Source organism: Tinamus guttatus, unplaced genomic scaffold (genome assembly GCF_059628265.1).
Source record: "Tinamus guttatus ecotype Peru unplaced genomic scaffold, ASM5962826v1 Tinamus_guttatus_pri_ptg000213l, whole genome shotgun sequence".
NCBI classification, from domain to species: Eukaryota; Metazoa; Chordata; class Aves; order Tinamiformes; family Tinamidae; genus Tinamus; species Tinamus guttatus.
The window spans coordinates 8,743,250-8,796,695 of record NW_028288747.1 but is presented as its reverse complement, the minus strand read 5'-3'; the positions used below and the strand labels follow the sequence as shown (position 1 = coordinate 8,796,695).

At 43.9% G+C, this 53,446-nt stretch overlaps 1 protein-coding gene across 2 annotated transcripts; it reads left to right on the top strand.

The window, feature by feature from the left end:
* The first annotated feature begins 21,194 nt into the window (after positions 1 to 21,194).
* Positions 21,195 to 53,067, top strand: PDGFRA (platelet derived growth factor receptor alpha). 2 transcript variants are annotated; one of them, XM_088524702.1, is made up of 23 exons: positions 21,195 to 21,454; positions 28,010 to 28,070; positions 29,509 to 29,823; positions 32,060 to 32,323; positions 32,832 to 32,962; positions 34,340 to 34,511; positions 34,617 to 34,806; positions 35,289 to 35,404; positions 35,873 to 35,999; positions 36,836 to 37,029; positions 37,451 to 37,545; positions 37,660 to 37,792; positions 42,007 to 42,111; positions 43,457 to 43,567; positions 43,821 to 43,974; positions 45,067 to 45,233; positions 46,401 to 46,516; positions 47,074 to 47,196; positions 47,799 to 47,910; positions 50,114 to 50,213; positions 50,335 to 50,440; positions 51,214 to 51,449; positions 52,299 to 53,067. In XM_088524702.1, exons 2-23 carry the CDS (start codon positions 28,022 to 28,024, stop codon positions 52,444 to 52,446), a joined length of 3,264 nt encoding a protein of 1,087 aa, XP_088380828.1. In that variant the 5' UTR covers positions 21,195 to 21,454; positions 28,010 to 28,021; the 3' UTR covers positions 52,447 to 53,067. The 2 variants fall into 2 exon arrangements, with proteins under 2 accessions (XP_088380828.1, XP_088380829.1); XM_088524703.1 differs by having other exon boundaries at positions 21,195 to 21,461.
* Positions 53,068 to 53,446: the final 379 nt, after the last annotated feature.

The window sequence follows — 53,446 nt, the reverse complement described above, 5'->3', positions numbered from 1 at the left end:
GTGGAAGAGAAGTGGGTGGCATTTTCTGCTAGCCAGAGTGCTGGCTGCCCACCCTGGGGAGCATCTTGCCTACATGAACGTGGAGGCTGCTGCCATGAACAAGTAGCATGCAGAGAGGCAAAGACTGGGCCCAAACCAAAGAAGGTTAATTTGTATCTTCTACATTATCTTGGCAGCTTTATAAGCAAAAAGGAGGAGGTAATGCTGGAATAATGTAGTATTTATAGACACACATCTGTTTTTGCAAGGTTTTATCTAGGGTAACCTTCTTGCATGATATGGAGCAGTTCTAGATGGAACAGAATATACAGTATAAAATGCTAAGTTCACTTTTATTAATGACATTACTTATTTATGTTAAAGTTGACCTCAGCGTTGGGTCACTTTTATAAGACTCCGAGTTTCTGTGCCTCAGAAGTCCTCAGGGGCCTCAGAGTTTAATCTACTGGTAGGCTTTCCAGACTGGGAGATTCCTTGGCATTCTTTGTTTCCTCTTCCTAAACACTGCTAATTCCTGTAGTGCTTCTGCAGCATCACAAAGCTGGGAAACCCATATCGTATGTCAGAGATGAGGGCTGGGATGGTGACAGAACCTTTTTCTTGATGAGTAAGCAAGACTAGCAAGACTTTTTTCAATGAAAATTAAGCTATATTTTTAAGTGTCAAACACATGTAAATGTGTGTGTTTATGTGTGTATACATATTCAACTATATATAATATAGTTGAGTAAAATTAATGTGAATGGATGTTTAGTTTGAGAAATATCTCAAGTAATAGAAATCTGGCATTGTTTGTAAGGAATATCAGGTAACATCCACCTGCTGCTTTTCTTACCTGAACTTCTTTTCAGCCACCAAGTTTGCAGCAATGCTGTGCTGCTAGTGCAATGGCCTTCCTCTCCATTTGGGCCTCTCTAGATTGACATTAGTTTTACATCTAGCAGATGAACATTTGATTACACTGATCAAAAAATTGTTCTGACTGAACAGAGAAAATGCCTGTAATCCAATAATCAATATGCTCAGTTGGAGGTGCTGTCATTTAAAACAACGTGGTGAACTTCAACAAGTAAATTCATTAGGCATTTTCCCAGGAACGTAAAGATTTTTCTCGCTTCCAGAGGTGCAGAATCTGGCCTATCAAGAAAATAATATGGTTCCCAGAGGGCTTAGCCCATTTGCAGATTTATGGGGTTAGGTCTCTTGCAGTTTGATTTAAAACATTGTTATAATGGGGTCTGTGAATGTTTCAGGTGATTCATTATGAGAGTAATACTGCTTTTTGCGGGGAAATGACCAACTGTTATTTCCATTCCTCCAGAGCTTTTAAGAGCTATAGGCCCTTTCTGGCATAATTTAGAAAACACTGTTGATTCGCTCCACTTTAAAAGCAGCTTTAATACATGACAGGAAAATGTTACATACCAAGTATCCTTTCAGCACAACTGCCACTACTTGTTTCTCATGCTTAGAATGAGGAATACTTCTCTGCAATCATGGACTTTTTTTTATTATTTTTTGCTTAGAAATGTGATTAACTGTCTTAAGAGGAAATAGGATGAAAATAGGATGAAAAAAGTCTGGGAAGCCTGCTGAGCTGCAGTTCTGCTAAAGAGAAAAACTGTTGTGTCTGTGTCTGAGAAACTTTAGGTTACATAGTGGCTAGAGTAAGGGACCGAAGACTTGGCCCAGTATTTTTAAGAGGCGTAGACTATTTTTAAGAGGCAAAGACATTTTTGGGCAATAGGGTGAACCGCTCGTGGCAAACTCTTCGAGGTAAACACTCAGGTGGCAGCTGGGTAGCCTTAAGAGGTACTGGCCCATATGTGTGTCCTCTAACCGGCACAAAAACTGGTGGAGCTGCCAAGTGCGTGCAAGGAGTAGAGCTGATGAGAAGCTGGGACTGAGCAGAGCTCACCAATTTCCCTTTCTAGAAGGAACAGTGTGTCCATCCACGAGCTTCCCTGAGCCAGTGCTAAACACAGCAGTGTATCTGCACGTGGTACAGGGGGCCGAGACGCCAGGTTAGCTCCACAAGGCAGGCTGCGGTGGTGGAGCAAACTGTGTCCCTCGGCAGGTCTTGCCATGAGCAGAGCGAGAACGTGCAGTCAGCGGTGCCTCTGGGATCTCTGTAACGTGGCCCATTGCAGCGTGGGGATGTCTACTTTGTGTTTTCCTTGGACCACTCATGCTCAAACTTTTCAAAAAAGCTAAAAAAAAAGCCTTAGATTTGACAAGATGCACTGAAGTCCTAGATGAAATTATTAACCCATCTAGTCTGTTCTTCCATATATCTCAGGATATTAAAATTTCACCAATTTATTTTCTGCAACATGGAACTCATCCAAAGTCTACTGCAGCTTTGGAATTTTTCCAGCAAATTCAATGGATTCTGACTCAGGCTTTGAATCAAGCCTTTACCTTATACATTTTTGGTTATTGAAAGGAGCCTAATCCCCTCTTGCCTCCAGGCATACTGATACGGAGACCTTGCCTTCCATTGGTTAATGCTGGAATTTGTCACTCCAGATGAAGCATGCAACATAAATCAATGTAGCCAGCTAGTGTCTTTTTCTAATGGATTTTTGGGGTATGTTAGTGTATCCATGTGGCACAGACTCAGGACAGAGATGACAGAAATTATCTCTAAAACTCACACAGCTGTGAGCATGGAAACAGAAGTATCATCCTTTGGCTTCAAAACTACCCCCTGGGTCACAGGCTGTCTGCCCAGAGGTGGAGGGTGACTCTTGCACCCACAGACGAGACCCAGTATCCCTGGTTCTGTACATGTTCCTCCTGAACCCGGTTCAGGTACATGCTCCAAAACTTCGTGAAAAAAGTGTCTGACTGACTGCAAGAGTAAAGAAAATCAGGCATTTGACTTGCAGTGTCCACAAAAATAACAGTGGAAAGAAGAAACCTTGGGCAAAGGCTAAATGTTTTTATTTCTGGAAGCAGCAGAGAAAAAGGAAATACAGGGAGATGACAAGGTGAACTTGCAAAGCAAGGGTGACATTTGCCCTGTGAGCCTGAGTAAACAGAGGGAAATATTTCCCCATACCTTGGGGAAATCTCAGTTCTGTGTCTCTCAGCAACCAAGAAGCAACAAGTTATACCCCAGTGAGAGGAGACTGGCACAGTACCAGCCCCTGCACACAGTTGCAATTACTTTTGCGATGCTTTGGGAACTTAGACATGAGTGCTGAAGATGGAGAAACCCCCAAGAGCAAGCAATGATGGCAGCTACATACAGAATTACTTAAGAAATACCCACAAATTTCCTTTACTGTATCATTTCAGAAGGAAGACAGAAGTGAGGTGTTGAAAGAAGAGTGCAAGGGTTAATCATTTTACAGATATAAATAACATGAGGTCCAGATCACTCTGGAAATACAGCTTCCAGCTATGCCTGACTTAATATCTTTAGTCCTGGTAGTGTAATAAGATAATTCAGCCCATCACCAAGGTATTTGGCAATACACTGTTATTCACAGACAGCTTCCAAAGGGTTGTACAGTGAGAAGGGGGAATTCTTGAAGTGATATAGTGCACAACGCTGCCCAGAAGAGCTTCGGAAGAGCTGCTTCCAAAGAGGAGTGCCAGCTCCCAGGGAAGTCAGCAGGTTGCAGGCTTGGGTCCTATCCTGCTTTTTTTTTTTTTTTTTTTTTTTTTGGTCTTCTCCTCCAGCATTTCAGTTCAATACTCATGCGAAACTGTAGCTGCATGTTGCAGGGAAAGGTAATCTTTCTGATGACCTGAGCAGTAAACTAGAAAATCCCGAGCGAACACTTGAGTCTCTAACAAACCATTGAATAAACTGTGAGTGCAGTTAATGTTTCTTTGTATTGGGGCCTTTAAATATCCCAATAAAGAGATTTATTTCTCTTGCCTGTGGAATTTCATAATTCAGCATGAATTCTTAACATGCACCAGTCTCTTCCTGTTCTATATATTTAAATATCCAAGTTCCATATTGTAGAAAATTAGACTGCTGTTACTGGTGCCATCAAGGGAAGAACTTGTGTTCTGTTGTAATCTATGTGTAATCTATGTATCTATGTGTAATATTGAAGGTTGCTGGTGAGGGACATGCCTGTTCTCTACCACAGGAGCTCTTGGCTCACGGTTTGGTTCATAAAGCTAACTCGAAGATGCAGGCACCCAGTTGCCTCTGTTGTCACCTCCGTGTGACAAAATAAATGATCTTTAGTATTAAATGGAGTTTGGTCCTCTAAAACAAGAGTTGTGAGAGATCTCTCATCCCTCAGGTTAAACTTCCTTGGGTCTGTTCCCACCACTCTCAGACCATTGCAGGACTCCTAGTTACTAAGTGACTTGTTCACCTTTTTTTTTTTTCTGCCCTGGAAACCATTGAATTAGCAGCCTAATATCTACTTATTTGCTCTTATGTTATTCATCAATATATGTTAACCCATTCATTTTTGTACTCTTATTGCACTTTTTCATAATTAAGTTGGTACAACATTTATACAACATGTATACAATGTTTATGTATCTTCAGTTTTCAATTTGCCAGACTGTCATAACCAAAGCCTTTAGGTGTCCTCTTACCTATTCAGTTTCCAGGGAGCTTCTCTGATACCTCAGTTTTGTCTTTTCTGGATATGCATGGCTGCATTGTACATAGCATTGCCGCCAAGATTTTTTCCCGTGCCTTGTAAAATGACACTTACTCTTCCATTTCTCTGCTATAAATATCAACCGTTTCATGTACTATCATCCATTTGCTCTTTCTTCCTGGTCATAACAATTTTATTTTATGATTCTCTTTATTGGCATCTCCAAAATCTGACTTCCCCATTTTGAATTTGTCTGAGACTCTCTCGGACCTTGCTGGGGGCAGAAGATGGTCAGTGGTACCAATATCTTCTGAGCATCTGCTACTGCTACGTTCCAAGGAATTCCTTTATGCTGATTGTGAAAGGGCTAGAAATTTGTGTGGGTTCAGTATTCAGATGGACAATTCCATGGACAAAAATCTATTGAGACCTAATAAGTACAACAAAGCTACCTCTTGTCTCAGGCAGCCTCCAAGGTGTGAATTGTCTTAGTATAGGTTGATGCTCTAGAAAATTATGATTATATGCTTGCCTCTGCTTATATGCCATCCCCCACTGACCATAATCAGGACAAGATGGACCTGTGGTCTGACTCAGTACTGACTCAGTACAGTGTGTCTATGCTTATCTTGGCCAAAAGTCCCACATTTGCATTCTCTCACTTGTTTTTTTAATTTTCGAGAAGCATTTAGCCAAAATTTCTCATTGCAAAATCTGACGTGCCTATCTGGAACATTCCCAGATGCTGAACACAGCATTGCCATGTACTCTGAGCACCTCAGCTCCTCATGGTTTGGAGACGGTCACTCCTTGAGAGCTCCTTGTCCTAACTGATGGGAGGCAAAGCAGCTCCGTGTCCGGGTGAATTTCCTAGTTCTGAGCTCTGTGGATTTTCCTGGAGACCAAGGGCAAGTTCTGGGGTGCCAGGATCAAGGGTCAGCACAGAGCCACTGCTTGGTCTGTCATATACATTTGTACATAGACACTTGCATGGGCTTTCTGTATGAATGTATATATGTGTGGGTATGTGTGTGTACAAAGCATTCATCACAGCAGAGTTCTGCTCTTGACTGGCACTTACCCAATAAAAAATAAATGACAAAATATTAACAACAAATAAGCAATTGTTAGAAACAAACAAAAAGCCCTGAAGTGAAGGAAAAATGTGGAGAAATAAAGAAAGTTACAGGGAAAATTGTATTTTTACATAGAAAAGCACAATAATAATTTACATCTGCAGGCAGCTTACTCATACAGTTCTCTGTGTTGTTTCATTTTTCCATTCGCTTATCCCAGACAGTTGATCAAGCCACTTTTGACATTTCCTGGATTAGTTGGAGGAGGAAATAATGGATTACGATAATCTTTGTCTAGAAGGGGTGTCTTGTAAAGTTATCTGCATTGCTCCAGTAACACTGCAATGCCCCTCAGCTCTGAAGAAAAAGATGATGCAAAAGCTTGAAAGCCAGTGGAGGAGTCCTGCACAGCACTGGTAGTTTACAAGAATCTGTCAAGTCATGTTAATACCTTAGCATTCCTGAAATCAAAGTTTAAAGTGACATTGCCAACTTAAAATTATACTTGTGCCTGCAAAATATGTACTTATCACAGTGGAAAGTAATATATAATGCACTAAACAAACTTGGCATATTTTTTTCTCTCCTATGAGGGAGCTATTTACTTTCTTCCTCTTACTAAAACAGAAAAGTTGAAGATTAGGAGGAAAAAAAGCTAGCAAAAACAAATAATGTGACAAAATATTTTAAAGGGATTTAAGAAGAATACTAGAGCTAGTGTTTCAAAACTGTGCTATCAGGACTTGAATTTTTTGAAGTTTTTCTCCATTAGGAATCATGACAATCTGATAGTGACTGAAGTTAGCAACAAAGCAAATTTAATACCATGATACAGCTCTTTGATCTAGAGCATTGTACCCTTTAGAAAAATGAATGGCCTTTGAACCTCAAAATCCTTTCAGTATGAGTATAGAAAACGAAAAAAACTTCTCCGAAATACTGTTTTCTTTTCAAAGCAGTTGTCAAATCAAGTTAAAAATCAGCCTAAATAGCTTGTGTAGTCACATGCTCTTGTCACAAGTTGTTGTGACATGCACATTATCTGCTTTAATGAAAATAAATGCATCTCATTTTCTTCAGGCAGTCAGTATACCTCATACAGCTCAGTATTCTTATCATATCATGGTTTTTTTTTCAAATTCTCTTGCCTTTTGATGTGTTTTAGGAGTAAGATGCATTTTAAGATTACAAATCCACATTCAGCCACTGGCTGCACATGGAGGTCTAACCAAATGATGCCGGTGTCAGTGGGGGAGAAGGCGTTTGCATTTCTTCCATCCCGTCTCTGCGTTTTGCCACTCTCTATTCTCAAAATAGGCTAATGAAATCTTCAAACCATTCATTGACCAAACCTGACCAGAGCACGTCACAGTGACCGTCTCTATGCCCTAGCCTGAAACAGTGTCAAGCATCTGTCTTGCCTGTGCCATCAGGCAGGGCACAGGCTCGAGCACTCACCCTCCGGAGAGGCGGAGGAGCCCGTGTCCCGTTAAATAGTAGCATGGTTTTGTATAAAACAAGAAAGGCAGAGGAAGGCTCTCCGGATACCGCTGTCTGATGCAGCAGCTTAAAAACAAGCCAGCACGACTGTATCCTTGCATGAAGCAGTCAACAAGCACAACTGCAATGTAGACACTGGCATTCAATGTCTGCTTTCTGCGTGGGGAGAGTCATCACTCACAGGAGATTTTGTCCTTGTTTTCTCCCTCATTCTTCCTTTTATTATATATGCATATTCTGAGAAAAAAAAAAGCAAATGGATAAAAAAAAAAGTTGAGAATAAAACTAAACTCTTGTTTTATTTTTATTTTATAGTATGGGCCTTTGTAATTTTGTAAAAAAGAAGAGGTTTCTTGGAGAAAAATAAAAAAAAAGAGAAAAACACAAGGACTTTTCAGAGTTTTTCCACAAAAAGCAGCGAGCTGTTTTGGTTATTTGGAGTCCTTACATTTATTTTAGGAGCTGTCAGGAACCTATTTTGACCTGTGATTTTGCACTGTTATCCACAGTGGGATTTTGGATGGAAGCAGCCCTCCTAACCTTACTTCATTTTATTGAGTCCTTGCGACTCTTCCACAGAGATGTAGAAGGAGGACCTCTCACATAAGGTTATATGTATATATAAATAACACGCTGAAGCTTTCTTATAATTTTATAGTATTTTGGGGAATGCAGCTCTTTACCTAGACTGCAGGTGGTAGAGGTATGAAGAAAGTCTTTTCTGTGCCATATAGAAGTGTTTTGTGTTTTTGTTTTTGTTTTTACCAAATGCTCTGGAGTCCCTAGTTAATTCTTATGTAGTTACCATCATGGTAATATTTTATTAAGTCTGGGAAAAAAGAGTGCTTGTCAAAAAAGAAAATGTTTATGTCTGATTGGTGGTTTTTCAAGTTGAAAACCTGCTACACTGGCTCTGAATAATATCATAATTTTCTCACCACTTAAATCCCTCAACAACTTTACCAACTATTTAGTAGGTCCAACTTTCTTGTGAGCCATTTTTTTTTTTATCTTCCACTAGCGTAAACCAGGAGAAACCTACACAGAGCTGGATGTCTGACTGTGCAAGCAGAATTGCTCTGGTTTTTGTGTTCTTCCACACCAGTTCTGTGCTCTTCCTTTGCATGAGCACAGTGAAGCCAGTGTCTTCACCAGATGCTGTGTATAACTTTTTTTTTTGTAAGATTGGTTTTTGAAGAGCTTCAGATGTTGCTATTGTGATGTATTCCACATTCATAGCATATTAGCACAGTTACCAAGAGCTGTGGATGGGTTAGACAGCGACTCAGAGGGCAGTGCTGAGGGCTGGCAGGAGGAAATCTCACGTCAAGCCCTCATGCTGAAGGACCCGATCTGCTGGCCAGGTCACGGAGTGGGTGAGCTCAGTACCACCGCCTAAGGACAGGGCTAACCCCCACACCTGGGCCTTCTCTGTGGATCATGGGGCTGTTGAGCCATGCACCTCTTCAAATTACTTCTCTACCTTACTCCTAAGTCTAATTAAGTATATTAGGATGATGTGCTGGGAGACTGCCCTGCCTGTTGTTCTCTCAGGGTCTTGAGGAAGAGAGAAGCCTCCAAGGAAGCTCATGCTAATGTTGCCTGCTTAGTGTGTGTAAAAGAATAGAAACAATTTGTTGTTGTTGTTGTTTTGGTCTTCTGCCAAGTTTCTTATTTTGATCCATCCAGCATCTGTTCTCATTCCTTTAGGTTCCTTGGACCAAGAGGAGTCCATAGTAAGGTTTAAATGCAAGGCATCCACAGCTTATGGAGGTGGCCAAGCATTTGGATTTGCACATGCCAAAGCCAACCTCAGACAGAGAACATCTGCTCATTGTTGTATAGATATTTATGTATATATACATATATATACATACATATGTGCTAGATGGGTAGGGTACCCATGATCTGTGCATAGAAGACCGCATAATGGGAGGCGCTATGAAAGAAGCAGTAACTGAAAGCAGCCTCACAAGGCTATGGAGGGATTTCATGAAGCTCTGAATCTACTTTATGAAACCTACTTCCCTGCAGGGCTGCAAGCTGGCATGTTAGCAGGGATTCAAATAGCAGAGGAACTCCTGGCCCCATCACTCTTGGCATTGCCATGGAGGGGGCCTTGCAGAGCCTCTGTGTCCTACCAGCTCTGCACGCTGGAATCCCATTGTTTTGCTTCCAGAGGCGCCTCCAAATCCCGAGGGGCAGGAGCTGATTTTGGACGGTATGCAAGAGTGTTTGAAATGCCTGTTTGGAGCATGCTGCTCTGCTGTGAGAGGTTGAGGAATCTAAGCGAACGGTCAGCTTTGTGAGATTTAGGAAACAGTCTGGTATTTAGGCTAGAGTAAAACCAAATGTTCCCCGGAATGGCAGATGAAGATGGTGTGTTTCACTTCCTGGAATTTAGGGCTGGCAAAGAAGTAATCATTTTAATTCATATCATATCAAAATCTTCTGCACATTTCTTTTGAATGGGAGATGATGGAAGTGGAAAATTGGCTCTGTGTTTTTGTGTATTTCCAAAACAAAGTCTTTCAGTGGTATTCTTAACATAGCTTGAATGACTGAGACAAAAACATCAGAAACTTTCCTTAGAACATCACCTTTTGGATACAGCAACATCTAACCAGTCTGTGTAGATCCAGCTTGCTGTACATAATGTTGACCTTATGGATATTCTGCTTTACCATTTCAGTTCTCCAAATGTGAATAAAACAACATGGCTGATCACTGTAACCTGAAAAGCAATAGCCTCATTTTCTTCATCTGCTTCTTTTCTCACTAACACAGGGGGGTAACTTTGCTGATTTCAACTGCATTGTTCCTCATTGACGCTATTGCACTTGTAAAGTCACCCATAATTTTTCCTAAGCAATTAGTAATAAATGCTAGCTGCTCCATCTCATCTAGTCGGTCAGATCCAATCTTCTGGACTCTCAGACTGCTATATCCCATGTGCTATACACAGAACTAAAGATTTCCATCTTAACGTGAACAGAAATGGTCTAAACTTGCAACTCTGTGGATGTGCAATTTCTTTAGTGAATTGCTAAACACACAATCAGCTTAAATCCAAGCAAGAGAACACAGGCTTCTATCTATTCTCTCTCTACAGGCTTAGCTGTTTATTCTACCCTGAATTTTCTCTGCAGCAGAAGACTCATGCTCCTAATGTGGAGCTAATTGCTACATCATCAAATTGTCAGCAAAATATCCCCTGTCTGTTTGAAAGATTTAAGAGCTGACATCAGTGTATTTCAATAGATATCTGTTAAAGTGCAGCCCTGAGACCTGTCACCACTTTTAGGACTAGTAGGATGCAAGCTCTTCTTGCATTCATGGGATGCAATATTTCTTACATCATATTCATATTCAGAATCCAGGGTCTCTGCTTAATCTGTGGATTCCTGAAACCACAGACTATGGTTTCAGGAATTAGCCTGAATTAGCCTCTGGAAATACCCGTCAGGCCACAGGGCACCTCTGGTGCATAACCTGCCAGGTGCTGGGCGTGGGCCAAGTGTTGGATAGCAATGACCTCTGTAATGAGGAGGTGGATTTTTGGCATTTCATCACCAGTGCACCCATATCCCTTCAGACTGTAGAGGCTATTTGGTCCTTTTCCCAGCAAAAGAGGTAAAACAGTGATATTGCAGATTGCTGTGGAGAGTTTATCAACATACATTTGCAGCACAGCCCTCACTTGCTTCTGCCTCACCTCCGTCTCCACTCTTAACTCCACTCTTAGGGAAAAAAAAAACAAAGCAAAAATGTCAAATTTCTTTTTGACTGTTTTAGAGTTTCTGTAAAATCCCTCTTTGCTTCTCCCTGCAGTCTCCAGAGTGACACCTGACCCGTACTAAAGATCCCAATCCAGAAGAGCCCCAAGGATGCCCCTTTACAGGCTCCTAGGCTACATACATTCACCAAGGTATGAGAGGCTCTGAGAGAAGCCCATGCACTGTGTGCTTGAGGTCTTCACAGCCCCATCTAAGTTTGGCTTCTAGAAGAGCCAGGGAACAGCCAAAATATGCTGGCAAGTGTGTCATTGACTGTATTGCTGTACTCTGCCTGTGGTCACTTCTTCAGACTCACTGCGTGCCAGATCTGGGGCCTCCTCGGCAGATGATAGAGGCTCCTGCTCCATCCAGTTAAGTTATTTATTACCATATCCACGTACCAAACTGAAGCTCTGACATCAGGGTGATGTCCTGTCTCAGTGCTGATTCATTGAGAAAGCTAAAAAAAAAAAAAAAGCCATAGTGATGGAGTATTTTTGTATTTGCCAGCTGTTCTTAGAATCAAACCAGAGTCAAAGCAGTTGCTCTCACTAGGCTTTAACTTCTGTAGAGATCTGAAAGCTTTTCTCCCCTGGGGATGCCTCTCCACGGTGTACCTTGGATTTGACCGTTCTGATATCTTCTTTCTGCTGCTATTCTTGGAGCTACCTCAGAAGTCCTAGAGCAGGCAAAGTCAAGCGCTACTGGCCCTATGGAGCCGGCCGAGGGGCCCCATGGTGTCTGTGCTCACAGCCTCTACTCATTTTATTTTTGCTTCTGGGTGGGAATCCAGCAGTTGGTTTTAATCCCAATTTAGAATGCGTCTTTCTCAGAGTCTGGCTCTCTGCTCATGCAACACTGCGATGCTGAGATATTCTGGGCACTTTTACTAACCATTGCAGATATGCATACTTGGAGACTGGAGTCAGGGTGTTTTTCCATGCAGGGCCACATATGTGAGTGATTCCAGCCGGGAAACCCACTCTCTCTGGTGGTCTGATGAAGCCCAAGTTTATTGACCTTCATAAAACCATGCCACCCAGTGCAGTGTAGCCCGCTCCATGCTACACACATCTGACTTCTCGCTAGTCACGCCAGTGCCCTGGGACGTTACTCTTGCTTCCTCCTCATTTTGGCCAGGCAGGACAGTTTAGCAACAGGAATGGCACATAAGGAGAAAAGGGGCAAAGAGGCTTCCCTTTACTCAGGCTCCAGGGGACTCTGAAGGATCCAATATGTTTGTTGAATGAGAATCCATTACATTTTTAATTCCAGTAATCTCTGCTGCTGGACTGGGACACAAACATCCTCTGCTGTAATTCTGCTTCTCTTCTACTCTTCTAAGTAACAAGTGATATTTATAAAAGGTAACTGCTTCTCCTAGTTTCCCTTTTAACTTTTATCTCTATTCAGATGCTAATGACAGTTTAAGCCAATGTTTGTGATTCAAGAGCCTAAAGCAAAGCTAGGCAGAAGGTCTGTTAGACCATAAAGGAGTTTGCTATTTTTAACTCTCCTTCTTTCCTAAGTCAATATTGGGATAGGCAGCAATGAAAAAAAACCAACATACGGAAAAGGAATCTGAAGGAGGGAGAGCTTTAGAAGCAGGCAAAACAAGCAGGCCCACGGGGCAAAGGGCAGCAGAGGGGCACGGGCAGGTGCTAAGTGGGCTTGCGACCATTTGTCTCCCAGAAAAAAAGGCACTCGACTCTTCAGATATTTACTGGCTTCTGCCTACTCAAACTGTCTGTCTACCTATATATTTTAATCTCCTGCAGGCAGAACTTCTTGCTTCTCACATCCCTGTTAATGACAGAGCCTACAGTTCTTCTGGGAACTGTTTCAATCAGCTCCCAGTTGTACAGCTGCTGGTGTTTCTGGAGGAAAGCATTTCCTCAAACCCTTCATCTTGTCAAGTTGACTAAATCCTACTATGTTTTGGAAAAGGAAAATCATAACAGTCATCATACATTCATTCGGATTACCACAGTCTCTGCCTACAGTTTTCTTAACGAGAAGTCCCCAGCGAAGTTTCACAGAGGTAAGGATTTATACAACTTCTTTTTGTTGTAGTAGGGTAAGACACACTGGGAGAAAAATAAATAACCAAGATGAGAAAATAGGTTCTTTGATAGATGGGCATTACAGGAATTTATTTGGATTTACTTTGGCTCTACAAATGTTTTCTCCCCTTGCAAAGGAAAAAAAAAAAAAAAAAAAAAAAGGAGAGAGAGAGTAAATTCTGAATTACCAAGGCAATGAGAAGAGCATAATTCTATTTCCTTTGACTATGAAGATAGAAAATAGGGATGAGGGATGGTGTTCACTCCATGTCTCCTATATTCCTTCTTTACGTTATCCTCCACTTGTGGACAGAGAAAGATAGAGAAAGGTGCTTACTACTACTCACCCTGTCAGCGCTGCAGAGGAGGCAAAGTGTCGATGTGGTTAGGAGCCAGAAAGGTGAGCTGCTAGCCTGCTATTTCAAACCTAAAAAGGCTAATATTGGAATGAGCCCTATTTTCCAGGTTCTTGGAGGAAAGGTCCATTTAGAGGAACACTCTGGGCTTTCTTGTCTCTGCCTATTTCCAAGGCACCCATGCAGGACAAGGCAATGATGCTAGATAAGCTCATTGCACCACAATAATATATACACTCTTTGGTGCACACCGCCTTCATTTTTTTCTGATTGTGACTTGTCAACCTAAGGAGGAAGCATGAACCATCACTTTTGTGACTGTGCTTTAAATCTGCAACCTGCATTTCTTTTATCGCAGTTCTTGACAGTGAGCTTTGTGGTAGGCAGTGGGCTTTTGCTATCAAGAAATACAAACTTTATGAATCCACAACAACTGGTACTGCTGTATCAGTGCAATGGCTACAATTGTGCAAAGACACGAAGAAGCAAATTGGCTCAGGAAGCTCTTCATTACTTTTTTTATCATGTCCTGAAGTTCAACAAGCAGTTTCAAAGACTGCTTAGTGAGAGTCAGTTATTTTTGTTCATTGCTTCAGTGGGGACTTCTCCAGCCAAAACAGGGTTGAGAAGACTGAGTATTCTTGTACCTCTGAAGTAACAAGCAGGATTTAATTCCTCCTACTCCTTCCTAATCTCACTTAGAAAGAGCAAAACACATTTTCAAGTCCAAGTAAAGTACCACAAGGCAGGTACAGCTGAATCTTATTTTTCCCTTCTTTTACTACACACCCTTAAGAAAGATCTGATCAATCTGTGGTGAAAATCTGGGACTATTAAAGAGAATGACAAATCTTTTTGTGATTTCCTTGGGCCTGAATGCCAGACCTGGAGAAACTGCCATCCACATGAGGGCAAGCACCAGGGCCTTCTCTCCAATTGCAATCAAATTATGATGAAATAGTTTCTCTTACAGATATAGGTGATGTTGGCCCAAGTAACTATTAAACAATGTCTTGCCATCTGATGCATGGGAGCTAAAAAAAGGTCAGTAGTGTGTGGGTCTTCAGTTTTTCTGCATTCCTTTAGAGATTCCATGCAGAAGTTTGCTTCCCAGAGATACTAAACAATTATCTGGGGAAAATCACTCCTTCCTAATGTGTAGAGCTTGCCAGCCAGACAACAAACAAAGCCCTTGCCATGAAAAAAAATCACTGTGGACAAGAAAAGTATAAGCTCAGATTCATTGCAATGCCTCTGTGCTTTGGCCAGCATAGTGAGATGCAAGACCTCACCAGCAGGAGCAAGTTTGCTGCTGCTAAAAACTAGGATTATGTCATTTTAGTGAAGGAGTTTTATTTTTCTTGACAATTTGGACAATCTCCTGAAAAGAGAGGTGTTTATGTAAATACCATCTACACCATACACCCTTGGTTATCAAGGGTTAACTTGGTTAGTAGAAACAAAGTGAAAGTTTTAAAATACTGCTGCCACGGAGAACAAATGCCTTCAAAGTGCCTATAGCATATGTTATTTAAAAGAGCCCTGAAACAATGTTCTGGTTTGAATTATTTTTCTTCACAGTACTTCCCTTGCCTTATTGCCAAAGAAAAGACTTCCAGAGCCAATTTTTAATCTTAATTATTTCAAATTGAATCTGGAATATTTCCCTTGAAGTTAGAGTTACACCAGATTTGCACAATGAAGAATCTGGCCCTTCTTCCACACTTTTGCTAAAGATAATTTGAGGTTAAAGAGAGGGGTATGTGACTGACACAGCCAGCAGCCAAGGGCCAGCAGATCAAAACCTACCTAGATGTTCTTCCATCCCCTGTCTGAGTCTACTAAATCTTTCCTCTTTGAGCTAAGCCCACAGCTGTAGCTTCACACCCATGGCCATAGAGAACTGTGCTGTGCCCACATTTTGCCTCCCGTTTCACTTTTCCATTTCTATAACTGCAACTACCTCACTCAACTGAAGGGCAAATAGCTGAATTCTCTAAAGAACTGTAAACAAGGAAAGGACAAATAAGCATATAACTGAAGTAGAAAGAATTTCCTATTGAATTTGATGGAGTACAGATTAAAAACTGATGACCTTAGACAAAAGGTAATGCCCTGTTGGTCTCAGAGGTCCCTTTTATAGAAGTGGTAGGAAAGAGAGGAATTATTTCCCTTCACTTTTCAGTGTGTCAGACCTGCCTATCTCCTGACTGAAGGTGAGAGCTATAGTCACTGGTACCTCTCAGCATGACCCTGAATGCAGCATGTGCCTGCCTGATTTCTTCCATCACAGATCAGAATGACTTGAACAACCTTGGGCATGTGTTTGAGTGCAGGAAACGCACAGCTCAGCACCAAGAAAGACAACGTGCTTCACCCTCCTGCCCACCCAGCTCGGCACAACCTTGATGGGGCATGGTGGAACAACTGCAGTAATTTCCAGGTGTGGAGCCTTCTCCTCACTGTGCCAAGCAGGATGCTCATTTTCGCAACTCCTAGCAGTGGGGTTGGGCCAGGCTGTTTTGGGAAAATATTGGATGAAAGTTGCAGCCTCCACCATCTCCACAGAAACCCTGTTAGGGATCACAGCGGGTCTGTGGGGTCCCTGGCTCCCTTGGCAGAGGGTGCCCATCTCGATGAGTTTAGAGTGTTCCCGTAAATATGGAGGAGCAGGGTGGAACCACACCAGATGTACTAAGAGACGAGGAAGTTATGAAGAGAGAACAAGGACATCCGTTGTATTAGAAGATGAGGAACTGAAAGACTGTGTGAACAACGTGTGGTATTTGGCAATCAAGGACAATGCGATTAGCTAGTCATTTTATTGCTGCTGACTGCTGCAAGCTCTGTCGCCCAATCAGCTAAAGGCAAGATGCTTCTGTACTATTATAAATAACACATGCTCACGGCTAATAAAGTAGTAAGTGTTTGAACCCCAGACGGACTTTTGTCATTTGTCCGTCACAGCAATGACAAAACCCCAATTCTGCAGACTCTTAGGAGGTGTTGATGGCGTTCTATGATTCCTTCTTCATCTTCAGGATGGCTGACACCCATGTTCAGCATCTCTCCAGCCCACGGAGTGGAATATTTTGTTTTTCTAGTTAGTTTGGAGTGTACAACATCCGGGCAGAGAGGAAGACATTTGAAGAGCTGATTGCAGTTCAGAAACCTTGGACACAGCTCCAGTCATTGCACAGTGCATTGTCCCAAGAGAATATATTGGTAATCCCAAGGCACCAAAAGAAAACCTTGAGAAGAAGTAGAAAAATGGTATCCCATGTGTGGCGCATGGACAGTTCAGGACAGCCGGTGCTCACGTGTGCTGGCTCACTCCTGAGCACAGCCTTGGCCATGCCCAGCGGACCTGGGCTCCTCTGTCCCCATGGGAGGGCCACATGCTGGGCATAGCCAGCACCGGGGTTGACAGTGGAGCAGGCAGAGGCTGCCTCTGCCCATGTCACGACGGGTGACACTGGCTGCTGCACGGACGGTGGCCCCTGCACCAAACAGCTCCACGCTGCCTGCGTGGTCTCAGGTCCAAGTTTCCGGGCAAGGCAGCCCGAGGGGGGAAGGTAGAGCTGAGAGTTGCGCAGACCCTGAGCCAAAGCCCGGCCCCGGCTCGCTGCTCCCGCGGCCTCCGCTGCCCTCTAGTGTCCCGAGCTGTCCCGGGCCCCGGCGGCGACGAAAGTCCTTGTCCTCGGGGCCAGCTTGTCCTTGCCCCCTGGGCCGGGTTAGGGCACGGGTGAGGGCTGCTGCTGGTCCAGAGCAGCCTGTTCATTCTGTCCCGGTCAGGAAAGATAATGATAAAAACAATAAAATAATAATAATAATAAAAAAACAGAACGAGAAAGGCAGGCGGGAGCAGAGAGCAAACAGCGGCTGCCTGCTTGGAGTGAGGATTCTGTGGCTGTTTTGGCATCTTGCAATGTCAAGAGCCAAAGGCAGCAACGGAAGCTGAAACAGTGACCGCCTTAGCAGGAAGAAAAAAAAAAAGGGAAAAAAAAAAAAAAACCACGGCGGGCGCAAGGACCTACCTTAAACAAATGAAAATAAAGGGGGGGGGGGAGCGAGGACCGTCCGCTAATTTCTTTTGTCTGGTTCCCTGCTCTGCCGGCAACCCGGGATCCCCGCTACTCAGAGCCCTGTTGCGGTGCAGGGAGCGAGCGGAGCTGGGGCCGTGCAAAGGAGCGAGACCAGCCCGGGGACAGCGGGCCCGCAGGGGGCCCGGCCGGCCCTGCATCCACCCCCCGCCACCAGACGTGTGCGCAGATTTATAGTGACAAGCGAGGAGCGGCCGCGCCGCTCTCCCCCTCTCTGGGGGTTTGCTGGGTTTCTGCTCCAGATGGGAGGCGCGTGAACAAGCCGGGGCTGCTGCCGGGGGTCTGTGCTGGGCTCGGGAGGAGGGAAGAGGCCCGCGGGTATCGGCGAACCCAGTGCGCCCGGCGGCCCCTCGCTCTGCGCGGGGTGTGAGGTCTGCAGCACGAAGCCTCCCCGCGAACGGAGAAAACGCTACTGACCTTCTTTCCCCTCTCTTTCTTTTGCACATTAAATAAAGTAAAAAGGGTGAGCAGCCTGTGGATGTCCCATGCAAACGCAGCCTAGCCAGTATAAAGCTGCTCCCTGTATCCACATGGGAAACCCAGCGTTTTGTAGGTCCATGTTAGCACCTGGAGCTTGGAGAGACCGGGCTAGACGAATGGAGCGGGCCTCGAGAAGGGCCGTGGCCCGGCCCGGTGCAAGTCGGGCAGCCCGGGCTGCCGCGGCGGTTCGGACCAGCTCAGCCCGTGCCGTGCATCAAAGGGAGCGCTGCAAACACTTCCCCGGGGGACCGGTAATGAAAACCAGAGCTCCCTTCGCACCAGCACAAAGGCTCCGTCCCCTCGACAGCGCTTTTGCGCGAGGCCTGACCCGGGGCTCCCCTTCACCCGCCTCGCTGCGCTGCGGCACCTGCAGAAGGAGGTGGCCGCTCCAGTGGCCTCTTTGGAGTCCAAATTAAGCACCCATTAGGCAGCATAATAGCCCGAGGTTCAACTCAGCTCATCCTTGCGAGAGAGCTGCAGGAAAGGGCTGCAATTTGCTGCGCGCAGCAAACTGGGGCTCCTCCCGAGGTGCTGAGCGAGGCCTCTCGCGGCCCCTCCGGATCTTGCAGAAAGGGGAAAACGCCACTTTCCCGGTGACGCCGGGGGCCGGAGCTGCCCCTCCAGACCCATCCCGGGGGCGCGCTGGGAGCGGCTCCAGACGAGCAGCCTCCATCTGCTGCCACATACACACACGCTCACGGGATGCCTTGTGCTCCAGCCCCCTATGGAGGGGAGGGTGGGGGGAAAAGGATGGGAGGAGAGAGGCTCGGGGACAGCAATGGTGAAAATCCCTCCACCCCCTGCCTGTCCTTTCAGTAACCTCAAGCCCTCCGTGCCTCCCTGGATGGGACCCCTCCTGAGCCACCCGGGGCGGGGGGAGCCAGCTCCGAAGGGTTTATTTTCCACATAACCCCCCTGCTCGCGACCGATCCATAGGCACCGCGGGGTGAGCGGCCCAGCTGCTCTCCGGCTGCGGCCGCCCTCGCCTCGCCGGCTGCCCCGCGCCCGTCGCCGCCGCCTCGGGGCTGCCCGAGGCCCGCGGGCGAGGCCTCCTGGACTCCCGGAGGTCCTCAGGTCCCTCTCGCTGCTCGCCAGCCCCGGGGAGAGCCCTGGCCCCCACCTAGTCCAGGGCACAGAGGCTCGCCGGGCCGCCCCCCTCGCCCTGCGGCTTGTGGGGTCTCCTCGCGCTCGTCCCTCCTGGGAGTGGAGGGATTTGGGGAAGGGCACCCCCTGGGCGGGTTTGTCAGCGCTGCCCCGGAGCGATGGCCGGGGGTCGGCTGCGCCGTCTGCCCCATTCCCAGCCCCGCAGCCGGGCCTGCCCCGCAGGCGCCTTTGCCAGTCCCGAATTTGTGATTTTTTTTACTCGGTCTTTTGAGATACCACATGGAAGCCGTTAACGAAGGCTCGATAATGATCATGACAAAGGCATTATTCAAATGAGGCAGGTAATTACAACCAGAAGGCGCCTTCTCCTCTTCCTTTCCCTCCTTTCTTTTTGCAAGAGCAACTCTTCCATTACAGGACCCTGTCGGTGCTTCGCTAAGAACCACCTTCAGCGCCTTGCCCATTAAACCAGATACATTTATGCCGATAAATCACGCCCAAAACGAAACACGGTCGCGCAGCATCTCCTCGGAGCTCACCGGGAGCTCTTGCAACCGATCCGAACTTCAAGTCTTCGTGGCGCTTAAACGTGCGCAGACCCAGCGCTTTGGTCAAATGAACGTTAGGATTTTTCTCCTCCAGCCCCCGCTCATTACGGGGGTGGAGGTTGCTGTGCCTGCTCGCACCCCAAGGTAGATGATCCCAAGGTGCAGATGCATTTTTCCTCGCTTTTTGTTCGCTTGGAGCTGTTGTTTATTCACAAGCACGCCGGTATCCTGTTAGCATTCCGAACAAGGGGCTGCTCACAGGGCTGACTCCGATGATTTCCTGGAGGAACATGTGGAAGCAATAGCGGGGTTGTGCACTCGCCCAGGCTGAGGATGCACTGGTGGCGAACGCGCCATAGGCGAGGAGCACCACTGGGGACCCTGCAAACCTGGCCAGAGGGGCCTCAGCTTGAACACGTTATTTTGTTTTTGCCCCCCACGGGAGGTGGTTCTCGTTTCTGCCCCCAGACCCTTCAGGGGATCTGCACGTAATTCTCCCTCTGTTAGGAAAGAGAAAAACCACTGGATCCTGTTGCTTGACTTCGAGAGCAAACTTTTTGTTTTGTGCAATACTAAACAGGAGGGAGGAGGAAAACAAAACAAAACAAAGAAAAAAAAAAAGCAACAAAAATAAGAAGGCGTCCGCGGGAGAGGGGGCAGAGGCGAGCCTGGGGAAGCGGGGCCGGGGGGAGCAGGGGCGCAGCGGCGGCGGCGGCTCCGTTCCTGGGGTTGCACTGCCCCCTCGCCTGCGGCCGCTGAATCGCCCGCCGCTTTTCGGCCACGGACTCGCCAGAAAAAAATAAATAAATAAAAAGGCGAGCGCGGCTCCCTGCGAACTCCCACGGCCACCTCTTATCGCCGGCAAATAGCTAAAGGCAGCAAAGAGAAGATACGCGGGATCAAAAGCTCCCTGCGTCGCGTATCCCAACAGGAGCGGCTCGGACGTGCGTAGCCCGCGCCTCCGCGGGCATCTCCAGCCCACGGGAGCCCGCCGGCCTCGGGTGTTACTGGGTTTTGCTGGCCCTGAGCAAACCAAAGGAAACGAGGAGTAGAAGAGCTCCGCCGACGCCGTCGGAGCAGCAGCGTTTGGTGGGGCTGGCTCCGTGTGCGGGTTACCTTTCGTTGTGTCTCTCATTCATAAATGTCAGGGCTTCGTCTTTGCCCCGCTCCCAGTGCCTCTGCTTCTGGCGGGCCCCCAGCCGTCCATCCCGCTCTCTCTACCAAGCCCCAGCTCCGCGGTGTGCAAAGGACACGAGGAAGCCGCGAATTCGTTTCGAGATCAAACTCCCCATCCAGAAACCCAACCGCGGACACCGACCCCGGCGAGCCTCCTTCCAAGAGGGTCGGAAGAGGAAGCCTCATTCATGAAACAGGGAGCACTCTGAGTTTTCAACGAAACTTTTTTTTCTCTTTCTCTTTCTCTTTTTTTTTTTTCCCCTGCAGTGCAAAACTCCCCGATTCCCCCTTTCCTCCCCCTCGGCCCTGCCATATGGCCAACCTCCCCCCTCCTCGGCAAGGCTGGTGAAATCTGGAGGCTGCCACTGGCCCCCCTGCCTGCGTAAGAGCCCGTCGCGGGCCCGCCCGCCGCCGCCGCGGGGCCGCGCCGCTCTTATTCTGAAGGGGCCGGAGGGGGCTTCATTTCCTGACAGCTATTTACTTAAAGCAAATGATTAGTTTTGGAAGGATGGACTATAACATTGAATCAATTACGGGACGCGGTTTGTGAGCCCGTTACAGTCGGAGTTGGAGGCAGGGCGAGCGGGAGGCAGTGAGCGCGGTGGAGCAGGGCAAGTCACAAAAGACGTGGACATATTTTGGATACTTTACAATTTGCAGGGCTGGAGACGTGGATTACAAAGGAGAAGGTAGGAGGTAAGGGAGAATTTCTCACCTTTTTCTCTCTTTTTTTTTTCTTTTTTTTTTTGTTTTTGTTTTGCTCGTTTGTTTGATTGATTGCTTTTTATAACTCGTTTTTCTCTCTCACCCTACCCCCTCACCGTGTTTACCGCGCTTTCTTAATGCTCTGCCCGCGGAGCCCCGCGGCGGGCGCCTTCCCGCGGGGCGCGGGGCGATGCGCGGGCTGCGCTAATGACAAACATATTGGGGCGGCAGGGCCTGGAGCGCCCCGACGGACGGCGCGGGGGGACCGGCCCCGGCGGGGGTGACCCGAAGGGTCCCGACCAGCCGCCCCGCTCTTCCTGCAGCCTCTCTAACCCCACCGCTGCCCTGACTTCCTTCACCCCCGCTGCTCCCCGCTCCCTTCCCCCTCCCTTTGTTTTTTATCACCTTCCCCGCTTCGGAGACCTCTTCCCCACCTAAATCACCGCGACCGGGCAGTGCAAAGAGCCCGGAACCCCGGGGAGGGGGTGCACGGATGCCCCCCACCAGGCGAGCGCGTCTCCATCCCGGCGCGCCCCGTCCTTTCTTTGAACGTCTCGGCGGAAAGGAAGATGCTGAATTCAGGCAGCCCGACTGGTACCTGGAGACTTTCCAGCTTGCGGCCCCGCTGGCGACGGGAAGGCAGCCGGCTCCTCCGCACCGGACTGCGGAGCCCCCCGCCCCGCAGCCCGCGGGCGGGCAGCGTCTTCGCGGCCACCGTCTGGATTTTGTCAAGCGCGGCGGTTCCAAACGCGCCAGCCTCTGCCAGGCTGGAGTCCCCTGGAAAGCCCTGGGAGTAAGTAGGAAATGGATTTTTGGATCTCCGCGGCATTGCTCAACATTTTTGGATGGAGATTCAGCAGCTCAGGAGCCGTTCCAGAGAACAGGACTTGGACAGATTTTTTTTTTCTTTTTCCTCTGGAGCGAGCAGCAACAGATTTCGGGAGGCAGCGGCAGCCCCGAGTCCCTGCAGGCGGCCCTTGGGCTTTGCCCCCAGCCCGGCGGAACCCGGTCGCCCCCAGCCCCGGGCTCGCTCCCCGTGCCCCTCCACGGTCTCTCGGAGCGTCCCTTGCAAAACCCGCCCACCGCCACGGACCCGCATGGCCCGGGCCGGGTCGGCCCGGGTGGACACGTCGGCGGATCTGCGACCGCCTCGTTCTCCCTTGGCCCCGCTGTTCCGAGCCCCGGTACCGCCGGGCCCTGGCGGTTCCTGCTGCGGGGGGCTCCGTGCCTCTCGCATCAGAGCGGGCTGGGAAGCGGGGTCCGGAGCTCACGTCCAGCCCGAGCGCCACCGGGTTTCCGCGGGTCCGGGCGCGGGGGGAGCGCCTTTGCTTTCGCCCTCTCCCACTCCCCGACCCCTTTTCTTTTTCCTTGGCTAGGTCGCGTAAGAATAAGAAAAAAAAAATGCGTCTTGGCAAACATTCTCCTATTGTTTCCTAGACGAGCAGGGCCGGGAGCTGCCACCTCCGCCAGGTTTTGCTTCGGAGGGTGCTCATGTCACCCCAGCCCCAAACTGAACGGGGCACCTCCTGAACCCCCGGCATCCCCACCGGGCTCTCAGCTTCGTGCGTCGCCTCCGTGTCCCTTGACGGGGCAGGAGACGGGATCTGGTAAAGCGAGGAGAGGAGCATCAAAGGTTGCTCTGTGAGCGGCTGGCTGGCGCAGAATGTGATTTGGGGCGATCTGGCTTTTAATTACGCGTCTAGAAGTGAGAGAGGAAGGTCTCCCAGCAAGGGACTTCGCTTTTGGCTTCTAGGTAACAATGAGCGTTTTTACAGAGGCCCTCTGCTGAACAGTGGTTTCAGTCAACCTTCGTCTCGGGGCTTGAAAAAGAGTTTAAAGGAAAATGAGATTGCACCGATGAAAGGGCAGGGATTAGGAGTGTGCTCTCCCAGCTCTCAGGCGGTACCCTTGCTTAAAATGGGACTTGTGTCATGGTGCTTCTCTGTGGGCATTGAGAGGCTGAAGGTGGGACATACCTCAGCAATGGGTGCCAGGACCATCTGGCCACCTTCCTTCTATTTGCTGCCTGATATATGGAAGTTCATTCAGAGTAATATATACATATTGCATTTCGCGAAAGCAGGAAGTAATAAATATTTGAATCAAATACCTTTCCACAGTGCAACAATATCAAGCTAGGATTTGAGTGTCATTTATATAAGGGAAAAAAAAAAGACTTGCATACCACAGACCTTGTTGGTTATTTCCAACCATATTACTTGGTCTCAAATAGAATGTGAAATGACAAAATGTGAAATGGATTACCGTCCCAAACCTTGTACCCTTTGTGCCTCATGGCCAGAGTGGCACTAGTCCAACGTGTGAACTCTGAAAACTTCAATAGACTATGTCTACTTTGCTCGTTTTGAAGACCAGAGTATGACTTCTGAGAGGTCATTTTTGCTGTTGCTGACAAGAATTGATGGTAATTTAAGAGAAGTAAGCAGTCCCTTCTCTCCCTCTTGCCTCTTGGTCCTGCTGGATCCATCTTTTTTAAGTCAAAAAAGATTTACATGGGCACCCAAGGGAGAGGTTCACAAGAGCTGGCTTCCCAGATCCTGCACCCAACAGAGAGGGATTGTTTTTTCCATGCAATGCTTCAGAGCACCTAAGTTAGAATCTGAAGTGTTTTCCGAAGTTCCTTATCTGATTCCTTGGAAGTGCCAGTCTTTGACTTCTGAGACGGTCTGGAAAGTCCTTTAAGGAAATTTAGACTTTGCAAACACCTTCTCAGCTTCTGCATCCTGATGGGCCAGTGGAGCCCAGCCTCTTGGCTGGAAGGCTCTCTGGGGAGCTCTGCACAGCATGAAGCTGCCCGCACAAGCCTCGCACGCTGCCTGCACGAAGCTGCATGCCTGCTGCTGGTTACTTGTGCCTGCCTAGCGCTAGCTCTTCCCACACGGCTCAGAGGAGGCTATGCTGGATGCAACACTCATAAAGGGATGTGGAAGAAACACCAGTTTAGGAAAATACTTGTGCCAGGCTTTTTCAAGGTATGGATTGACTTGCTTTTCTTGTTTGTGCCTTTCCTCAGTAAAACCTTCAGAGCTCTCTGATTGCTCTTAAGGGCAGTTATGCCTCTGTGGACACCTCTGAGAAAGGGAATTAAGCATCAAGAAAATATCCAAGAGGCCCCATCTGAACACTTACATTCAGCTATTGAAGTATAGGAAATGATCTCCTGGGCTGGCCTTAGGTCTTCCTAGGAAAAAACAGTTTCTCTAGAAAGACAAACTGCTATACTGACAAAATTGCCACTGCAAGTATCCAGCCCTTCTCATAACAGGGAAAATCATGTTACTACACATTAAGATTTACATCCCGAATGTTATCATATTGCTTATCATTACCTTACAGAGCAATGGGAATCTTTTCTTTTTCTTTTCTTTTCTTTTCTTTTTCTTTGTTTCTTTTTATTTTTCAAAAACTCGTATAAAATGAGAATATAAAAGTAATTCGAATGTTAAGTCAATTCAGGAGACCTAGTTTAGATTCCATGTGGTGCATTGGGGACCAGCGCTTCCTTCTGCTAGACAAGAAAATTGGTTCATTACTGTGGATCAACATTGCCATCCTGTGGCCAAGAGGATGAACTGTATTACGACTAGATAGCTGATGGGAAATAAGTCTTCCAGGCTCCAGTTTTCTGAGAGATGCGGTATTTTTCTGTCTTGAGAGAGTTTTTATTTGATTTACAGTAAAAAATCTTCTCCCCCCACACACACCACCACAATGTTTTCTCTTTAGTTCATGTAAATCAACTGGTTAAGAATATCACCATATTCTAATACATACTGGATTGACATACTGGATATTGATTTTAGTTTGGCTTTAACAGCAGTCAATGAAACTACTTTTGGTAGAAAGCCTGAAGCTTAGCCATGAGGATTTGGAAGCTGGCTCCTTGACAGTAAGAGTCCTTCTGATGCTCCCTTCCCATTTTATTTTTTTATCATTAAAGCACACAACAGAGATACCTAATCTCAGTCAGCCCATTGGTTAAAGTAGATGCAATGACTGTTTTGCTCTGGGTAATCCTCTTCCACAAAGTTTGGAAAACAATTCATGACACTATTTAGCTTTTCATTTCATTTTATTTATTTTTTGTACATTCACATGTTTCTGTATTAACCAGCAATATTTCAGGCATGTGAGGAATTAAGGCTGGATCAAACCTGCATGGTGTGTGCGCTATGAATACTGGGCTTTCAGGGGGCATAAGCCTACTGACTTCAGTGAGTGTCGTTTGATGGGGTGATGTTAAGAACTGAACTCGGTATGTTTACTCAGGGCCAGATTCAACTGAAGTTTGGGTCGTTTGCGACAAAAAGGGCTGTTCCATCTAATGGAATATTAAAAAAAAAAAAAAAAAAAAACAACAGTGCACTCAAAAATTAGGTGTTCCTTTGCCCAGAAGAACAGTGTGAAATTGTACTTGTGTTAGCCCTTCACTGCAGCACTCGTGTGCCAGGATGCAGTGGAACAGGGCTAATATCAGACATGCAATGTAATTAAATCCAATTCAAATAGATTTTGAGTGTGGATGATGATGACTGATTAATGTATTAGTCAGTCTTTCCCAGTGGGTAAGTGTTGCTCTGAGTCTTGCTGAGATTAATAGGTCATGGAGAAAAGATGAAAACTAAAGGTTACAAAAGAAACATCATTTGGAAAAGGCAAATTCAGCAAGTCCTTCTGTCTTTGAACTGCATCAATTGATCAAGTTATTCAATTCTGATTTTTATGGCAGCCGGAATAAGTGAATTACAAGTAGCACTTGGGAAATACAAGCTATCACCTGGATTTACATCAGTGTGTTCATGGGTTTTCAGTCCCCCTGTTCCCATATAGCAACAGTGTAAGCCTCCTGCAGCAGAGCCTCTCCAGACTTATTCGTTGTGTAATAGATGAATTAGCTTTGTGTTTTCTCTTTCTGTGCTGCATGACTTGTGTTGAAAACTCTAGAAAAACAATGTGCTGGGAGAGAGATCTGCTTTTTCAGACAGAAAAAGCAGAAGGAAATTTGGCACACAGCAGGCTAACACGGTTTTGTGGATCTTGGGTGCTTAGTAGGCAGATCAATAAAGCAGACCATGGGAATTCTTTAACAATTTACAGTGAGTTATTTTATCTGAAAAATTACAGGATATAAATGTGATAAAAATGAGTAAGGAGGCTGAAGCCAAGCGACTTCTTTGATGTGCAGGAATCTGTTATCAATGAGAGACAGATAAATAAACACATGACAATTATTGCTAATGAAGAATCAGGCAGAATGGCTGGCCTCTGCTGGAATGTTGTGAGTCAAATTTCTGAAGTTGTTTGTGCATGTTTTTTTTGGACTTATACTTTGTAAGACTTCTAATCCTGCTTCTGAGACCTTCATGTTTTATTGCAATATCAAACACTTTTTGCTTTGCAAGCGACCACAGTCTCTTCCACATGTTGGATGAGGAAAGAGGGACTAGCTTATGAATACTCCTTGTCATTTGGTAGTCATTTATCTGCTGTCCAACACTGGCATAGTCTTAATAACGAGATGCACCTACGTGCTTTCCTGTCTCAGAACCAGGATTTGAATACCAGAGGGTGAATAGAAATTGTCCAGGTCCTTTGACAAGTAGTCCCTGTCTTGGCACATCATCCTTTTATTTACTCCTTGATTCGAGTTTCAGATCAGAGGCTCTTCTGTACAGTCTTTATTTAATCTATATTGGCTTTGGGCCAAATCTGAGCTCTATTAAAATCACGAACAACGCATCCATTGATTTCAATGGGAGCAGGAGTTGTAGGAGCTTTTTCTTTGGAAATTACCTAGCAGGCTGGTTGAGAGTTTTGAACAGAAATGTGTTTTGATGGTTCAAAAATTACAAAGATGCTTATTTCTGTTTTTGTCACTTTGAAGATGATTACTTATGATTATTTGCTTGAAAGATGTTGTCTCAAATGATTTATGACTCTACACATCACTGGGGAAAGAGTTGCTCTATGAATGGTAACACTGGCCACACTTTGTCATATATTGATTCTGTTAGAAAGTGTGGGTGTTAAGTTTTAGAGAGCTTCTCTGTTGATCAAGGACATTCTTGCTAGATATGAAGGAAACACTATTGTATTCATATTTTATTCAGTAAACTATATATATGCATATGAACAATGGCAAAAAGAAGACCAGTGGCAATAGTACTGCTTGTAGCAAAAGCAGTGGTAAAATACGCCGTTTCTCCCATAAAATCAGCTTGCAGCTAAAAAGTCAGAACTTCTTGCATACATGTAGCATCATTTTTATCCTCACAGGCTTGTGTGAGGCGCTCGATCGGTGCGGGGGATGCAGCCGTGGTGTCCGTCTGGCTGCGCGTCCCATGCAGGGCATCTGACCCTGGCACTGCGAAGGCTGTGGTGCGGGCCTGGGTTGCTGTTCCTCACTGTGGTATTCTGCAGAGTAAATGAAGGCTGGCCTGGGGCATCTGGGTTGCTGCAAGCTCTCACATCTGCTACCAGTCTGTTTAACTACTTACTCTCCCTTCTTTCTGTTTCAGTGGTTCATAGCTATGGGTACTTCCCCAAGGACATTCCTGATCCTGGGATGTTTCTTCACAGGTAATACTTCTCCAAAGCCCTTCATCCCGGCTCCTCTGCTAATCCCTATTCCAGCTTATTTTCTTTGTGTCTGCAATGACAAATGCCGAATGGTTGGCAGACGGCTACAGCTCCCCTTCTTCTGGCCCTGTCTTTAGTAGCCAAAACAAGAGCAGACACCAGGACTTCTGCTAGCCTGTGCCAACTACATTGGCCACTCTGCAGCTCTACAATCCCCCTCACCAGGGGAAAGGGCTCCATGTCCCTCGGGCTGTCCCAGCCCTGCCACCCTGGAGCTTCTCCAGCAGCATGGTGCAGGCGGGCCTGCCTGTGTGGGCTCCCTGCATCCTCCCGCTCCACACCACGTAACCACACTCGCCGGGCTGCCTGTCAAGCCAGCCACATCTGCCAAGCGAATGGTGCTGGGAGGGGAGGGCAGGGGTGGCCACAGGGTGCCAAATATAGAACGAGCCGGTAGACCGAGATAACATGTGCAAAAGTGAGAAGTGACTTTCAAAGAAAGTCTGGATGCCGACAGCGGGTTTATTGCACAGAGCCCACTTTCACACCATGGGCCTAAATGTCTTTGCATCGTGGGCTACTGTATAGGTTTTGTGCGGGATATTTGATAGGCTGAAACAGCAAATCTGTCTCCCTAGTGAATCCTGTTTTGTCTCCTTCTGTGGGGCTTAGGATGTGGATAATTTTTCTTCTGGGAATTGGACCTGGACCAACCCACCTACAAACTGCGTAGGCTTGAGAGTCTGTAAATCTAGACTGCATCTGAAAAGCAGTGCCATCTAAAACATCTAATCCAACGAGTTATAGTTTGATTTGGCGATAAGCTTTCTGTACCTTTTGGCTGGGGTAGATCTGATGCACAAAGCTTGGATCTGGGCTGCTGCTCCGGCCCTCCGCAGAACTAGACGCCAGATGTAAAGGGCAGATGTTGGCTTAGAGAAGTGGCTTCTACATTTTGGCCTGACTGCTAAGGGTGAGCTTCTCCAGAGGATCACAGAATTGCTGATTTCCTGACCACTACCGTGAGGATCTGCAGACCAGCTTGTAAAATGCCATGGATTCAGTGAAATCCATGCCAAATCCATTCAAGCCAAAGCTGGGATTCACTGGTCTGCAGCAATCAGTGCCCGCATCTGGAACTTGGGAAGCTGAGGTGTATATTGGGAGCCATCTCTAACCTCACCTCTGTCTTTCACCTCTTGATTTGCCAAACCCAGCTCAGCAAGCAAACATTTATCTGCTTTGCATTTCAAAGGAAGCCATTTGCCCTTCACTGGGGAAAGCTCTGGCTTTTAACAAAGCAAATGTCCTGAGATACCAGTGTGTCAGAAATTGGCATAAAAGTGTCCGCTGTTGGTCTCTTCTTCATTCTTCCACACTCCTGTGCTGAGGATGTTGCGTATGCTCATGTGCTATTTATTCCGCTCTTTTTTTGCAGGCCCGCTTCTAGCATTTTGCCAGCTTCCCCTGCCAACTATTGTTCCCAGTAGAAACAAAATGGTCGTACAGCTGAATTCCAACTTCACACTGAGATGCTCTGGGGACAGCGAAGTGAGCTGGCAGTACCCGTTGGGCGAGGGAAGCCACATGATAGACATTAGGCATGAAGAGAACAACAGTGGCCTCTTTGTGACCGTGCTGGAAGTCGGGAATGCCTCAGCCGCGCACACAGGCTTGTACGTTTGCTACTACAATCACACCCAGGTGGAGGACGGGGAAGTGGAAGGGAAGGACATCTACATCTATGTGCCTGGTAAGTGCTGGAGGTCACAGAAAAGTTTGCAGGTTTGAGCAGGCCGACTGTCATGTGGATGGTTAGAAGATACGTAGTGGTGTCAGTTTGCTGTGAGCAAAAAACAGCATCGTGTTTGACACTAAAGCTAGTCACCAGATGCTAGAGGCCCTTGCTCATGTTTAGCCAGAGCAAGGCTTGAACTGGCAGTCAGAAGTGAAAAATGAGCTTCTGGTCAAACATTGTCTGGGAAGTGCCTGTGTGTGCACAGGGCACTGGGAGTGAGGTGATAAAGAAAGCCGTGGAGATGGCCTGGGGTAGCTCACAAGCGACGTCAGCACAAGAAACACTACTGTTGGCCAGTCTGGTGCAAGATCAAAAACATGGTGTTTCCAAACATCATTTCTTGCAGTGCCCTGTAATTTTCATGGCAAACACAGCCTTGTCCCCATGCCACCTTTCCCTTCAGTCATGGAAAAACCTCTTGGAGCCAGAAGAAACGGCATCCCTTATTTTTACAAGTACTGATCACCGGCTTTGCCCTCCCACCTCTTTGTTCCACGTGCAAATTCCTTTAGCAGCTTTCTGTGCCGTGATGGGATCAACATGTTTTCTCATGGTAGCTGAGAAAGGCACCGCAGGCTGAGCCTTGGCAAAGTGCTATGGAGAGGTTTCCTGGGCTCTGCTGGCGCTTAGGGGATGAGTGGCAGAACTGCAGGGTCACACCAGAACAGGCTGCGGGATTTGCAGTAAACATTTTGAACAGGAAAGGGAAGAACGAAGAAGGGACTGCAAATGATTCTGTAAAGCTTAAATACGTTATGAGGGACATTATGTCCGAAACAGTGAGGAAGACGGTGGAAGGTGAAAAATACAGAGCACACCAAAGAGATCTTCTAAAGCTATTTTGCCACAGTGTGAAGCTTGTGCAGATCATGATGTGTGATTTGACTGAAACGATTCTTCCAAGATTTCCGCTATGTTTCCCACAATGAACTCAAAGTGTTCGTATTGAGTCCTGGAGCAATAATGGGTTTCAGCACAGGTTGCAGAGACTTTGGCACATGTATTTCAATTTCCAAACATCCCTAAACAAATCACCAAAAGATTTTGATGCAGTTACACAGCCTTGTAACTTCCCAAACTCAGAGCTTTCCACATAACAAAGGGATATAAAGGCAAGACAAGATTCCTTCAAGAGGGTTTTTTTTTCACTGAATTTTACATGCCTCTAGATTTCAACCTACCAGATTTGCAGGACAGAGACACCCTGTAATTTTTTTTCTGCTCGCTAAACATCAAGATGTCAGAAATGCGGAAACGTATCTTTTTCTCCAAATTACAGGGAACGTTTCTGTTCCCGCTCTAGAGTCTGTCTTTACAATTGTTTTTCTACTGCAGTGAATTACGAGGGCAATGGGTGGCAGTAACCCACTCTAACCAAGGTGGATTGCTCTGGGACTTCATGCAGTATCCCAGTCTCACTAAACTAAACTGGGTGAATCCTGTCTCCGCTTCAAATTACATTGGGAAAATAAATCCATGTTGTTGGCAGACTGTTTGGATGGGAGTGCTGTGTTTGGGATATCGCTACAAAGAGCCTGCCAAGGCAGCACAAATTCTATTGTTGGCAGGATTTGTATTGCTATTTATTAAATTTCATTAGAAAGCTTTGCTCAGAAGCTTCAGCCTAGGAGAGATTATTTGCTTACTTCAAACAGCCAAATTTAGATAATTTGAGGTGCGTAGTTCTAAAGTTTGATATGTTATGCAATTGTGTTTTAAACTCAGAATGGGGATTGCTTGGGCATGAAAGCTGACATCTATTTTGTTGATTTAAAAAGTACAAGCATCTTCTTTTTTATGGTTGATCATAATATTGTGGAAACCACATACTATAACTATAATTAATTATACCTCATAGCCATAATGTTAGACATGTTAGAAATGCATAAAGATAAGTACTTGAAATTAGTTTTGATGAAATATGGCTTTAAAAGTGTTAGCCATAAACAACTCCATACTGATTTCTACTTTTGCATTTTAAAAACAAATTCTTTTCTAGACATGCCTACATATGATTTAAGAGACCACTAATATTACAAAGGAAAAAAATAATCTAACTGAAGAAGAGAAGGAATGAGCTATGTGGTATGATGAATTGTACTAACATGAGTTAAGATCTATAACTGCTCATTGATATCCCTGTTCTTGTGTATGGACTACTACAAACAAAACCACAACTTGTTCTTCACAGATCCAGACATGCCCTTTGTTCCTTCCATACCAGAAGATCAGTTCATCTTAGCAGAAGAAGGCGATCCTACCATTATTCCCTGTCGTACCAGTGACCCAAATGCTCAAGTGACTTTAATTAACAGTTTGGACAAGGATGTCTTTGCCTTCTATGATAGCAAACAAGGCTTCATTGGGAATTTTCCTGCAGGCTCATACACATGCAAAACAACAGTTCAAGGTGTGGAGTTCAAGTCCGAACCATTCCTCGTCTATGTTTTAAGAGGTATTTATTTTTGTTAATTAAAAATAAAAAAAAAAAGAAGTAACAACTTCATGTCTTGTGACTCTGTATAATCTGTAAAATTCAAGCTTTAAATATTTTAAAATAAGTTTTTTACCGGTTAACAATTGATTTTTGAAGTTGGCCACCTCTTAGCAAAAAGGGAAATTGTTTTTGTAGCAAGAGTGTTTTCACAGGGGCAACCTACTTTTTGAGATAGGAACTTCTGACTGAAATTTTACGCTCAGGTCAATATTTTTTTGTGGAATTGAACTCGATGCCTGTAAACTTGGTGTTTTAAATACACACTGTCTGGGTAATTGCTAATAAAATAGCTAAGAAGCAATCATCTTCTGGTTTTGTTTATATTTTGTAAATCGGAAATGTTTTCATTGAATTTTCCAGAGGAGTACTTGTGTAGAGGACGTGAAACAGAAATTTGTCCCTGAAATCACACCCTACAAAACCCGCACATACTCTTTTAAGCTAAATCTGCTCTCTCTCTCTTTAGCAACTTCAGAGCTGCCAGTTGAAATTGAAGCTCTTAAAACTGTCTACAAAACAGGCGAGACCATCGTAGTAACTTGTGTGGTCTTTGACAATGAGGTGGTTAATTTACAGTGGAATTATCCTGGAAAAGTGGTAAGTATCTCCCTTCTTTTGTTGTTCTGTTTGAACGACTGTTGTTACTTATGTGTGAAGAAAGTGGGCTTGTAAAATATTCTTTTCTTTTTGATTGAATGAGGACAGGAGAGAAAACAAAATAATTAGTTTTATTTTCAGATTATCACAAAAGAAAGTCAGTAGCAAAAGTTAGAGCTGATTGTTGGCAAGTATGCAGATCATGAAAAGAAGGTGAGGTGTGACTAGAATACATGTGCCAAGGGAGCAATGGTCTCTTTCAGGCCTTGCCCTGTTGCAGATAGTTAGGGAACGGTTAGTTAGAAAGTTTTCCAGGACAAAAAAAAAAAAAAAAAGAAAAAAGTTTGGGGAATGGAAAGAGTTTGAAATGTGTCGGACATTCCTGTATAACTTTGTGGCTGCAGTTCAGGCCTGAAGCTTTAAAATGTTGCTCCCTAAACCATGAATTCTTGGGCGGCATAAAGAGCAATGAAAAATCAAGTTTGTGGTCTTACCTGTTCTGCATTGCGCAGCTGTAGATTAAAATGACTCTTACAGTCAGTGCAGTTGCATACTAATAAGAACTTCCTAATAAGAAAACCTTAATTTTTTTGAGGCTGTCACAAATTTTCAGATTTTCATAGCCTTCTTTTACAGTGAAAATTTTTGTTCAGTGAGACTTGATTAAAGCCAGCCAGGTACCCTGTGAATGGAGAATTTCAGTGTGTCCAAGGTGAAAATTCTGTTAACCAAAGGGATGGAGTAGTTGAAGTCACTACCTAATTGTGGTCCCCCAGATCATGCCTTTTATTTAAATAAGTTGAGTCCAATAGGGAAAAAAAAAGTTTTGAGAAGGTTTTGTTCTATTTTCCACATTACACATCATAATCTCTGCTATTTGCAGCTATTCAAAACTATCTCCAGCATATTTTTTATTCCAGTCTCCCTTGTCTCACTATCCTTATTCTCACCTGTCTTCTCCCTGACAATAAATTATTTTCATTTATAGAGCAGAAACATAGTACCCACATAGCACTAGAGACCATAGGCATCTAATACCTTTTGTCTGGTGGAACACATAAAAATCCACCTTACTTCATGGGAACTAAACAAAAAAAAAATCAGAGTAAAAACCTACTGCTTTTCTGTCTGAGGAGAAAGTAGCAATAAGCAAATTTATTGCTGAGTTTTGGATGGCATTTTATTTTGAATGGGCAAAATATACGCTCTCCAACTCCTCACCCTTTTGTGTCTGCCTCCAAAAGGATGCCCACTTTTTGTGCCTGTGGCTAAAAATACATCACTGCCCTCACTCCAGCGTGTTGTAAATCCTTGGTGCTATGCTTCAGCACAGTTGCCTAAATAATGCATATATTTTTTTCCTTTCCCAAACTACAGAAAGAAAAAGGTCTGATAAAACTTGATGATATCAAAATCCCATCGCAGAAGCTGATTTACACCTTGACCATTCCTGAGGCAACAGTAAAAGACACAGGGGATTATGAATGTACTGCTCGACATGCAACCAAGGAGGTTAAGGAAAATAAGAAAGTAGTCATTACAGTACATGGTATAGTCTGTTTTCAGTGTCTAAAAAATATTACATCACATTACAAAATGTGATTCTTGCAATGTGCTGCACAACGTTGTTTATGAAGGGCTTTATCATTTGCAGACAAAGGGTTCATTCATCTGGAGCCTCAGTTTAGTCCTTTGGAAGCTGTCAACCTACATGAAGTCAAACATTTTGTTGTTGATGTGCAGGCATACCCAGCTCCAAAAATGTACTGGTTGAAGGACAATGTGACTCTAATCGAAAATCTCACTGAGATTGTTACTAGTTCGAACAGAGTCCAGGAAACAAGGTAAAAATATTCTTATGAATTTCATGTTGCCGTATGGACATATTGCTTCTCCTCCAGGACCATCAGCACCACTCCTGCTTTCTCCTTCCTCTGCAGATAGTTGCTTCTTCCTCAATAACATTAAAAAGGGTAATGCCTAGTCTGCCTCCTTTTATTCCCTTGGTAGCATTAACCTCTCCAAATTACAGAAATCTTCGTTTCTGGGTACTAATCCTCTCCATAATCAATCCGCTCCAAAGATTTCTAGCTATTTTCAGTGTTAGTGTTTTGTTAGATCCCTACAGGGTATAAAAACGCACACTTGTTTTTCACTTGTATTTTGGTAGTCATTTGCTGCTTATGTAATAATTTCAGAGTAACGATATGGTAGACATGCCGCAGATCAACACATTATAATCTCCACACTTAGATTATATGTTGTATTGAAGTAGATTTTTTTTAATGTTTGCTTTAAAAATACAAACAAAACCTCTTTTCTTCAGGTTTCAAAGTATATTGAAATTGATCCGGGCCAAGGAAGAAGACAGTGGGTACTATACGTTGGTTGCTGAAAATGAAGATGAGGTCAAAAGATACACCTTCTCATTGCTAATACAAGGTAAGCATCCCCAGCGCCTTGCTCACCAGAGGTGATGGCACGTGACAAACATTTGATCTATTTAACCATGGGGTAAGCAATGAGTATTTGATTGCCTGGAGTTTTGACACAAGAAAGGCCTAAGTTGGTGCGTCCAGAGTGTGCTGAATCCTTGGAGTGCTCAGGGTCTGATCCCAGCTTTGACTTCTGCGCTGGCTTTGTGCCAAAAAGAAACTTTATCCTCCCATCTTAAGCTATTCCAGCTGACGGCAGGAACCATAGCTCGTTTAGTGTGACATGTGGACGTGGCATAGCCGCAGCACTTCCTTTGCATGGTTCTAACCTAGGATCTGCTCTCCGAGCTGTGTCTGGATCGCCTGCTGTCACCAAGCTGCTGGTCAAACAGTGCTATTCCTGCTAGGCTTGAAATTTCACATGGATTCTGTAGACCTTTCCAAGTATCTTAACACGCTCCCAATTCATTTCCAGTTCCAGCCTTGATCTTAGACCTGGTGGATGATCATCATGGCTCAGCAGGGGGGCAGACGGTGAGGTGCTTGGCAGAAGGGACTCCACTTCCCGATGTGGAATGGCTGGTTTGCAAGGACATTAAAAAGTAAGGAGAGCAGGTGACCTGATATCTCAATTCGTGGCTGTTTTTGTCCTTGACTAAGCTAGTATTGTTAATTACCATACCATACTTTCCTTAAAAAGGGCCAGTAAACTATATATCTGATGTGCCTTGTGTAGAGGCAAGTTGCCTATATTTAGAAAAAGGTTTTCAGTGCCCTTCCTACTGGCTGTATCCTGTAGGACACAAAGCATCAATTCAGTGGGTTTCCCTGCAAATTTTGTGCCCAGTGAGTGAACTCAGCAGATTCCAGAGTCCTGGTTTGAATAAGGATCTAGAGGAGGAGATGTCTCTCCCTTCAGAGAGTCCTTATCATTTCACAGGTAGACCAGTCTGCCAGATTCACACTCTTGTGCTCTTCACAGTTTTCACTTCTTTTAATTGATTTCCCCCCAAATGATACTCTTCTCCTTCAAAGCCCTTCAGACAAGTAATTATTCCCATATGTTTGCCAGTTCTAGACTGATCCCTTATAGAAGGACTAATCTCTTCTACAGCCTTTGGGAAGCTGGGCTTTCACTGCGAATTTACACGTCTGTGTCCCTTTCCTCAGGGAGAGAGGGACAACATGAAAAGAGGCTAGTAGCCCTGGGCACCTCCCAGCCAGAGTTCGCTGCCGTTTTGCAAAAATTGCTCACACTGTGGTGGGGTGAGCGTCTTCCTAACCTTGCCTCAGTGAGACCTGTGCTGCACTAAGCATTCACCATGACACAGGCTGACAGTAAAAGAGGAAAGCTCTATGGGATATGTAGTAGTACCAAGGTCTGTCTATACCCCTACCTAAGGCCAGTATCAATTTCTGTTGTTATTCTCCTCTGTAGATGCAGCAATGACACCTCATGGACTCTTTTGACTAATAATATCTCTGATATACACATGGAAGCTCATCTGGATGAGAAAAACATGGTGGAAAGTTGGGTGACCTTTCAGAAGGTAGAGGAGACTCTGGCTGTTCGATGCATGGCAAGAAACGACCTTGGTGCTGTTACACGGGAACTGAAGCTCGTGGCTCCCAGTGAGTTATTTTTTTTGCTTCTGTGACATTAGATCACTAATAAATAAGTAAAAGCATAGATTTCCTGCACTGAAAAGAAATGAAAATGGATTTTTTTTCCACCCTGGGACTTATGAGGCATTCTACAGATCTTTATTTGTGCATCTGTTTTTCACTTACTATGTGGTTCTGTGATTCATTTCAACTTTTTATTGCCATTCACTAAGGGAATTTCTTCTAGAAAACCTCTGCATTTAGTCTTGAAGCAGGAAGGCAGAGGTGTTTGGGGCTGGGAATGACTTTACAGTCACCAGTTCCAAGGACTGCTCCTGTGACGTGCAGGACACAGGAATTGCAGTGGTATGGAAGATGGGTGTCCTGTACATGTGTTGTGTTCCTAGTGGATCAGGAGGCAAATATGGTCTTTCTTTCTACTCCACAGCCTTGCGATCAGAATTGACAGTGGCAGCTGCAGTCTTAGTACTTTTAGTGATTGTGATAATTTCGCTGATTGTGCTGGTCATCATATGGAAACAGGTAATGTAGAAATAAAAATATTTCAGTTCGGATGCTGAGCCCACCTGGCTTTTGATTTACCCTAAAAGCAGGCACACAACTAACACTTGGTTTTGTACTCATTGTGCTTTACAGAAGCCAAGATATGAGATAAGATGGAGAGTCATTGAATCCATTAGCCCCGACGGCCATGAATACATTTATGTTGACCCAATGCAACTGCCTTACGACTCCAGATGGGAGTTTCCTCGAGATGGGCTAGTGCTAGGTAAGAGACTAATCTGTTTACCTGGGGAGAAGGATGATTAAGGGCAACACTGAAGTCTCTGCTGCTGGAATTTGTGATATAACTCACGAAGTCCAGAGTCTCTCCATCTATCTGTTCTCCTTAGTTCTCTTCCCATAGTTTCTCTTCTTCCTTTCTTTTCCACATTTGACAAATCCGATGTCTCTAACACCTGGTCTTTACACCTTTCCTCCGTCTACTTAATTGCTCACATCCAGGCTGCTACTTCTATGTCTCCAGCAGCTCACTTGCCAGAAAGGAGGAATACTTTCTCATCTTCTACTGATAATCTTTTTCTTAACTTCTTTCTCTCTGCCCACCTCTTCTGCAGTTCTTAGATAATCCATCTGTAGAGATTAATTTGTCACCTCTAAGTACATGTGTGCTCCTCTAGGGACATGTCCACACCATGTCAAGGAGCACAGTGCTCATACTGACTGTTCTCGCTTAGAAACCAGCACCAGAAAGTGCTGTGAGCGTGGCTCTGCAAGAAGCCGTGTGGCTTGTGTTGCTACCATCTTGGGACAAGGAAGATCCTCTCCCAGCTGCTTTCTGCTGAGTCATTGGCATGTGCTCTAAGTAGTCCTCTCTTTCCCCTTTTCCACTGAACACCTCTGCTTAACTGCACCAGGTTCACACTCCTTGTGCCTGCCTTCATGGCTCTGCCTCTTCGCACTTGGCCGAGGGCATCTCCCTTCATATCACCCCTTGTCTGTTCCTCTTTTGCAGTCATCATGCATACATGGGGCTTTGAGCCCCATATGCTGGTGCCTCTGGGCCTCAATTCCAGCTTTCTGCCACATGCCCCGCAGTATCAGACTTGTCTCAAAACAGCTTGCACCGCCCTTCCCAACATCAAATTCCAGCTTCACAACTCACTTCTGCTGAGGCACCCACAAGAAGTGAATCAGCTTTTTTTTTTTTTCTTACTACCTGCAGTACATTCATATATTTATGTGAAGAAGCCAACTGAGATATGGAAACAATTATGTAGTTTATTAAAAATATTTTTAGAATTATTAACCCATGTATCATTGCTGAGTAACTACATAATCTTATTTTTGTGAATGCTGGCCTTCCTCCTTTCCCTTCTGTTTTTTTGCTTTGTTGTACCTGAGTCATAGTTCAAATGTAATTCAGTTAATAATTCTCCAGAGCGAGCATTTATATCATTTATATCACTTGAAAGTAATAGATAACTGTAATAATTGTAAGTAATTGTAATGCTCTATCCAGGTAGTGCTTTAAATACTTATGCTAACCCTCTCCTGTATGTATCTGTGCTCAAGCTGTACACATAAAATACAGGAGAAGAAAACTGAAAGATGTTAATGTTTGATGTATTTTAAGGAACACATTCATTCCCTTGGTGTACTACTTCTCCTGACATATAGAAAACATTGATGTCAACTCAAAAGAAGAAGCACAAAAATTTCTTGTTCAGGAACAGTGTCCTTTAAATAAATTCATGTTTTTAATGGGAAACTAGAAGACGGGGGATATTTAAAGGAATTATTTCATTACAGTTCAGGCTTTAATTACATGCCCAAATAGGATTTGTCACATCCCAGTTGTTAATAGACCACCACTATGATTCTGTCTCCCTCTGACTCATGAATACCAGTTTACTGCAGTGCCTTTCTATTTACTAGCATATTCACAGCAGTAACTGCATTAAAAACTATAACTGCATTTTTTTAAAGATTTTTTTCCTTTATAGAATTAATATATATCCATCGCGCAGTTTTGCCATATGTAATGCTGTGTCTCAGGCTGCTGGAACCCTGTTTTGCTTCTGGCTCTGGTGGTTCTGGCTTGCTCAGGGTTTCCACTGTTGAAGCAGAAGAGAGCAGCAAGGGAATCGCACTGTTGATTCCAGATGAGCTCCCTCCCCACTGATTTCGGGATTTGGGGATTACAGTAGACAGGTGGCACACTTGCTCCTTTGCTTCCCAGGGAGCCACCCATTTGTCACGGTGGCTTTAGTAAAACAAAACCCTGGTCTAACAGATGGGATTAGACTCGTCCCCATTTGCAGACTGTAAAAGGCAAGTTAAATAGTTACACGGCACTTAGCAATGTGGTGCCCAATTTCTTGTGAGTTTAGAAATTGGATGTAGACTATCAAGCCTGCAATTCATTGGCTTTCGGTATTGAGCAAGGACTGAATTTGAAAGCTTTGTTTAAGTAAGCTGATCATCACAGCTCCATTTTAACTAGAGAGGCAAACCTTTGTATTTGCATTTCCCAGCGCAGAAAAAAACAGAGTGTCTCAGGCAATCTCAGTAGAGTAACTCTGTGGCTGGAAACACAGGCTCGACAGAACATAACCTCCAATATGATTCCTCCACTAGTTAAGGAGCCTGGTGTTACGTGTTCCTCTGTTACAGAGAAGTTACACTGTCCTCCGACGAGCAGATAAAGGTAGAGCTTTTATATTAAGAAAAGCAGAACTTTGCAATTTGGGGTTACTATCAAGGTGTCCGCATCATGAATGGGATGGAATTGGTTGCATTACAGATGCATCATCTAGCCCCTGAGCTCCCACCTGGCTCCAAATTTCAAGTGAAAAACACGTGAGACCAGGCCTAAGCAGACGGAGAGGGGTGAAAAGAGGAAATAGCAGTAATAGCTGCCTGCCACTCAGGAAGTGCTCTCACTGTCTCCACATGTGCCCAGGCGTGGCTGAGGTGCTGGGGAGGGAGATGTACGTCCCGTTGGCAATATGGGCTGGGGAGGAATTGGCTTGTGAAGACAAGAAGATCAAGGAGCCTCAGAAAATGCCATCACTTTCTGGAGGGCTGCATCCTGCCATGTGGCTCCCAGATCTTCGCTCTGAAAAATTTCAGGGGCCAAATTTCAGACTCAGGTTGTTTGAATTAGTTTGAAATTCAGTAGGATGCTTTCTCACATCCTGTCCAGGAAGAGTAACCTTTGGAGCACAAGAATCTTGAAAAGAAATTGCATATATTTTTGTGTGCATGACAAAAGTTCCTCAAGAGTAACACAGCTAAGAATGCTTTAACCTTTTCTTATGCCTGCTAATGATGCAGATTTTGGGGGCCGAAAATATCCTGTTGAAAGGATGATAACAATAAAAGTGTGGACTGTAGCTTGAGCATAACAGAAACACATGGTATTGCATACCAGGTAACACCTTCAAAAGTGCAGGAGATGACCACTTCAAACTGCATGCAAATGTCAAAGACAAAATACTGCATTTCTCCATTGTAAAAAAATATCATTACTTATTCTCTCTGTGTTGGAAGTCCAAAAAATCACATAAACTAAAACAGCAAGCTCATCAGGAGTATGATAATGTCCTGGCATCTGGAGTTTATATGTGAGTTTGTTCGCTGAATAAATGTTGCCTTAATGAACCTGCTTTCCAATATGGAAGCTATGAAATATAGTATTTTGGAGTATGTTTGTGCATTTCATATTATTCTAAAATCTGGCTCAGTCTGTACACTGTATCCATAACAGAAGACAGGATATGATAATCCAAAATGTTTGTCTAAATTGATTTGTGGAAAGAGTAAAGTGTGTATAAACATTGGCTGTTTTATTATAGCACTTGGAAATTTGCAATAAAATTTATTCAAGCATATGAAACACACTTGTATATTAAACTTCAGAGGAGTTTCCCCTCATATGTGATCAATATGTATTTCAAATTCTTTCACATCACTGATGGTCCTGGTTTTATATTCCTAAATAAGCTGCTGATTTTCTTTATCTGACTGCTAGATCTATCCAGCATTGGTGAAACGGTCTAATACCATAGCTAAAAGGTCCAATCCAGAACTTAAGCAAAGGACATAACAGAAACGTAGTTGAATATTGACTGAGGCAGTAAATGCAAAAGATTCAAGCTTGGACAGGGTAAAGTTAGGGAGCTAGGGCAGAATAGGGGACAAAATCGAATTAAAGAAGTTTTTTCTCAAAGCTCCTTCCTACGGGTTCCCACATACAGCTGTGCTCCTGATATTTGCTTGTTTGTTTTTGTTCAGGAATTGCATTTAATGACAGCATTGTTTAAAATATATTTGCCTTTTCTGCTTCACAATAATCAAAATAATACCCATGGTTTGGATAAAGGAGTGTGCTCATTCCTCAAGGGAATTGCAACCTGGTAGTCACAGACAAATGGTTGTTAATCTCTGGAATAAAATAACGGTCTCTGTTGTACTCAGGTCGAATCCTTGGTTCTGGTGCCTTTGGGAAAGTGGTTGAAGGGACTGCATATGGACTGAGTCGCTCTCAGCCGGTGATGAAAGTAGCTGTGAAAATGCTGAAACGTAAGTTACTGCAGTTTCATTTCCCAAGCTGGATAGTGCCTGTTTCCACAAGGCTATTTAAGTATTGCCTGTGCATACACAGTTTCTCCTCATTTGAAATTGGAAATAACCTGCAAAATGACTTGAATTTGAAATTATGTTTTTGTGACATTTTAATTTTTTTCAGGCAGTGTCCAGCCTTCTGAAAATATCAGAAGTTTGATTTAGTTGTATGGGCTGTAACACTCATGATAACTCAGCAAGTTCATAAAAAGATAAAATAATCATGAATGTCTCTGATATTAAATTAAAGTAATATAGCAGAGCAGACACAGTCAGGTCTCTTGTGATACTCTTGAGTCCGCTGAAGATCATCCAGTTTATCACAGCTAGGAACCTGCTGTAGTGATTTTGGAGGGAATATGAAATGAGTATCAGCCACACCAAAATGAACATCAAGCACAGGGAAATATTACCTGATGAGAAGTGGATGATAAAAATAATGCTATCAATAATTCTGGGATTTTCTCAAGTCCATTTTATATTGCGAGCATGGCAGTATGGGTCTGGTATGCAGAAGATGCTACAAATAGAGACTACCAGGTATTGTCAAAAGAATGACATGGTTTGAGAAGAAATGACTTTCTGTCACTTTGTGGTCTTCAGCTCTTTGGATGTCCAACTTCTGGTTAGTCTTGCAACATGAAGCCAAGTAGTTCACAGAGCAGCTCTGCTTTATTTCATCTGCTGGGTGTCATTTCAGCCCCCAGGTGACACCAGGAAGCATTAATACTTTGCTCTGATCATTCTCCCCAGCAGTCTTCCTTTACCCTGGAGCGGGTTGCATCTACACTGTCAAGCCTGCTACTCTTCGTGTCAAACCACAGCCATATTAATCACACCGAGTATAAGTTGGTTTGCACCCAAGGTGTGTGCCTCAGTAGGCACAAATTAGATATTCTCTTACAAGGTCCAGATGCTACCTATGGTATGGGGAGGAACTGGTTTGCAGCCTGTGGTCCAGGAACTACACTCTGGTGTGAAGACGAGCAGCTTGTCTGGGCCCGGGCTGCCAGTAATCCACTGGGAAAGCATCATCCCTTAAACAGGTCCCTAGTGTCAAACGAACAGAGTCAGCTACCGAACTGGGCCACACAAGATCCTTGCTAGTGATTCATGACTCCTTCCTGAGTCCTATGGACATCTCTTTTCAAATAAAGGGCACAATCTTCTTAAGGAGACCATGGCTTAAACATTCTAATTAGATAAGAAGTATGCCTAAAAATTACTTAACTGAACAGAGATAGCTTTTCTTTGTAAAAAAGGTGAGCATTCCTGCTGAGTGGCTGCTGTGTTCTTTCAACAGCTACGGCGAGATCCAGTGAAAAACAGGCGCTCATGTCCGAACTGAAGATAATGACACACCTTGGGCCCCATCTGAACATTGTGAATCTCCTTGGAGCGTGTACGAAATCAGGTGGGTTTGGCTGACATGAAATGGAGGTTTGCTGTGGAGCCACTGTTCACTGTCCATCCATTACACAAATGCCAAGCAAAGCATTTAAAAATGTGTATAAAAATTTACAAACCAAATTACAAGCATAACAGTAACTGTGAAAGCCATAAAATTAAATGGAAATATTACTAGTTCTGAATAATCTCTGTATTTTATGTATTATCCTTGATTTTTTTTTAATTCATCAATACGTTACTTTGCCTTGTTTCATTAGGTCCTATTTACATCATCACTGAATATTGCTTTTATGGAGATTTGGTAAACTATTTGCATAAGAACAGAGACAATTTCCTGAGCCGTCACCCAGAGAAGCCAAAGAAGGATTTGGACATCTTTGGGATGAACCCAGCTGACGAAAGCACAAGAAGGTGGGAAACAGGACAAAAATGTTATGGCCTGCCATTTAAGGCAATGTCATGGTTAATCCTTAATCCTTTCCTCTTATTCCCTATGCCCATAGCTCTCAATAATGATTCTCACTGGACTTTCATTTATCAGGTTTCATAAGTATATGAAACTTTAGGCACTTTTCGCCTACTCTTTCTGGCAACAAACTTTGTGTGTTGGCCTGTCTTCATTTTCTTCCAAAAACCCTAGTTATTTGGCATTAGCTTCTGTCCTCGCAGTCCTACCCCTGCCCCCTGACACTGCCTGCTCTGGAGCACAGTCTTTTCTCTCTTGCAGCTCAATTCCTTCTTCCTGAGCTGATCTTGAGACCCCAAAGAGTATTTCTATTTTGAAAGTATAGTCCAGGATTCCTTTCTTCTGTCTAAATGTCCTTCTAACTTTATCCATTTTAAAAGTAAGCACTTCTAGCTGTTTTCCTTGTTTCCCAGTCTGGAGAATTTATATTCTCCAAAATTTCTTCCTTCCCAGATCCTTGTGGTCTCTAAGTTCACATAGTCTCCTTTATGCACTGATGGTTTTGCCAGTCTCCACAGCTCTGTTATGGTTAATGTTCATCCTGTAGCTTTCTCTAGATGTTGGTAAAGAAAGCTTGTCATTACACAGTCAGCAATAAAGCAATGTCATAAAATTCAGAAGTTGCACAGAGGTTCTTCCAAAAAAAATCACTTGGGCAAATAGACCCACTGCCTTGGTAGCTGTCTACCCCAAGGACTGCTTATCTGAATGGGGGTTTGCTCAGCAGGGCTGGAGCTGATCCAAAGTGAGTTAGTAGTTTATGCATATCATGTGAAATACCTTGAAATAAATGTCATAGTCAGTAGATAATGCAGAGGGATTTTTAGAAGCTAGACAATATGTGTCAGACATCTGGTTATTGACAGAAATACGAGGTTTACGCACTTGTATTTGACCACTGTGATACTTGGTAGCAAGCATTAGTATGTGGTAATGCATGTATCATAATATACAGACAAATTGCCATACATGTTGCAAGGTAGCTACCTGTGAAATCCCAGCCAATACATCTATACATATTTTTTTTCCAATTTTAGTTATGTGATTTTATCTTTTGAAAACACTGGAGAATACATGGACATGAAACAAGCTGATACAACTCAGTATGTGCCGATGCTGGAAAGGAAGGAAGGCTCTAAATACTCAGATATCCAGAGATCTGTGTATGATCGCCCTGCTTCATACAAGAAGAAATCTATGTCAGGTAACTGAACTGCCTCTTCTGCATTCATCATTTATACCAATAATTCTTGCATAGAGTTATGTCTTATCTTTGAGCTCTCTGGTAGGGCCTTCAACTACTGTGTGCTGCAAAGATGTGAGTATAGAATTATATGAGTATAAACTACAAGCTGAAAGCTTATACTCTTGGTTTTCATCATGCTCATGCATCATGATATCTGATGATAGGAGCACATGCTCCTTCTGAAGCAGAAGGGATAGAGTTCTGTCTTTGTTCCCACACTGAAGTATGGAAGGGCTATATTATACAGTATGGCTACAGACACAGTCTTTGGAGGCAGTGATTTTACTGCTGTCTTGTATTTTGAAGGATTTTGAGCAATAATAGTAATTTATATTGCTGTTTCCACTTACATTTCATCCTAACACTTACCAAATGGGTAACACCCTCAAATACTTTCCTGAATTATGTAATGAAGATAATGAATGCATCCCAATCCCTGTCCCTTTTTCAGAAATTAAATATGCTTTGCTTTAAAAATAGGCACAGTCACGTCTGGCTCTAAGCCTCAGGAACTGAAGCATATCCAGACCCAGATTTACATGGCAGACTAATGTACTCATGCCCTGGGACAGTAGGGGTAAATGAATCACTGAATTTTGAATGCTTTTGCTGAGATTTTTCGTAAGAAAAATAGAACTATTGCCATAGAAGTCCTGACCCCTTTTTGCTGGTATTGGATTAGTCCCAGTGAATACTTGCTGGGAAACATAACAGTGTTCAGCAAAAGTAAATGGATAAAAGTGTATATGCATGCACAAAACTCTAAGGAAGTTACCACCTCTAAATAAATGTTTTTAAACCCCATGCTGAGCATTATAAACAACCCATATAACACATTAGTGGGCATTTTTATCTTCATGTTTTCTCACAATTCTCTGGAAAAAAAATGTAGACAGATTAAAAAACAGAACCTGTTTTTAATATTGGATTTTTTTTTGTTAAGAATGCAGTATTTGTCAGTGACTGATGCAGACATGGAAAGTGGTTACTTGTTATGAAAAGCCTGTTTTGGTCATGGTAATCTGTTAAAGTCATCAGGCCAGAATTATGAGAGGTGAAGGGAATGGGTGTTGCTTCACACTCTCTACTCTTGTAGCACAAACATTTTTCTTGCTTTTTCATCAGAATCAGAAGTCAAAAACCTTCTTTCAGATGACAGTTCAGAAGGCCTCAGCCTGCTGGATTTGCTGAGCTTCACCTACCAAGTTGCACGGGGAATGGAATTCTTGGCCTCTAAAAATGTAAGTAAACAAAAAGCAAATAAAATGTAAGTAAAAAATGCAAGAAAGTGCCAAAATATATTCACCTCCAACCTAGAGTTTTGATTTAGATTTTGAAGACACAGCACAAAGTAGAAGTCTATTGGGGTGCTGGGTGGCTTTCTCACTTGTCCAGAAACCAAGTTCACCATGGCTAGAAAGAATCAGAGCAGCCGTCTTCTTCTACCACTGCAACCCATGACCTTGATCGTCAGGGTGCCAGAAGTGGTGGATCTCGTCAGGGTCTGAACAACCACAGGGCCAGCCTGGTCCAAAACAGAGCCGTGTCATTAGCACATGGTGGGTAGCGAGGAAAGGATGGCACATCTTCTACCTGCTCCCCACCGTGGTAAATCTGCACGAGCTCCCTCTCTTTCTCTCTGCCCTTGCTAGTGCTCAAGGTACCTGCTTAGTAGAAGGCCTTGTTAATCCTGTGCCAAGAAAGTCAATAAATGTGGACTTTTTCAGAAAACTTTATGAGAGAAACGGCCCTCGTGGAACTAGCATGTCCTTGAATGACTTAATTTTTCTCCATACAGTGTGTACATCGTGACTTGGCAGCTCGTAATGTCCTCCTGGCTCAAGGAAAAATTGTGAAGATCTGTGACTTTGGCCTGGCTAGAGACATCATGCATGATTCCAACTACGTCTCCAAGGGCAGTGTATGTACTTCTTAATCTCCTGAGCTCTGCTTTAATTGAAATGAGAAGTGTCAGTTTTAAATGCCGTTTAATGCTCTTGCCATTCAGTATTGGTCACAGTAATTGACAGTTGGGATGAAAACTCTTGAGAACAATTTTTCTCCACTTCATTAATTCACGTAAATTTCCTTTGCCTGCTTGAATGATGAAAAGTGCTTGGCCACACTTAGTACTTCACATGCTTACACTTTAACTGGCAAGTTACATGACTGCATAAATTATTAAGGAACTGTCACTGCGATATATACAGTAATAACACATCAATCAATGACACATTAGATCTAGATCAGAGCTGCCACCCTTTGCATCCAACCTGGTTATTGACTAGTAGTAAAATGAACACAGTCATGTCTTAATTACTTTTTCTAGGGAGAGCATTGGAACATTGCTTATAATCCCAGAACCTCAGCGTGCTATATAGAATTAAAAATAAATACTAGCAAAGGTAGCACATTTTCTTATTAGGGAGATGTTAATTCTTGTTGTCAATAAGCTACTGTAATGGAAAATATTTCTCTAATGATTAATTTGTGGGATTTGGGGTTTATTTCTTTTTGCCACAGACTTTCCTTCCAGTAAAGTGGATGGCACCTGAAAGCATTTTTGACAATCTGTACACAACATTAAGTGATGTCTGGTCTTACGGCATTCTGCTCTGGGAAATATTTTCTCTTGGTATGTAATGCTAATACTTTCTTACATGCAATAATTAAACTTTTTCAGGTCAGGCCTGCATAAAGTATTTCAATTTTCACAGTAAAAACATATTAATGGAATTAATTATTAGTTTTTCTTCTGCATGGTGTTCCAGATCTCAATGGTAGGTATGAGATAAAAATCTACGATCTCCCAAAGTTCTCATTTGGATTTTTTTGCAATTTTTTTTTTGGGGGGGGGGGGGCTGAAAGGGGGCTAGAAAACTGAAAGCACTGAGTGAAAGCTTTCTGTGGAAGAGTATTGGTCTCTTCAAGTCAGGGGGGAATTTCTGGCTAAAACAGAAGGAAAAAGTCTCCTCAGTTATCCTACAGTTTAATGGTCAGGACACCATCTGAGCTTAGTGGTTGTTCTGAAATGATATTTCACTTGCATTTTGAGACACCCCATTTTAGTTCCATTACAAAACAAAAATAAATGCCATCCTTCTGGGACTCTGCTTTCTCATTTTGAGGGCAGTGCTATTTGCACAGTTGGTTTATGGCCATGTCCAGAGGCTACAACAACGCACAGCAGTTACAGATGATATATAGCTCCCATTAGGGATCAGCCTGGTTAATTTGCCTCCTGGGTGGATGGCTGGTCTGATTTAGTGCATGCATGTTACCTAGATTTACTCTGAGTAGAAGTCATCACGCCTGGATGATATCTGTGGCTGGCCACGGCAACCCCAAGCCTAATGGCATTTTCTAGGCTGTCGTATAACTGCTTCTCAGAAAAGAGCATTTGCATCATTATTTACAGCATTGATTACTGTAATCTCCGAGCACCACAGGAGCCTGTAAACATCCTTTCCTCAACATCCCTGGGAAGCTCAGAAGTGCCATTGTGTAGAGGGGGTACTCGGGCACAAATAAGTCTGTGCGTGGCTCTCCTGTTTGCAAAGGAGGGTCTGAAGATGAAAACCTTGCTTTTGAAAGGATTGACATCCCTGTGGTAAAGATTACAAAACGCCTGCTCCTGAGAAAACTGCTCTTCCTTGGGGAAAACAAAACAAAAGACCCCCATGTCCTCAGCTAGATTTGTTTAGGTTATCAGCTTTGATGTCTCACTGTGGCATTGACTTCTGTTGTAACAATCCTTTTACACATCAGTGACAGCTGAGCTCAAGTGCTATGGTATCTGTATGTCTCAAATGACCGTTTAAATGATATTAGCTCAGAAGACAAGTCCAAATTCAAACTTATCTATGCACCTTACATGGTAGCTGTGTCCAGGCAGGGAAACTTCACATAAGCCCTGCCGTGTGTGTGTTATGTGGAGGGACAGCAGTTCCCCAAGGGGCCTGGGAGCCCACCCATAGGCCACATGAAAGCTTAGGAGAGATGCTATGAGTTGGTTACAGCTTGGGTTTTGCCAAGCTGCGGAGCATGGAATGGCTTTTCCCCATCTAGTCCAGATGTCAAGGAGGCAGAGGAGGAGCAGGCTGTGGTCTGCGCTGATTGCGATCAGTACAAATAAATTGCAGCTGATGCATCACACGGTATAGTTTATTTATTCATTTTTGACAGCTTTAGCTTGGTTTCATAAATTTTGATGGCATGTTAAACTATAATGTTAACATTTTTTGACATGAGCAGCAAGACAGCATTTGGCATGCTTTTCGTGGACAGCCATTCCACTTTCTCAGCAGAAGGGTGATGTTTCAGTTTTATGAGTAAGTTCCACTTTAGGGCCACTTAACATTACAAGTAATGAATTATAATGCTAGGAACTAAACTTCAGTTCTATGCAAAGCACAGCTTCTATGCTTGTTAACTTTTAATTAATTTTAAAGTTTACATTTAAAGTTATTTTTTACCATCAGTTACTAGCTTTTGATACATCGCAAAACATAAAATGATTTCTCCCCAGAAGAGGTATTCGGGCCTTTGGACTTTTCTTAAAACAGCTTTACAAAGCCAGCTGTCTCTCACCCTTCTCTACTCACAGACATCCTCAGCACTCTCTAGGACTTAACATTTACGCAGTAGAGTTTTAAACAGAAAACTTAATAGTGCACTTTCCCATGGTTCAACCTCTTTACATAGTTCAGCAAATGCCCATTAGTAGGTATTAGTGGATTTCTGAACTTTCATTTTTGACATCATAACCTGTTATTTATTACAAAGTTGCAAGTTTTAACTCGATATCTAACAGCCTTTTTCTTAATTTTTGTCCGCAGGAGGCACACCATATCCTGGCATGATGGTTGACTCTACATTCTACAATAAAATAAAGAGTGGCTACCGAATGGCAAAACCAGACCATGCTACCAGTGAAGTGTAAGCATGCAATTTGACTTTCAGTACCTGCTCTGCCTCCAGACAATTTCGGTCTTAGTTTCTGTTTGGTTTCCTGTTTTCTTCTCCCAGGCAGTTAAAATGTTCTTTGCCTTATCTGCAGGTATGAGATCATGGTGAAGTGCTGGAATAGTGAACCAGAGAAAAGACCTTCCTTTTACCATTTGAGTGAAATTGTGGAGAGCCTGTTGCCTGGGGAGTATAAAAAGGTTTGCTCTTTGGAATTTCCTTTGCATTTTCTGCATTCGTTTTCAGAGGGGATTGACTCTGTTGTTCTGCCCATCAGAGCTATGAGCACTGAACAGATGCAACCTAAGCTGCGTAAATTAAATCATTCAGACAGGGACATCACATGTTTGAGGGATGTGAAGTTATGGTTATTGAGCGAAACAGTTCTGCAGTATTAGTGTGAAGCAGGGCTCTCCATTTCTACCGGAACTGTGTTGTGTTAAGCTTCTGCTGGAGAATGGAGTTTTGTATGTTTTAAGGGGATTTTCCAGGTGGTGAAAGAATTCTAGAAAAATTCTAGACATCACAAGTGTCTCATCTCCCAGTCTCCCTTTGGACCTCGACCTATTTTTGAGAAAGTTTTCCTCTCATGCTTCTGATAGTCACCTCTGGACAAGCTCTGCCTGTGTGTCATTTACTATTTCATTTCCACAGCTGCCTTCACCTCTTTCCCTCACTTTCTACCCCTCTTTCACACCTACATGCCTGCTCAGTGCTGTCATGCCCATCTCTGCATCTGTCCAGATGTGCTTGTCATTTCTCCTTTTGAATTCCCAGGCACTTGAAGATTTGGGCAATTCTGTCCAGCATTGCTGGTCCTGTACCCTGTGCTCATACTGCCTGGGGCAGCAGCATGGTACTTTTGCTCAAAGGGCAGAGTAATTACTAGGTTAGCAAATCACAGTTATCTGGCTGAAGAAAGGAGGCCTTAGAGAATAGTGTCTAATGAGGAGTTTGAAATGATTATTTTCAGAGCTACGAGAAAATTCACCTGGACTTCCTGAAAAGTGATCACCCAGCTGTCACTCGCATGAGAGGAGACTGTGACAACGCTTACATTGGTGTCACTTACAAGAATGAAGACAAGCTAAAGGACAGGGAGAGTGGATTTGATGAGCAGAGGCTGAGTGCTGACAGTGGATACATCATCCCCCTGCCTGACATTGACCCTGTTTCTGAAGATGAGCTTGGCAAAAGGAACAGGCACAGGTAGGTGGAGTCTTTAGCTCATAGTCTTCATTCTGGGTCATATATGTATTCCCACTGTTTAGTATCTTACCACATGAACAGTTTCCTTGGCTATGCTGGAACTAATTGTAAGAATGCTCCCAGGTAAATATGGTCATGGTGAATGGGAAAGAGGTCCTTGTGTGGACCTCTTCCGTATATTGCACGGGATGAGGATTGCTGGCCAGGTGTTCCCCCTATGCCCCTGAGATTCTCTTGCTAGTATGGCCCTCACAGCAGCTTCTGATGGCTTTTGGACCACATTTTACAAGACATTTTCCCCCTCTAACTAGGTGGCTCAGAGCTGGGTATGAGGTCACAAAGGATTAATTTGTTCAGTGTGAGATTAGCTCCAAAATACAGAATAACTTTTATACATACATACATACATATGTATATATAAATTCCTTGGCATTTTCCATTGATGGCAGAGTATCCAGGACCTTTTATTACTTATGGATTGAAATTTATGGCCTCTGTTACACCATCTTATTGTCACTTGCCTTTCCTGGATTTGCCTGACTGAACCGCTATAACAGTGGTGTCATAGAGTAGCGTCCAGATAGTCTGATATTTCTCTAATGAGTCTCTGGCAGAGAGCGTAGTGAGGAACATGCAAACGACCTGCCCCTCTGAATTCCAAGGTGATTCATTATCCTTGTGACACAGGATGCACTATATGCTAATAAGTGGGCAGTCAGAGTTGCAAGAGTGCTCTGTGCATCAGAAAGTGTGTAGAGAGGTGTTCAGTTGTACTGCAAATTAAGAGTATTATGCTTATTTAGCCTCATTTGTTGTGTATTTTAGCTCTGAAAAGTTTATCTCTTCCAGTTCCCAGACATCTGAAGAAAGTGCCATTGAAACTGGTTCCAGTAGCTCTACTTTCATCAAGAGAGAGGACGAGACCATTGAGGACATTGACATGATGGACGACATCGGGATTGACTCCTCAGACCTGGTAGAAGACAGCTTCCTGTAAGCCCCCAGAAGCCACAAACACCTTGCAGCTCTGCACAAGGGGAAGCTTGCCATACAGTCTACAGACTTCTGCTCCAAACAGAAAACCACTTTATTGCGATGTCAAGGATGTGAAGAGAAGATGGACCTTGTACAGAGAAACTCCCAGCGATCGGCAGGGGAATCAGCCTGACTGCGAATAAGAGAGACACATTGAAGACGGATTTTTTTAGTGTTGCTTCCTGCAGTACTTCAGTAGCATCTCAGTGTTGTTTGCCATTTGAACTGGTGAAGCATGAAGGCAAGGTCACAAACAGACCAGTTGTGTGTTTCAAGGGCATTCATGAGACTTTGATGAATGGAATTTCCACTGCAGCAATACTTCACCATTGTAATTATGTAAATAACTGTCCACTCAAGGATCTTTTGGGGTGCACATTGGACATACTCGGTGGATTTTAGAAGAGATCACTCATGAATTTTGTGTACTTGCTCCCTCAATCTCAGTGTCAGCTGCTGTTGAACTATCACGTGAACTGAAGAACATGCAAAAACCACTTCTGGACCAAAAAGGTCTAAACCCGCAAGGGACTAACTGGTACTACAAAACATATTACTTTTTACCATTAATGCAAGTAAAGGAGAATAATAATAATAATAATTAAAAAAAACCAGTCTGTAATAGGTGTTAGAAACCTAGTAAGTCTTTATTAACTATAGAGGATAGCTGTTTTCATAATAATACTACTACTGTTTTCAGTAACACTAAGCGTATATTTTGTAATTCATTGTCCTTCAGTTTAAGCACAGTTTCAAGAAACTTTAAGTAGTGGAAAATGATTTATGACCTGGATATTTTTATGAAACAATCATTTTATCTGGCTGCACACACTATGGTAAGTGCTCTGGCTAGCTAAAACTACTTTAACATGGAGAAACATTCCTATCTTCTAATGTTCTAAGATTTAGTTTTTATTATCAGCTGAGTAACTTTTCTAATCAGATGTACTAAAAGCAGTTTC

Bases quoted from the DNA above. Each gene is read 5' to 3' on its own strand.
- PDGFRA (XM_088524702.1), top strand. From the start codon at position 28,022: ATGGGTACTTCCCCAAGGACATTCCTGATCCTGGGATGTTTCTTCACA. The intron at 43,568-43,820 runs GTGGGTTTGGCT...TTGTTTCATTAG, and splicing joins TGGAGCGTGTACGAAATCAG to GTCCTATTTACATCATCACT. The intron at 45,234-46,400 runs GTAACTGAACTG...CTTTTTCATCAG, and splicing joins CAAGAAGAAATCTATGTCAG to AATCAGAAGTCAAAAACCTT.